The 72,089-nt window shown below is 39.0% G+C and overlaps 3 protein-coding genes across 8 annotated transcripts in view; all 3 read right to left on the reverse strand.

Annotated features, from left to right (window-relative positions):
- The window catches only part of cog3 (component of oligomeric golgi complex 3), a 17,523-nt gene extending 5,548 nt beyond the window's left edge, over positions 1–11,975 (reverse strand). Inside the window, exons 1-13 of the mRNA XM_063499467.1 lie at positions 11,785–11,975; positions 11,395–11,541; positions 11,234–11,295; positions 8,903–9,068; positions 7,801–7,875; positions 7,374–7,466; positions 6,250–6,375; positions 6,068–6,148; positions 5,938–5,981; positions 5,691–5,817; positions 4,967–5,058; positions 4,555–4,694; positions 1,900–2,060 (exon numbers count right to left, since the gene is read on the reverse strand). Of these exons, the coding sequence (XP_063355537.1) occupies positions 1,900–2,060; positions 4,555–4,694; positions 4,967–5,058; positions 5,691–5,817; positions 5,938–5,981; positions 6,068–6,148; positions 6,250–6,375; positions 7,374–7,466; positions 7,801–7,875; positions 8,903–9,068; positions 11,234–11,295; positions 11,395–11,541; positions 11,785–11,952 (1,482 nt within the window). The 5' untranslated portion in view covers positions 11,953–11,975. The remainder of the gene's footprint in view (positions 1–1,899; positions 2,061–4,554; positions 4,695–4,966; positions 5,059–5,690; positions 5,818–5,937; positions 5,982–6,067; positions 6,149–6,249; positions 6,376–7,373; positions 7,467–7,800; positions 7,876–8,902; positions 9,069–11,233; positions 11,296–11,394; positions 11,542–11,784) is intronic.
- Positions 11,976–15,288: 3,313 nt separating this feature from the next.
- On the reverse strand, positions 15,289–37,408 carry mid1 (midline 1). Of its 5 annotated transcripts, none has more exons than XM_063498603.1 (11): positions 37,283–37,408; positions 26,322–27,043; positions 25,049–25,108; positions 20,933–21,028; positions 20,378–20,485; positions 17,962–18,110; positions 17,738–17,865; positions 16,973–17,116; positions 16,250–16,411; positions 15,953–16,160; positions 15,289–15,662 (listed from the first exon to the last, which is right to left on the reverse strand). In XM_063498603.1, exons 2-11 carry the CDS (start codon positions 26,985–26,987, stop codon positions 15,314–15,316), a joined length of 2,070 nt encoding a protein of 689 aa, XP_063354673.1. In that variant the 5' UTR covers positions 26,988–27,043; positions 37,283–37,408; the 3' UTR covers positions 15,289–15,313. The 5 variants fall into 5 exon arrangements, with proteins under 5 accessions (XP_063354673.1, XP_063354674.1, XP_063354676.1 ...); XM_063498604.1 differs by lacking the exon at positions 37,283–37,408 and adding an exon at positions 34,307–34,647; XM_063498606.1 differs by lacking the exon at positions 37,283–37,408 and adding an exon at positions 32,597–32,781.
- A 12,801-nt stretch (positions 37,409–50,209) lies between these two features.
- Positions 50,210–70,025, reverse strand: LOC134644991 (rho GTPase-activating protein 6-like). 2 transcript variants are annotated; one of them, XM_063498205.1, is made up of 13 exons: positions 69,765–70,025; positions 58,508–58,667; positions 57,852–57,923; positions 56,808–57,070; positions 56,414–56,609; positions 55,864–55,919; positions 55,624–55,774; positions 55,367–55,515; positions 53,048–53,227; positions 52,453–52,550; positions 52,033–52,283; positions 51,456–51,524; positions 50,210–51,371 (listed from the first exon to the last, which is right to left on the reverse strand). In XM_063498205.1, exons 1-13 carry the CDS (start codon positions 69,909–69,911, stop codon positions 50,803–50,805), a joined length of 2,361 nt encoding a protein of 786 aa, XP_063354275.1. In that variant the 5' UTR covers positions 69,912–70,025; the 3' UTR covers positions 50,210–50,802. The 2 variants fall into 2 exon arrangements, with proteins under 2 accessions (XP_063354275.1, XP_063354276.1); XM_063498206.1 differs by lacking the exon at positions 69,765–70,025 and adding an exon at positions 63,415–63,652.
- Positions 70,026–72,089: the final 2,064 nt, after the last annotated feature.

Raw genomic sequence — 72,089 nt, forward strand, 5'->3', positions numbered from 1 at the left:
AAGTCGTTAAATAAAAGTTAGGACTCAAAGGCATTTGAGTATTCACAAGACCAAAGAAATTCCACAGTAATAAATTTGCATAATTCAGCTTAAAACATTCAAACTTATTATGAAGCTGCAGACAGAAAGCGTTAGATGTCTCTTCTACAGAAGAAATCTATGGGTCTTTGAAAGTTTAACATAAAATAAAACTTAAAAAAGTCAAAGAAGCGAGACAAAAAGACTCGTAAATATCAGAGGAAATATCAGAGAATGTGTGATTTTGAGAAAGTGTATGTATGCAAGACAGAAGATTTTAAGACATTAGTAACAATTCAAAGGCATATTTAACAACACGTTCAGACATTCATGAAACTAAAGTTTTCTAAGGCTTAAATTCACACTTAAAATATCTTTTCATGGACCTGCAGACAGTGCTAATGGTGTGTATGAAAAAACACTTACGTGGGAGCTTGTGATCACCACTTTTCCTTTCCACTGACATATAATTTAAACTAGTGCATCAACAATAAAAAAAGAAATAAATAAAATACATACACAGTATATGAAAATACTATTTTTGCAGCACTAATTACATCGAGGTTGCATAGCAGCTAACTGCATAGAAGCTGAAAGTATTACAGCAGTATTTATTTATTTAAAAAAGCATATGTAGAGGGACAAGTATATACTATGACACCATAGCACATAACAGAATTTATGTGTTAAATTTAAGTTAAAATGACAGTTCTGGTTCTTTGAAAGGACGTTGTATGAGGAACTCATTCACAGCGTATTCCCTACAAAAAAAGGAAGCAAAAGCACTTTACTGCTGTGAAAGACATCAGCAGCAAAATGTGCTTTAGCCAGCTAACCCAAAAATTGTATCAGTTAAAGTGCATGCCGTATTCAGGAATACTTTCACCTCTACACCTCTTTTTGTTAGACAGGCCTTTCCAATCAGCAGCTGCCTCAGCTGTGATGTTTTAAAGGGTAACTCCTATGTTCTGCAAGGTGAAATGACTGTTTTTGTCTGGTGGTTTTGAGGAGGGCACAGATGGTTAATGACTAATAATGACTTCAGTTCCACCAAAACCTTTTTAAAAATAGACCTTTAATGGAAAATTAAGTGGCAAAAATATCATAAATTACAGGGAGAGATAAGTTTAGCTTATGCCAAAGGTTAGCACTGTGTTTAAAAAAAGTCCCCACTCAGCAAGATGTTACCCAGACATCAAAGCACCAACTAGGTGAGCTCCAAAAGATTTAGACAAAGGTAAACAAACACAAAAGAACCAATTTAACCTCAAGTTATTGTTATTTCTCAAGTATCTTTACTCTTAAGACAAAAAAAGTATAAAGTCCCAAACCAACAACAGTATATAACATGTTTGGTCACTACAAAAGTAATAAGACATGTCAAAAGTCTTATTTACTCCTACTCGTAATATTTTGAGCAATTGCATCTTTTAACACTCAATCACATACTAGGTGAACTGTTTAGGTGTTAGGGCACAAATTTGGATCGGACCGCTGCCTTTGAATAAGAACCAAACCAAATTATCCCTTAAATGGTAAATGAACTGATTCTTATATAGTGCTTTTCTACTCTCCCGGAGTACTCAAAGCGCTCTATACAACATGCCTCATTCACCCAATCACACCCACTCATACAAGCACTTCTAAACTCAAGTGCAACTAATAAGCATTCACACACATTCACACTCCGATGAACGCATCGGAGGGCAATTTGGGGTTAGTATCTTGCCCCGTCAGTCTCTCCTCCAGTCTGGCAGGAATCGAACCACCAACCTTCCAATCAGTAGCTGATCTGCTCTACCACCTGAGCCACAGCTTGCCTGCAAAACTATATAACAGAGATCTTAAAAAGGAACATATATTTCAGCATAAAAACCTTACCTCCATCATCTCCAGTTTTTCAGGGTAAGCCAGATCCCCTGGAGCTGGTTTGTAGCCTATGATATCGGTCTGGATATAAATGTGAGTCCTATAGACCAGCCTCTCCTGAACGTCCTCCAGCATCTGCTTCACAACGGCATCAAAGGCCCCCAGCTGAGCAGCTGCATGAAAGCACGCAGGTCAGTTTACAGTTCAACAACTACTTTGCTGTGAAAAGATTCAACAAATACAAGTCCCTTTAGGGTCTGAACTATAACCTGAATATTATGTAAAAAGATTTAAAACTTGTTGGTCTCGCACAAAGGGAAATCAGTTGTTCTTTGCCCTATAAGCTTCAAATAAATCCTATCTTCTCTTGCAGTTCCTCCATGGGATGATAAACTTATTGGAGCGATAGCTGATTATTGCTCTGAAATGTATTTGCTATGATTTATTAATCCATTTGAGAAAGTGTGCTGTGCCTCCGTTCGCCTACACATCCATGTGCAGTGCCTCGATAGCGCAACAAATACAATCCAACTCTGTGGGGAACAATACATCTCATTTAATAAATGTACCTAATTTGTAATTTTAGAATAATTTACCGTTTTTAACAATGGGTGTTTTCATTAAAGGCGATCTTTAATACTTTTAATTATTGTCTGTAAGATAGATACACAGTATGCAGCTGGAATGATGCAGACGCTCATATTAAAACTTCAAATAGTTTTAATATTTCAAATATTAAAAAGTTTTAAATACTAATATAGTAAGTTCAGGATGCAGAGTTGTGGTCAGATGTTTCCATACACTCACCATGGGCATTACTCTCACTGTAATTTGGGGCTTTTATTGATTTCTTTGAAGCGTTCTTTTATCCAGGGTGGAGTGATTTTACAGGAAACACCTTTATTTGGATTTTCTGTAATTCACACAGGTTCAAAACTAAACATATGGGATAAAATGTGCAGATACATTCACTTAAGTCTTTTAATAGGTAGTACTGAAGGTTCTACAATGTCTTTTAACTTATCAAGGCCAAGTGATATTAATTTCTTATTTGGGATCATGAATGACTACAACTGTCAGTTTCTTTTTAACACTATAAAAAGGATTTGTTTGACACTTCTCACTGAGCTGACCGATACACAAAAAAAACAAAATGGAAAGGTCCAGTGAAACCCAGTGACGATCTAAGAAAGTGAATTGTAGATTTATACGAGCTGGGAAGTTTTCTTGGAGCCATTTCTAAACAACTGCAGATTCCAAGACCATCAAACTACTGTATACAAGTACACACTATCTGAACGTGTTACCCCTTTGCCAAGGTTTACCTTCAAATTCTTCAACTTCACACCTCAAATCAAAAGCTAGATGACTGAAGCTTGGACAAAGTTGGGTGTTCCAACAGGACAATGATCCCAAACACACATCAAAACTGGGTTCAGAATGGATAGAGCAGCCTAGACTTGAGCTTCTGGATTGGCCTTCCAAAAGCCCTGAATTCAACCCTATTGAAAACTTGCTGACTATGTTTAAAAGCTGGGTCGGTGTCAGGAAACTAAACAATATCAATCAACTCTACAAATCCAGCCAGAATTATCCCAGAATTTTGCAGACCAGTTTATCAAACTCACCACAAAATGAAGAAAATCAGGTCTGTTGCTACTCTACCTAGGAGGAGTGGGTGTCTGGCAAAAATCAAGCCAAGCGCACAATGTGAAAAAGGACCCAAGGACCCTCACTCACAGCTCGCTTTGTCTCTGATCACATGTCCACAAGAAGAAAAGCAGTAAATGAAAATGACGGTAATGGAAGAACACTACAAAAAAATACCACTGCTCTCAAGAGTTTTTTTTTTTAAAAAAAAGAGGCATGTCTCAAGTTTGCCTCGGTCCTGCACAACATTTCTGCTGTGTTAGGACAGAAAAAAGGCACTCCACACCAATATCAAAACCTCATCCCAACTGTGGAGTGTGGTAGATTGAGCAGGAGCCAAGAGGCTTTGCAATTATTTGAAAGAAATTTTAAATTTTATGGGAGAATTTCAGCCGAGCAGTACATGAACTCTAGCTTAAGAAGCATTGGGTGATGCAACAAAAATATCGATCCACAAGATGCAAGTCTATCAATCAACAACACAGAACAGTGGCTGAAAAAGAGTCCTGACAATAACTCAACTGACATGTTGTGATATGAGATGTGGCACTGAAGAAGACTGTTTAATCAAAACATCTCAGAAATATTGATGAGCTGGCAGAATTTAGTTTTTAATTTCTCTTCATGACTGTGCAAGTCAAATAATCGCCTACAGAAAAAAGAACCCAAAACTAAATATCTGATCAGGGCTGTTGCTACTAAAAGAGATTCACCTGGTTTTTTCTCCCTTGATGAAAAGACCAGGTGTTTATGTGATACTGTTTGGTTAGATTGTGGTTATATTTTTTTTATATATATATATATATATATATATATATATATATATATATATATATATATATATATATATATATATATATATATATATATACATACATACATACACACACAAACACACACACACTTGTGACTAAATATATAATCAGACATCAATATATTTTATTGGTAATCAATGTAGAGATGTTGGCAATTACAAAAACAAACTTTTTGTTGCCGAGGACAAAAGTTCCAACATACCATTATTTTGAACATGATCTTCCAACATCTCATTCTTGAGGATGCTACAGAGCTCAGACAGGGTTTCCAGGTGGATGATGTGAATTATCAGAGGCCGAAGGACATCATACAGGGACAAACACAGCTTCTCCAGCAGCTCACTGTCAGATATTAAAAAAATGTTTCATTGCATTGTAAGAAACATATACAATACTTTCTGTCTAAGCTTCCATTGGCAGAATCAAAGACTTAAGTAATGGCAATTGGATATTTAAATATGCAAAAAAGCCCTTAAACTACAATACAAACTGTCATAACACTGCACACAATAAGCAAAACTTGAAATGCCTATTGTACTGTTTAAAATGCCACACCTTAAACAAACACACATTTCCTGCATGAGCTACTAAACACTAATGTGAATACCACTCACTCTAGTTTAGGTGTAGGTTTGGAGAAGAACTCATTGTACAGCTGGTGTTCATCCTGACACACGTGAACCATAAAGGCACAGCCACTGCGAACCTGTACAAATACACATAATGATCACATGCTGTATTGCCTGCAAATACTTTGGCTTCACCTCAAACAAGCAAACACACATAAATGATACAGCCACCTATTACAGCAGTCATTAACAAGATGCATAACCTGAGCAGATGGTGCGGCTGTTATGACGTTCTGTTGCATGAAATGCTTTAATTATAGCATCCCCATCAAGCCAATTAGAGAAGTGTTTCAAATGCCATGATAGTGTCAAAATACTGAGCCTTTGCAGGCTTCAAAACTGGATTGGGTTTGTCGGAAGTATGAAATTGGAGATGACTAAAAGAAAAAAGTTTTACTTTTATTGTGCCAATTTTTGGGTCTATTAAAATTTCAAACACAAAGCGTAATAATCAGCACTGTTATGGATGACTAGGGATACACTGACAACACCTAGTCTCCAAAGCAATCCACTTCTGAATAAAACAGGAGAAATCTCTAGACCCCTGCTGTACACAATTTCAAGTTAAGGTCATTTATAATGTGCACAGCTTTGTGCTTCAACACAGTGCAGAAAATATCCCAGAGGGCCCCAAGCTGTCCATTCTTAGCAAACTCAAATGTCACCTTACTATATCTAAAGAGCCATTCCAGCCTTTAAGTAGACTTACCAAAGCACAGTGGTCTTTGCTGTTCTGGCTGGTCAAGTCAGTAATGGTGGATGTAATGCAGGGACTTAAGAGCTGCTCTCTTTGATCAAGATAACACTGATGAACTTCATCAAGAAGCTGATGGTATCTGTTTGCATAAATATAAATAGAGAAGACTTCATTTAGCACATTAACTATAAAAAAATATACATTTATAAAAGGTTAATGCTACCGCTGTCACTGCTGCTTTTTCTAAAGAAATACTCACTCTGGAATCTTCTCTGCTCGCTGCTCTATCTGTTCAATCAATGACTGAAGAGGGGAAAAAAGAAAATTAGATTTTTACTGTAGAAAATTATGATCTGCATAAATAGCAGGCAACAAAACGTTAAACTCACCCGAACTTTGGGTGAAGCTGCTCTGAACTTTACATAGTAAAGGGTAAAGGCATTGTCTGCATTAGTTAAACCCATTGGATCCTGTGGGAGTCAAAAAGAAATAAAAATTAAACTCCACTAAACGCATACAGTGTGTGTACCAGTGGTCAATGGCACTAAAGAAAAACAGAATGCTTACTTACCCTTTTTGTTAACTGGCTTGTGAGGTTTTGCATAGTGTTTACAATGTGAATCTTCATGAAGTGCATAGCTTTAGAGAGACATTGTTTAAATTTGGCCAAATAAACAGGATAGTCCTTGAAATTTGGCTGGAATGAAAAGAGATAAGCAAGCGTTAAACATCATTCATTCTGGAGTTACCACAGGTTATCATTTTGGTCTGCGTTTCCCTGATCCCCACCCCCTTGTCTACATCCCTGATTACTCACTGGTGCCCGATTACTCACTGTAAATGTACACTGAGCATATGAGGTGTGATTAAAGTGTTCTGAGAGCACCTCCATAATAATCAAAAGATTTGACACGCTCAAGGTCACCTTGCTGGTCATGTCCATGGTGCTATTTTTAGACTGTAAATCCTGTTCTGACCACATGCACTGTGCACTTTGCAATTTCACTTTGGACCTCAAACTCACACAGAGAGGAAGCACAAATTCCTGTTTCAACATGAATTCATCTGGAGGCTCATCAAGACATCTGGATCTCTGGATATGAGCAAACATTTTTTTAAGTTGAAGACTCCTGAGTTTCCAAGCCTGAAGGCAGCTCATTGCTCAGCATAAATTTTATCAATGCCGAGTTCTACTGTAACATCCTGAGGTGTCTGACGGAGAACATTTTGAGGAAACAATCTAAAGTATTGTGCACGGCGGGATGGCTCACAGTGCACTTTTTTGGAGGTATACCAAAACAAATTTCCCTCACCATCAGAACCACTCATGAGATTTGTCTACCAGCAACAATGTCTGCAGTTTTGACATGCTGGTAGAGATCCAGATCACAAGTGCAAGGGACAATAACAAGACTTCCACTAAAAGACGTAGAAAATACAATCTGCACTGAAAAGGCTTTAGAGGTGTAAATGAATATGACCTTTAACACAATATAGGGCATGTTTTTTGATTTTAATGGATCTCTTTACAGAACTTTTCCAACACACACTGTAAATGTGCATTCGCTACATAAAAGGAAATTTTCCAACAAAAATGTCACATCCTGCTGATTACTGATTACTCTATCCCTGATATTCCTACAAAAAGGTAAAATGAGATCTGCAAAGGCAAAACTGACAGCGCAAGGTACTTACATGTGATGAAACGTATTCAATGCAGTCATCCAACTTAGACAGCATTGGTATAAAACCTTCACTATTTACAGACAAGGTTGGTGAGTTCAGTTTCTGCAAAGGCAAAGACATTCGATTTTAATGAATTAATACTTTTATATAATTAAAAAAAATGTTTTTGGTAAACACTGCTATGTGTGTTATTCATAATTTCAGATCAGTAAAAATTAAATCTATATCTAGAAAAAAACAAAAAACTACAGATTTTACTTCATCTTATTTTTCAAGATGTAAAAATTGAGAATAATTTCTTATTTAAAATTATAGCAACAAAGTGCTAAAACAAAATCTATATCTAATAACCAATTAAACATATTTCAGTGCATAGTTTTAGTCATTTAACAATTACACAAAAAAACAAACAAACAAACAAACAGACACAGCCTACCGTGTTTATGTTTTCTAACTCATTAAAATATGACAGTTTCTGCTGTATGCTTTCTGCCAGGTCAACAAGTTCTGCCTGCAAACAGAGAGAAAACAAAACACCATTGTTAAAACAAGCAAAAATAGATGAAAAAAAAAAAACATGCTATAAGACTTTAATTTCAGTTCAGCTTCTAACAACAGTCCAGTCTCTACGAGCCTGAGCACAAATCTCCAACACTTGTGGGGAAAAAAAAAAGAACAAAAAGCAAAAAGCTTGAGTTTATAACACATTTCTAAGACATTTAACAGCAGACTCAACAATGTAGTAATTTATTCCTCAGAGAACTGCGAAAAAATTATTACCATCCCTGGTTTGGTATAGTCCATAATTTCATTTTCTTCTTTGTAGACCTTGACAATGATACATCCACCTCCTCAAGAGTGTTCTTGACTTGGTTTGATATTCTGAAGTAGTTTTTCTTAATCATGGAAATAATTCTGTCATCACGCACTTAGTTCTCTGTGGTCTTTCAGGCTCTTTGGCATAGCTGAGCTGGCCAGTGCATTCATTATCTTTAAGAATGCACCAGTTTGCTGATTTGACCACTTCTAAAGATGATGTTATTTTTCTGGAAGGTTCATATGTTTTGTTTTTTATCCTAACGATGATCTCCCTCACTTGAATCATCATCTCTCTGACATCTTCATATTCCTTTGAAAAACTTTTAATTATAAATTTAAAACAGTTTTTTATCTTCTTCATTGGTCATGAAATAACGAGGGAACAGGCTTCACCTGGCCATGAAATTACTTCTCAGGCAGTTGTCCAATTAATGTTGAAAACTGGGGACTTTATATAAATTTGACTTGAATTCATAAACAGTGAATACAATTTTATTGTAAAACAACTTGAATTAAAGCAGGAAATCTGTATTTCAAGCACATATTGATTAACTTAAAATAAGAATTATTTTTACAAAATGACACCAAAAATGGCCTTTATTTAATAATTATATATGCTTTATATTGCATTAAAGTACATACAATTTCTGATTACCAGGGATCTGCTGATTTCAATAAGGAAAAGTGCTCACAGTCTGATGTGCCCGTGTGTATCTCACCTGTTCTTTAAGAAGCTGTTCACAGGCCTCATGTAGGGCGCCAGTCTTACTGGACACAAACAGGTACTGTTTCTGAAGGGAATCCAAGTGCTCAAGAGCTGTGTTGACATCTTTTAGTATAACATCACAGTGATCCTGGTAGCAGTTTAGATCATCTCTGGTTTTCCTAAGTGGAAAGCAGACATTATCTTTTGTTTCCTTTCATTCAACTTTCACAGCATAGTGCACTGAAGCTAAATATTGGCTTCATGCTTTAGAAAATTTGACAACAGCAACAGTAAGGTGACACTTGCTGGTTGCACTTTTTTGGCTGAGTGAAACTAACACAGCAGGGCATGCCTGATGATATGTGAAAGCAGCGCACACTGTGAGCTGTGAAACAACTTTGCTGCAATTAAGAGATCTGAAAACTGAGTGAGTAGTATATAATGGTGCATTTTATAAAGCACAGAGGTCTGTCTGAGAGAGTGGTGATGTAGTGTTTAGCACTGTCACACCTCTGTCTGCGTGGGTTCTCTCTGGATATTCCAGCTTCCTCCCGCATGGCGTTAGACCAGTGATTCTAAACTGACAGTAGATGTGAATGTGTGCTTAAATGGCTGTCTGTCTCTGTGTGTTACAACTGATTAATGACCTATCCACAGTGTACCCTGCCTCTAACAGTAGGATGGATCGACTCCAGCCCCCCACGACCCTCAACTGGATAAGCAGAAGAAGGATGGATGCATCACAGAGGATCATGTTTGATTCTGGTTTATTCTTTCAAAAACATGTAATTCAACCTTGTCCTCCTCTAAACAAACACCCAGTCAACAACCTGGAAAACCTCTGGCTATTGTCTGCTGGCCTTCGCAGAGTTAGTGGATATCCGGGTCAAACCTTCCTGTTCAGTCTGCCAGTCATTGTTTAAAAATGCCAATGAGTTCTTTTAGAAAAAGTGATTTTAAAAAACAAAATTGCTGTTGGACAATATCCGATGGGTTAGAAATCTCACTTCAGCAAATCAATCCTTCTTTTGCTGCCCTCACCAACTATTAAGCTGCATGCAAATGTCTTCTCAAACATGACTGGTGAACATAAGTCTGACTGTCTGACCGAACAGAAAGCTTGAACCTTGCAAATAGATTTATGCAAGTTTAATAAGGTCTTTTTAATCAAACTGATATGTTTCTCTGATTCAGAATGCACACATCTGCTACACTGTTCAACAAGCACTTTCACCAACACCTTTACAAATTTCACTTGCTGGTTCATGTATATGTTCTTCTTTTTAAAGTTATGATTTTCCAAGTAGTCAACAACTAGAATGACTGGATAGAAAACTGAATAGATGCTCGGTGTCGAGTTCAAAAAGAAAAATGACACCAAATGAATCTGCAGCTTTGGAAGCACTGGTGCACATTGTCCAGAATTTTTGCGGAGCAGAGAATAACGCTGAGCTTATGGCCAACATGCTGAATGGATGCCAGAATTTCACTGAAGATACACGTTTTACACTTTCATCTCTAATGTTTTCCACCAAATTTAGGTGATGTCAGCGATGAGCAAGCAAAAAGATTTCATCTTGATATAAAAGTGATGGAAAACCGATATTAGGGAAAATTCAATCCAAGCATGATGGGTGACTACTGTTGGTTCTTGCAACAAGAGACAGATACCCAATTAAAGCACAAATGACAAGTGCCTCAAAGTTCAGATTTTTGAGCATGCTGACCTCATTTTATTTTGAGTTAAACTGACAGAAATATGCTGTAATGTATCTCTGGTATCGTCTTTTGGTTTGTTTATAGAATAAGCACACTGAGACAATTTTGGTAGAAAAATGTTAATAATTAGTTTAAAAAGACTAATTAAAAGGTTTTGTGCTGATATACTGAAATTTAAATGCATCAAAATGTCAGTTATGTGCATCTCAAAAACCTGGAATGCACAAACTTTAATTAGATTGCATGTCTAAAATCACAATTTTAGACATGCAATTGTGATTTTAGACATGCAATGATGATAATTTAGATGAAGAGCTGGTTTGAAAACAAAAAAATGCCTGGTGTTCTGGAGCAGAGCAATACCAAATATTAAAATGTATGAAAAACTCATGGCAGTGAAGCATATGCGAACCTCAGTGAGAAGCAAGACTTTTTATTTGTACTGTACACTTGAGACTAATACATAACTTGATTCATGACCTATTAAGGCCTACCTTTTTGGAAAACTGATCAGGAATAAATTAGACAACTGGTAAAGGATCCAGCCTATAACTTGTATATAATCTTATCTATATCCAGCCCTACACACAGCATGACACTACAGAGGAGTTTAAGATTTACATACCTGTATTTTGCATTCTCGTCCTGGTCCATGTTTGCCTGCAGCTTGGCAAACCAGGCAAAAAACTACAAAAAAAGAGGAATTATATTACATCCATGCATCTTATTAAGGTATAGTAAATCTGACTGGGTGCATAACTGCTTAAAGCTGACTGGGTCAGACACCTGTTGTGCAGTTTCTATTCTATTGTTTTCCATGTTGAGCATCTGAAATCCTTTGAGTAGGATGTCTTCTGTTGAATCGGGAACAGTCGCAGTGAAAGGGGACTGCAAGGATCTAGACGACAGGCTACACAAGTCCTCAATGGGTAGCTGCAAAACAAAACAAGGCTCCTTATTTCTAAGCTCCTTGATTTCAAGCTAACTACCTGGGCAAGTTGACGAGGTGGTGAAGCACAAATACATACATGCCAGATAAATTAACTTGTAACGTAATGAAAGGGGGGATTAAGGTCATACAGTGGCAGCCTCGACTTTTATTTGACATCACTTGCGTTTAGAAAGTAAGTTAGCAGCACTGCTAGCTAGCTAGCAGAGTCCAGAGCTCCAGCTCACCTCAGAGGGCACAGAGAGCTTTTCGGCCGCGGCTCGGATCTCCAGGACGGAGTCCATCTGTTTCTCCGTGAGGGGAGCCGTGGCATCGGTACGGCGGTCCCATAGCGACAGTTTCTCCCGGGTTTCCTTATCTGTTAAGTCCAAGAGGGACTGATCTGTGGACGCCATCGTTAGATTAGACAGCACCAACGTCAGCAGCAACGCGCTGGTACTTCCTGTTCCGGGAGTGTGGGCGGGGCTTGGTAAAGAGGTCGATCCAGTCGGTGATCCCACTGCGATGGTGAGTTTCGCTCCGTGTCTTAAAAAATACTCACACTTTTGCAAATATATTTTAAAAGCATGAAAAGGATAATATACAGAATTTCTCTGTCTTCTTTTTTTAAAATTACAAAATGACATTTTTTCAGTATTAAAAAAAACGAGTTATTAAGCAAAATGGTACAATGGGAGTTATTATAATATGAGTTTCCGCCCACAGTCCAAAGACATTCTCCTGAACTGGTTTAGATGTGGATTTGACAGTGAATTTGAGGTTTTCTGACTCGAATGGATTCTGATAACCTACCCAGGATGCACCCCTGCTGCCAGGTGGGGATCAGCTGCTTCAGACCTCCACCTCCACATCCTTGAATTGTATAAGGGAAAGTAAATGGATGGATGGAGGGATAGAAGTTATAACTACTCATGTTCAAGGACGTGGCTAAGGTTTTGGGCCTCCTGTGTCACCTCTCCAAAGCTGTGTTGTCATAACATTGCAACACCATCATCTGCTTTTGAGGAAAAACAGTATTGTGCTCCTCAGTGAGTTATTGTAATACAGCTATATAACGATATGCAACTGAATAATAAATGAATATGAGCTGAAGGCTCTTGTGCTAATTACAGATGCAAAGTTAAGATTTAAAAAACTGACTCATATATGTACTTCACAGTGACTTGGTCCACTGCCTAACATTACTTTTTTACCTTGCACAGGTTGACATAAAACAAAGGAATAATGGGAGATCTGTCTTTAATTCTACCACTCAGCAGAACAATAGACATTAATGGTTGCAACCAGACTGCAATTTCTGAGCTCCATTACCTTGGGGCTCAGTGTTCAATGTTTTGTTTCAGTTCCATGGTCAAGGGTCACCCACATCCAATGCACATTTATTAAGGCAACAACTAAAGTTTTTCTAATGTGCTGAATTTTCAATTTGTCTTTTAGTGATGTGGTTTGATATTTATTTCTCATAGAATTTTCTGTTTTCTCATGCCCCCTGCCAGCTGATTGTTGGTCCCCCAGTGCCACCTCATTTCAAAAAATCTTGGAAACACTCATGTTTGTGTATTTTATTGCATTTTTATTGCATTTTGTTTCTCTGGGAAAAGTGTGTGTATGCGTGTACTGGTCATAACAGAACCACTTGAAAGTAACTGTTCGTGCATAGCTGGTTTTGATCGTTAAATAAATAAATAAATAAATGTTAGATGCCTAACCAGAAATTTCAGCTATCATCCAGGTTACGGTGAAGGCCCATTGTAGGTTTTACTAAACAAACACCACAAAACAAACAGATCAACGTGGCAGATGGAATTTGTGGGTGGGACAAAAAATGGCACCCAGCAACACGTTAATCTATCACAGAAAATAAATAAATAAATCCAGCAGGTGGAGCCCTGGGAAACATTTTTAATAGACAAAAATTCAGGCTCGGGGATATTTTCACTCCGTTAACTCTTCCATGTCTGCTTCCATTTATTCATGCAGAAGTAAAAGTGCAAAAAACAATAATGTGTCTACTTGTGTTTTTCATGCTACAGCGTTTCTTTACTAAAGTTGATGTATATAAGCATGTTTTACTATTTTTTTTTTTAATCAGTAGAAAAAAACTGTCCTTAATCTTACTAGTTAACGTACACAACCTTACAGGAAGGAACTATAATACCACTGTTTATTTTACAGCTGACAAATCTACTGACAAATTTCAGTAATTAATTTTAATTTAACGATTTATTTTTTAATTGAGGAGGTGAAGTGACAACTGGCAATGTGTAGCATTTAGTATACTTCTGGTTGACTAGATCCTCTTCACAAATAGCTTCAAGTATTTCTTCCCACGCAAAAATGAACACATCACAAAATCAAGCTCTGGTGGCATTACATGGAGGAGGTAGTGCTCACTTATTATGGCTTTGTCTGCAGGGTGTCTCATGGGGAGGTCACAGAGAGTTCAGATCTTCTTTTTTTTTTTTTTTTTTTGCTCTTGTCTACTTTGTTGAAAGGAGACGCTGCAGAATTCAAGCCACGCTACTCCAATACAAAACGAAATGTCAGAGCAAATCTTGTCAAAAATTGTGTTGTGGCTCAATGCAGGTCAAAGTGAGTCCTGCAAAGCAACGTTGACACTTTTCTTTATGATGGCTGTGTTATCTTTTCATAAAAAAAAAGTATTCCAATGTTAAAATAAAACTCAAAAATAAATGACGGTGCATTGTGTTAACTTACAATGTACTGTTACTGATGATTAAATAAGGGAAAAAAGCAGATATATTATAGGAGGCACACACTTTACAAAATTGTAAAGAATGGTGCGTATATATATATATATATATATATGTATGTATGTATGTGTGTGTGTGTGTGTGGGTTTATCAATCGGTCAGAAAAAGAGAGAAAAGTCAATGCACAGATTTTTAAAAAATTCATTGTTCTTTTCTTCAACATTTCTATAGAACTTGCAGTGATTCCATTGTTGTCAGTTGTTTTTCAGTATGCTATTATCCTGTCCAAATCTGCTTTGGTGACAGCCCTACTGAAACACATTTGTGGATTGCATTATTCATAACACAAGGAGGATAGTCACGCAAATAATCATGCGAAGTCACTTTTATTAGATCTTGTCAGAGAAACTTAAAATGGCATAATTATGATGAAGATCCATTTTAAAACGGCTATAATGAGGAGATGAATATTCCCGAGATGCTAAACTTTACTAGAACATTTTCAGAAATAAATACATAAAAACCCCTGAATTGACTGATTTCTTATTAGAATTAAAAAGTGAAACCGTTCTTAACTATTATTCTTGGATCCTGCATTTACATGTTTGTTTTTTTCTTAGAAACATTGACAAGTAATCATTTATATTATAGTGACAACTTTATCAAAGTGCTACGACTTAAAAAAGTTCAAAAACACAAAATTTCCAATGGCCTATAAATCAACCTTCCACAAACATATGAGCCCCCTTAATAGATGTCATTAAAAATTCGCCATTTTCCTTAAAAGTATATTAATAAAAAAGTGTGCAATATGAATGTAAAAAAATGTGGAGCCAGCTAGTGAATTTGGAATTGTCACCAACCAAAAGAGTAATGTACATAAATGTGCAAAGCAAAGAAAACATTTATTAAATAGCTCAGATTAGTTTTGGAAATCTACACCAATGTCACTGTATCCTTTTTTCTTTTTTTCAAAGGTGCACACTATCAAGTCCCTTTCTGGATACAAAAAAGAAAATCCAGGAAAGACGGGGCAGGTTTATCAGTTGTTGTAGTCTGTTCCCTCTAAGTGATCGGGGATAGGCAGTCCACTCAGGATTGTTAGGCATCTGTTCCAAACATTGAACACAGGGCAGACTGGCTGAGCAAAGTCAATGTCAAACGTATACAAGTGCTGAGAACCAACAGCGTCATAAAAAGACAGAGATCCAGAATCATAGTCCAACAACACCCCGAGACGCCGCAGGTGGGGCGAGGGCTCGATGGGAATCTCTTTACTGTTGTGACGCACCACCCATGAGTTGTTGCAGCGAGACATTACCCAGGAGGCTGAGTTTTTGCCGACCCACTCGTGTTTCGGTGCTGACTTGTACGCAATTCCTACTGCAAACCTGCGTAACCAATGAGAGGAAAATAATTACATTTCATAAATACAGGTTTAGTAGTAACATTCTAAATCTGAAACATCATTCACGCTTACATAAAAACAATACAGCTACAGACTTAAGCAGAAATGAGAGCAGACATTCTAACTGTAGCAATGTATGAAAATATTTAGCAAATTTCATGGAAATCTATCCACTACCTAGCGAGCCTATCTTTGCTTAGTCTTGAGTCCAGCCAACCAGGAGTCTGACACTGAACTACCTGTGAGCCATGCTACGAACTTAAATGTTTTTACCATGTGCTTCCCCCAATCAGAGCCTCCCAGTAATGGCGCCCACTGTCAATGTAGACATTTCCCGTGACACCGTAGCTGCTGTGGCTGGAGAAGCGATCCTGACTATGGCTTTTCTTGGACGATGTCTCATCCCTCTCTACTGTCAGGTTGTCATGGGACACCCTCAGCTTCCGGTGAGCAGACTTTGGGTCCAGTTTGAATGGCTGACCTTACAATTTAAAAAAAGTATTAATTACAATTGTCAAGTATTAATAATTATTTAGTAACACAAGCATTTCTGAACAGCTGCTGACGTACTGTTTGTCTTGAGTTTCCCTGGTTCACTGCTGCGGGTTCCAGCCTGGTTTATTGCTTTCACTATGAAAATGTACTTGGTGCCACACTGGAGTCCATGCACCGTGTAGTGATTTTGCTTGATGTTTGGTACTATCATCCAGCTATCAGCAGATTTACACAAACCTATAGACAAAGCACAAAGCAATTCACCATGAGAATTATTACTAAGTTTAAACTAAGGAGTGAGACAACACAGTATAACAACATGAACTCTTTCAATCTAAGGCTGCTATTTTTAATTCATCAAGTATAGTTGCACTGCTACTCAAGTGTGCTCGAGCGCTCAGGCAGATAAGAATAAATGCTTGATCGAGCATGTTGTGGCTAATTGGGGCGATCAATTCGAGCAGTCTGCTGTTTATTTCAACCCCGAGATAATATCCAGCTTACGATGTGCATCTGGATGTAAATCCAGTCTGACTGTTATTTTCCTTTCCCTTCTGAGATGCAGCAAAAATTACAGTGCATTTTGGAAACATCTCATTACCCACGAGAGCCAGGACAACGCTCTCCACTCCTGCAGCTAAAACACAATATTATGTTTGGATATTGTAGCATACCCCCTCGAACTGTTTGAAAATCTTTCTCAGAAATCCTTTTCAAATCCCACCATCCCACCACTATCGTGTTTTCCACCCCAAACATTTGACCGTGGTTCCATTAGAAAACGACATATGGACTTACTGACAACATTAGATTGGCTGGTGAAGATGGCATACTGTAGCTCGTATGATACAACAGAGAATTCATCATCTGATGTCCAGTGAACCGTGATCGTGTCATATGAAGCTGTACAGAGTTCCTCGCGGATTACTGGTGGATTTGGCGCTGCAAACACAAAACAAAAGGTAAATGTTGCCCAGAGAAAATAATGAAAGCCGAGTTGATTTCATTCTGCACACAACATCAAAATAACAAACAGAGACCAGTGATGGATAAACAGCACCAGCCATTTGTGTGTATGCACGTGTGTGTTTGTGTGAGTGTCTGCGTGTGTCCTTTATTCTGACAAGTGTAATTAATCTATATTGGAGTTCCTCCAGCTATTACAGCTACAGCCCCCATGCTGAGTTAAATTCACAGTGCACAACAGGAGCCATGCATAAGCAATCAAACCTGTTTCATTCAGCAGCAAAAAACTATTGCTGTAAATTATATGAGCTTTTTAGTTTTCTGCCACTCCTTCACAATCACATAGTTTAAATATAAACTCACCGCTGTTATGCTTGCCAAAGCCTGTAATTTTATAAATCCATAATTCACGGATAAGCTGTGGTTAATTTTAAGTGCATCTTTCAATAAAGGAAGCCGGCAAATCGTATGAAAAAGAAAGTTTTGGGGAAACTGATCAGGCGGTACTAAACAAGCAAAAAGATTATAGTAATTTACATGGAGGATTCATTTCAAACAATTAAATGCTCTGTGCTTAACATGCGTGGCCCGACTCACCTGTGAGGTAATCTAAGCTTTCTAGCATTTTCTTCTCCCTTGTGAAGTCCAAAGCAAAAGTATCAAATGTGTCATTCAGGTTAATTTCTGGTAACAGGATTTGGGAGGATGCTGTTGCCATAGACACTCTGGTACAAAGAAAATATTAACATTAATATGTGGCGACAGTTTTACACACAGTTTCTATTGTTTGTTCCCGTGTCTGCCTTTCGCTGGTGTCTCACCTCTCACAGATACTTTTAGCTGTCTGAAGAAAGCGAGCGTGGTCTGTCTCCTTGAGGGTTTGGTCAGCCTGAGTGATGAGAGAGGAGGACCTCTCAATGCACTGCTTGCAGCCGGCTATCTGCTGGGCTAGCTTCCTCAGCCTCACAGACTGGGCAGAAAATAGGATATGCAGACAGATGAATAGCTTAGTAAACTACCAACCGATGCATGACCTATGAGACGGCAACTTATCCAATGTAAAATTGGGTTTCACTTTGCCAATAAGGAAATCCTGCTGGGGAGAAAAAAAACTCTGATTTTTCAGTAGTGTCATAGTCACAAGAGTCTGTCCTACAACCTGTTTTATAAGCAATACTTGCATAAGAGGGGTATTCATGAGACATCCTACACAGTATTGTCATAGAAACCAGACCCTTCTAACCCCCCTCTGTGGCTCAATGGCTTAGTGGCTGAAAGCAACCTCACAACCTGTGGCATGAGGCACGAGGTGTGGAAGGAAAGAGGCCCCCTCCAGAGAGGACCACCACAGGAAGCAAGGCTGATCTTAGTCTGACACTGAACATGGCACAGCATGCTCCCGCTTCTCTGAGGGCATCTAACAGGGGAAAAGGAAGGGAAACCATTCAAGAGGCATAACACATCCATATTAAAAGTATGGACACCCGCTCCTGAAGTGCTCCTGATACTGAGGACAAAACAAAGCAATAAACTCTCGTCAGTATAAGTGGCCATCAATATGTTGAAATACAGGTCCACACTGCAGAAAAGAACTGCAATTTCTTTTCTCTTTAGAATCCAAAGTCAGCTTTTCTTTTAACTATTCTATATTGTATTCTATAACCTTAACATAGCCAAGTAAATTGTTTTTGTGCCTAAATCTACCTAAACAGTGGCAAAAATATATTTGCTTGTTGCCCTATAATTGTTCACATTTACAGGATAGCAAGCAATTACATTTTAGTTCTTGAAGCATGTGTCTGTTTGCCACATATGTTTTTTCTTCTTTCCCTGAAGATTCTTCTCAGTCAGTTGCTAAAAAAGCCCCACTGTTAGGCAGCTTGACTGAATACTCAATAAGATGTGAAGCAGGAAGCAGTAAACATCACGGTAATGTGTGCTATTTTTACTATTTGTATATTTTTGATAAAAGCTGCTTTTGAAAAGCCAGTGGTGATTGCTGGGGGGCGGGTGAGAGAAGCTACCCGCTGAGAACAACACATTTTCAAGGCCTGCCTTCTGTTTGCATTTACATGGCTAATAGGAACTCTGAAGGGACTTAATAGCTGACCAGTGGTGGCTACAGCACCATCCACGCTGTCTGTGTTCCTTTACTTTCACTTTCCCATAATCCTGTTTCAGAGTTTTCTTTATTTTTTCTCTACATTGCAACACAGTGTGAGTTTCAATAAGCCACACACTTCACAGACTGCTCATTTCTCCATGCATTGCAAATTTTTTAGACTGTAAAAAATTGTTGCTTGCATAGCTGACGTTTAACTAATGTTCACATTTTGTTTTTGTTTGATTTGTTTTATTGATGTCCACGGTTCCTCTTGGCAGGAAAAGTCCCTGCTACTAACAAAGAAAACACCAGAACTATCATGGTCACCAGAAACCGGAAAAAATGGCATCCTTCCTCCATGAATTATTAGAACTATACAAAAGTTTATGCTGCCTGGAAATCAAACTATGTATCAAGACCTGCTTTTATGTAGTGTAACGTGTGTCCAGGTGGAGCCAAATGACACATTTAGAGAACTAACATCAGTACAGATTACAAAGCAGTATGTGTCTGCCCACATTAGCTAACACTGGCCACCATAATCTTCTAGTCAAATCAGAGGCCTACACTGTCAAAGCCTGATTTTGGCTTATCCAGGTAACTTCAGGGTTACCATGGGTTTGCTTTATGATAAAGGCAGTTCACATTTTCGCCTCTGGAGCATATTATATTGAAGATTAGAGATCAGCAGGCATGAAATCATTGCCTACTGACCAATCAGTTCCCTGGAAGATAGTATCACCATTCCTGGAAGATCCCTGGGACATCATTAATACAGTAAATCATAGTGTTTTTAATACTAAACTACTGTACAGTGCTTTTTCAATTACATTGCTTTTCCTACTGCTGATTTGTATTAGACAATACATATATGTTTAACTCTTCATATTTTTTTTTATCTTCCTTTGTAGACATTGCATTACATCACTTATGCGTCCTTCGTGCGTTACATACTCTCCCTTTGAGCAGTAGAAGTGTGAAGAGTCTTTTTTTTTACCCATCATCTGTGATTTGTTATTGCTGTATTCTAATAAGAACAGCAACCTCGGGTAAAGAAGCAAGGTTATCAACATGGACAAGGTGATAAACAAACAAACAAAAGCTATCGAGATACAAAGTGTGATAAACGGTACCTTGCCCTCCTTTATCTTGGTAGCTATGATTTGTCTTCGCTGCTGTATGATATTAATCAGCAGGTCACACTCTTCCTGCAGCTTGTTTTCTTGTCGCGATGCATTTACCTAGACAAAACAGGGTTACAGGTAACATACATTAGAGCAGAGTTGCAATCAGCTGTCCTTGTTTACACACACACACACACACACATATATTAATTTAAAGCACAGTCATTTTGAGATAACTGACATAATGCAGTATCTTAATCCTTTATTTGAAAGGCTTTTCAATGAATCACATGCTATTTACTTTATACATATTTATTTATTTATATCTAGACATAAATAAATTCATATTTAGCTTACACATGCTGTTAAAATACCAAATTTGCAGTCATTTAACAATAATTGTTGAGCTTGTGAGTAATGAGCGCTCAGTCTTGTTGACATGATACAATTCCACATTCGGATACAGTAATTCATCACGGTGTTAATAATTTAATGAGTTGTTGCCCACGGATTGCCGAGAAAGCTAAAACCCCCAACCTGAAAGGAACAGACAAATAACCTCACCTCCACATGTTGGCAGGTTTGGATAAGTTTGCCCATCAGACTTTCCAACTCACTGGTCCTCTTGATTAGATTGCTGAGGTTGGAATCCAAGGCTTGCTGCAAAACAAAATTGAAAGGGAACATTTCATTATACACTGCCTCCCCAATCAAACTGTAAACAGCTGAATAAATCCTGGAGGAGAGTTAGGTGAATAGGAACATAAGGACCATATCAGGCCCAAGTGTAATGAGCACATGAGAGGACACACAAGGTTGCCCCTGGATATGAGTGGCCAGATTTGGGCTCTGATCAGTGTGAAGCCCCCCTCCCCCCCCACAAGTCCTAGCTTTGTGCCAAAGATCCCATCATACTGCCCACTGAGGCCATGAAGCTAAGCAGAGCATCTGCCAGTAATTTGGACAACTGAACCCAGGGTGTGCTAATCACCGAGTCAGATCAAAGGGTGATGTTTCAAACTTAAGCTCTTACTATAATCGGGCAGCATGATGATGGTGTCCTGTGACATTACAGAATGTCTTCTAATATTATAAGCATTATTCATAGGAAGTAAAAGATTAATGCATGATTATATTAAAATGATTTCAATTCAAACAAAACTGTGGTCTTGCAAAACCAAAAGCAGATGGGTGGAGAAGGTTGTAACTTCAAATTTGGATGACAGATTTAGACTGCAAACTGAGGATACTGCACACCCATGCTGTAGCCACTTGTCAATTACAGTGTGTTCATGATCTCTATTTTATTCCAAATTGGATCATAATTTACAAATTTACCATGATGCTGTAATGGATATGACTGGAAATTAGTGCTTCAAAACCATAAACTCATCTGGGAAATGTTTACTGAGCTCATAAATCAAGTAAAAAGTTATTTTCCTCATATACTTCCATGCAGCCTAACTGTGTCTTGCTGGCCATTGGGAAAAGAAAATGCAGAGTTAAAGTACTTCTATACTAGTGTCATTTTAAAAAAGTGACACCAGTTTTTTTTTTTTTTAAAAACAACTGAATTTTGGGGTTCTCTTAGAAACCTACACTTTCAGCTAAATCAAATACAAGCAGAACAACGTATTTCAATCTATTATTAAGTCTTCAGCAATACATGTGAATGCATCTGAAATTTTACAGTCAAAGAGTTACAGACTGCCTTTGAATTTCACTGTTTGGAACTATAGCACCTGGTTCCTAAAACATTGATTTAAAGAAATTATTGTAGAGAACCATAAACACTAATCACAAAAATATAACTCTGACTAACATCCCTTTATTCAAAAGGAAAAAAAAGAACCCACAAATACTTTGAGATGAGACCAAACAAGCATGAAAAGCCTGCAAAGATTTAAAGCAAATAGATGGTGGGAGAGGCTCTGTCATGTTAGTTCAAAGTCTCACATTGTGATTTCATAAGGTGTGTGAGTCACTGTACTAAAATAGCAGAGCCTCTGTTTTACTGCTCTTACAAATATAATTTATTTATATGGAAAAGAAAATGTGATGAAAGCCATTTCAGATGATCCGTTGCAGGTCCAGGTATGGCGGCTTTGAAACCTCCTAACTGGTGTACGAAACATAAGATATTCAGCTGATGGTGAATACAGCCAAACGTATGACCGTTAAAAACCACGAAGTAAAATCACCTCAGCGAAAATTTTTGCTGTACAGGCATTTTCAATTAAGCTAAAATAACTTCTCTTGCAGCGTGAATATTCTTCACATGTTTAGACAGCTCTGTCTAATGGAGGTCTCTTTCCTAAAATCATTTAAATCTGATGAGAGGAAAGAATAGTGGCTTCCTTTTGTATGGGAAAGCTTCTGGTTCCACACCTTTTCATTGGCTGGCCTCTCTTCCTTCCTCTTAGAGTCCTGAAAGGTCAACGTCAGGACTCAGACTTTTATCCTGTGTCAACATTAGTAATTTTATTCACTGTGTGACTCTTCATCCTGTAAGCAACACAGGCCCTGTTTTGCATTACTTTGCTGGAGAACACCGTAACTGTATTTGTACCATAGTGTGTGTGTGGTAACTCTGGTGTATACATACATGTGTATAATCTGTGCTGTATTTAAGTAAATGAATCAAAAATAGATGCAATTGTAATAAGTTATCAACTTATACTTACATTTATTAATTACTTTTTGATGAGCTTATATGATTTTAAAGCTTGTGAGTAGAATACATTTTTTGCTTTTCATTGTTCACTTTAGTCCTGCCTTGGAATATTTCCAGAAAAAGCAGGTCAGCTGCCTCTACATCTTAACAGGCTCCATTCATGTGGCAATATGAAATCTTGAATGCTGTTTTTGATTGTTCTTGTTTTAGTTTTAAACCACCTCTTCTCTGCCAAATGTCAAATCAATGCGTACTGCTCTAAGCAACCGAGTCTGCTATGCCTGCGACCAGCCAACCACACCAAAGTGAGTGACCACGCTGGCGAACATGAATGCCTCTCAGTGCTGGATATTGCTAAAAATTCAACAATGGTTTCCTTCTAAAATGAGAAACGGGCTTTGACACTAAACAGAATAAAGCTTCTTCACCAGCTGTGAAAGTGCTTTCTAAATCAAAATGCAATGGACTTGAACTAGTTTTACTGAAGACATCAAATGTAGTAAGTTAGTAATTAATACAGTCATATTTATGTTTGAACAGGTTAACTAGTAGTCTTTATTCTATAACCTTTCAAAAAGAACTTTTCCAACACTGATTGTAATGATGCAGATTTTTTTTCTCACAAAAAAATACCACATTAAATATCAGTTGTTAGTTTTTTATAGAACTTTAAAAGTACCCACATACTGTGTGCGACCGAGCTGTTCTAGTATAAGTTCTCTGATGCCAATGTTTGGAAATTTATATCACGGGAACATGCGAGGCGTACGTCAAAGTCAAGAGGTGAAACTAATACCTGCGGAATACATGAGTGCAATCTCTTTTTAATTAGGCTCACACAAGGTCATAACAGTGAAATGAAGAAAATTAAACATATCCGTTTCCTACTATCACTGAAAATAAATATTTCAGCACTGTGGTTGAGTATCCCACCGTCACCTCGTTATAGAGTAGTCCTGGGTCTTAATTTCATTTCCTTCTCTTGTTTTCCGCGTGTTTACATGGGTTTCTTCCCACGGTTTTAATCTAGCTGGTTTGATCAGCTCAAGCTTTACAACGTCTGCATGACTGTTTCGTATGTTTACATATAAGCTCTGTGATTATCTGGCAAAAAAGGGGGTTTTCCTTAATGCTTCTGCCTTTCCTATGACTTTAATAGGAATGCGGCGATATAAGAAAATAGAAGATGGATAGATATTTATAATTATTTAACTGGGATCATGTCACATAAATGAGGCTGAAACACAGACACGCACACAAAGACACACATGTGTGCCTTTACAAGTCACAGTATCCCTTTGTCTGGGAATTTGCGAGAAATGTGAGGCACTGTGGCTATAAACATGTGCTTGAAAAAAGCCAACAACTATCAACAAGCTCAGCTGCATGCCACCTGGGTCCTGTCCTATGCCATGAGAAAAAAACTATTTCTCTCTTTGTTGAAAATTGTCATTTCCTCTTTCACTTGGGGCTTCTAACAATGCAACAAACAATGCATGTGCATGTGCATCGAGGAAAAAAAAAGGAGTAAACACATGAAATAGTAAAATATGAGATACAGCGATAGGATACTGAAAAAGGTAATTGGTTAATGTTTTTCAAGAGAGAAAATAGACCTTTGCTTATAACAGTCTGCAAGAGGATGAAAATGATTCGGTTCGCCTTAATTCCCCCACAATCCTAATGTCTGCAAACATCTGCAGGATTTTATTCTCATTAAAAGGGAAGTAACAATGTCACAGCACACATTAACTACTTCGTGAAATAATTAAAACACACCAGGCTCACAATGCTGAGTGCTTTAACTCTAGCATTAATAACCACCCAGGCCATATTGCCATGCCTCATTACTTCATGTTATGCAGACCAGCTGCAACTAGTGTTTCACTTTCATTTCACTGGTCTTGATTTGCTAATCGATCCCTTCAAAAGTTACATTCAGGTCCAGGCAGATCTACGCAGTAAATCTGCCCCGAATGTGTAATTAAAGAAATGATGCTGATCACCTGCTCTGCCTCCTGGAACGAATGATCACGCCCCACACAGAGAAAGCGGCCGGGAGATTTCTGCACAATGACAGCACGATCAAACAAAGGAGAGAAGTTAAGGCTGGTCCTATCTTCCCAATATGTTGCAAAAAGATTGTTTATATCCCACTTCCACTGTGACCAAGCATTGTGAAAGAAAGGAATGGGGACAAAAAAGGGTTTCAGTGCTGCGTGTGATACATAAAACTATCCTTTTGTGAGTCATGCATTAAGGGAGTGTTTTGTGAAAAGAATAAGGGTGTTCTTTTTTTGTCATGCAGCCTATGCCATGCAGTTCCCTGGACAAACTTTAAGGTGAACTTTAACTGAACTGAAAAGCTTTTTGCAGCCGAGTTTAAGACTTTCCCAAATTAAAACAGTAAATGTTTGATGTTCCCTTGTGTATGGTAACTTTCTTTTTTGTGTTAAAGTTCCATGGAACAACTGGCTTATAGTGGACAATAAAATCATCCTGTTGTGTTTGCGAGTTACTTTATACACCTACCTAAGCTAGTTTTTTATGATAGAAGCTTATTTGTGAAGAAAAGCCGAACCGCCCTTTTATACTCCAGCAAACAGCATCTTCTTATGTCTTATTCATGTCGGCCCATCTACTGACAATGAGCAGTACTACCTAAAAGTGTGAAAGCAGTCTCTGACTGGCCAAGTGGGAAACAGCTTCAAAGTAAACACATTATTGCTAAGCGTAATTTAGAGAGGAAGTCATTTCGTACAATTATTTATTTCACAATGCCGAATAAAGGAACTTTTGTAGTGTTTGCTAATTCGCTACAGAAAAACTCAACTCTAAACTTGCTTCACAAAAACACCCCTCTTTCTCTCTTACTAGAACTGTGAAGTATTATTGCACTTATTCTTGTAAATCATCTGTATTTTTCAAGTAGCAAATCCTTCATGGAGTACTTTCTTATTGACTGTCTGTTTCAGATAAACGACTTAAAAAATAAATCGATGAGATTTAGTTTCACATGCCTGTAATCAATACTCTTAATTTATCTCTGTGTGTTTGTGCGTTGCCAAAATCGAGCTGTGCAAAAAGCCCACTTAAGTTTATCATAATGTGGAAATTCAATATTTTCATTATCAGCTTGCCAACCTGTCATGCTGAGAAGCTGAAAGAGGTTTTTGAAAAATTCAGAAACCGTCTCTCAATTATGTGCGGGTAACATCAGTGGAAAATCTGTTCTCACTGTGTCCTAAATCCCCGAGCTTCTCTAAAATTATTTCTTACCTTGAGTTTGTCATATCGGTCACTGAGGGCTGCTACTTGGTGGTCTCGGTGTCGGCCAACTAGCTTACACAATGCGCAGATCAGCTGCTCATCCGTCACACAGTACATGTTGACCTTCTCGTCCTCGTGCTCCAGACACATAAGCCCTCGTAGATGTGAGTCAAGCAAGGGCTCGATTAGACGGTGGCCCGTGAAAGGCTTTTTGTTTGGATGGGTGGCCTTGAGACACTCCTCGCAGTACGACACCTCGCAAGTGACGCAAGTCTTCACGGCATCCTGCGGAGGGTCCTGCTCGCAGAACTGACACTGGACCCGGTTGCAGGGGGACGTCATGGCTGTGCTGTCAGGGACGGCTCGCTCACGCCGAGTCTCGTTAGGAGAGTTGGGTCCACTTAAAGAAGCTTTCTGGTAGCGGTCGATGATATTCTGCAGAGTGACGTTGCGTTTGAGTCCCTCTAAGCCCCTCTGGTTGAGGGTGATGACATAGCGACAGGTGGGGCACTGAAAGGCGCTGATGGACTGAATTGGCTCGCTGGGGGTGCAGTGGGAGACCAGGATTCGGTGGGCGCAATTGAAACAAAGACTGTGAGCGCAGGGTAACAGCAGTGGGTCCTCGAAAAGCTCCAGACAGATTGGGCAGGTCAGCTCCGACTCCAGCGTTTCCATTTTCAAGCAAAACAAAGCGGGATGTTCAGCGAAATCCAGGGAAGCTGATCAGCTATCTGTAAAGATGACACAAAAATAAATCAGGAAATGCTAGCAGCAGCGACAAAGGTTAAAAAAATGATAGACTGTTGCTTATTCATTTCTATCAAGTTATTTTTCTGAGATTAACTGATGGAGAAACAATAGTTAGCTGGAGTCCTAATGTCCACAATCAAATCCAAAGTATTCTTTGGAAGAAACAATGAAAAACACATTACGCATACCCGATCTAATTACCAGTATTTATGATAATAAAAACAAAGTTATTCATCTCTACTTGAGTTTCAGTCGATTTCTGGTGCATGCTGAATGTAAAAAACATTAATATTTTATTACATAAATATTTGTAAGAGATATCTGATTATGGAAATGAAGAATACTGGAAAAATAAAACAAGCAAGCAGGAGAATTCTCGGGCAAAAACACGTGTTTGCACATAATACATAAACATGTATCAGCTTTCAGTTTGGTCTGTGTGGCTCAACTGAGAACTTAAAGAATGCAGCAGCAGCTCCTTTTAATTTGGCACAGGAATAGTCTAGCCTGTCTATACTGTAGCCCGTAGGCCAGCAGGCCAGTGAGGACTGACAACTCAGCCAAGCAGAAGTGTATTGGCCTGCTTGCTGATGGCTGGGGCTACACACCATCACAGACACTAAGCCTTTGTTCCCGGCCAGTCAGACACCCCAGCTGCGAGTGGACACACTGTGCTCACAGCGTCTTTCTATGTGAACTCTCTACCTCCACTCATTATGTGTGAAGAAGGCAAAAGCTCATTACCAGGACAGTCGGGCACAAGTAGCCTTTTGAAGTTATGAGGATACAGCAATTACCTATGAGCTACAAACCTGGGTTTGTTCTTTCTATTCTATTCAAATCCTCGCAGACATTCAGTGATCCCACTGTACTGCACAAGAAAAGAAGCAATTGTTGCACTTGTCTCTTGTGACTCTGATGTATCTGCGGGCCTTTGTTTCAGTGCTATTTTGTTCTTTAAAGGCAAAGCAGCAAATGTAGGTGCCTAGAAATTGAGAATCAAGGGATACCGCTCCATTGTCCAAACCCCTCTGGTGTGAACAAAATATGCTTTCAGGAACGAATATTATTTAATAACAATACTATATTATGTTAACTTTACAGATGATATGAAGTCATTTTTGCATTGTACTAAAGCAAATAAACCTCTACAGGGTAACAACATGATAGTAAAACATGATAAAAAAAAACTTCTTGTTCAAAATTTCATCCACTTGTTAGATTTTTCGCAGCAAGAGAAAAGACAAAATCACACATTATATTTTTTAGCAGAGCAACTGGATAAACATAATGCTTTTGCAAGTTGTTATTTTCAATAGGGTGCCCTAAATACAAACTAAATAAAGGGCTTTGTATGACAAACACAAAGCAAAAAGACACTTATCCTCTGATGTCATCGCTTATGGTATAAAATATCCAGACATTATAAAAAGCTTGTAAAACAACACTGTGGCAAAGAGCCCTTGCAAAGTGCGTTACAGCCCCAAGTACATTACGCACTCCTGAAAGTGCTCCCATTCATACACAGTTTACTTTACCCACCGATGGATTTCGCCCCACTTTGTACTGCCGAGACATTTTTGCTGAAGGAGAACTTCTGACTCGAATCATGAAAATATGTTTATACCACAAAATGCACCAGTCATTAACTCCAGCATGCTTGTAGAGATATGCATCCAGATGGCACAAGTTTTCAGAGCCCCATAAGTCCTGCAGTAGAGCTGTCATTAAGCAAGTGATTGAGCAAGAGGTAGCAAGCACAACAGGAAAAGTTGCCCGACAATTCCAGGAAAGCCAGCTCCACCTACAGCTGGAGCTCAGGCCAGTACTGGAAGAAGAGAGAGAGAGAGAGAGAGAGAGAGAGAGCAGGCAACAGCGAGAGAGAGAGAGGGAAAAAGAGAGAGTGCGCGTGTAAGAGAGCGAGAGTCAAAATCAGCAAATAAGCAGAGGCACAGTATCATGTAGAGCCCTAGCTCACATCCTCACAGGCAGGTCAGTGTCCCCCTCAGCCCTGCCCATTCAGAAATTCAAAGCGTTCGGATCAGTTTCAGGTTCCCTTGTGTGACTGTACCTTTGCTTCAAGCAGCACAATGCTGAGGTACTTGGCAATTCCACCAGAGATTCAAAAAGAAAGGCTGAAGACACAAACACAGATGAGAAGGAGCCCGGGAGGCAGTGGGACTCATCTGTGATGTGGGACAGAGGTCTGGGATTCCCGCAGCATCCAACCAAGAAAACGATGTGGAATCGCTGGTTTACCATCTATCGCAGTCTGTTATCCCTCCTCTCTGAGGCCATTGTTATTAAATATGCAACAAATCTGATGCAATGGATTTTTACAGGCTGCAAAATAACTGTAAAGTCTCTCAGCAAAAAAATGCTGAGGCACCAAGAATCTGCCATACAATTACAAATAAAGACTGGCACTTTCTAACATTATGTGCTACATTCCAGTCTGTACCAGCTGGCCCTCATGTGGGAATCACTGAGGTACCATCTGCTTACCATGTGCCTCTATTTCCAGACACACCCCTGCTGCGCTCTATTTGAATTCTTCTGTCAATCAAAAGAGTCCCCAGGGTGACTTTTCTCTCTGAGAGACAGGTACACTGTAACTATTAAAGGCATGCTACAGTTCGTACAAAGGACTGGGTAGAAGGTACATTGCTTGCGAGATACATATTGGAATGTCACTGGTATTCCCAGGGAATTTGGTGTCTATCATAAGATCACACAGAGAATTGATCAGTTTGAATGAACAGCTCTTAGGGAAACCAGGAGAAAAATGTACGACGATGACCGAAAAGATTCAAAGTTTAAAAGTAACCTCTTCATTTTTGGTCTTTACCAAAGTATTCACAAGTGTAGGGCAAAATTCTGACTTCTGTTCCCATTTAATGAGAAAAAGGGGAACAGTCAAATGCTGGTACTTACTGTCTGTCTATGGGGCATTGTAATATTGCCTACATAAAATTTCATTACCTTTTGGGACAGGCTGTATTAGGTTATATCACATATCCACACCAATTGGAACATGCATTAGTAATGACAGACATTGTATTGATATAATATTGCTATGGGAGTATTCTGGTGTTATGAAGTTACATACTTTGAGACCATAAAGCATTAAATATGAAAACAAATGAGATCCAAAGTTCAATTCTCTCAACAATAATGATTAAATAAGATGAGACCTTAATTTTGGAGAGCAATACGACGGTACAACCAGAATACTACATAAAACCTTGTACAAAAACATCTGACTCTATACATTACTTTAACAGCTACGTTTGGCAAACTGATTGCTTTCTCTTCATACTCTATACTGAGAAAGATGCTTAGGGTATGGTATCCAAAGAATCACAGGTATGGGAAATAACAAATTAAATGTGTGATTGTCTTTAAACTGGAGTACTAACTGAACATGTGTAATTTTATTTGATTAGGAAGTCGCCTAATGGGTCACTAAAAGATGAAACAATTACAAAGTCTCAGATATGAAGACAATTTCCTGTTCAAGTACTGCCTAATCCCTTTGGTTATGGTCTTTTATCGCCCTTAATGATAGCTCTGAACCCTGTATTCGGAGTCTGAAAGAGTGTGATTGCTCTTTGTCTTCCTTCCTGGGGCACACACCTAACATATTTATCTGTAATCCTGTCTTCACAGCGTAGCTGTGACCAATGTGTGGCCTGTTGCTGCTCCCTGAAGCAGCCAGCTCAGCAGCGGCCCACTCTGGCCTAATATGATTTACAGCTGCAGCAGCACAAATCAGCTGATTAGACTGACAAATCTACCTGATGTGCAGCTGCACACATTACTGAGATTAGCTTAATGGGGCCTGGCCCTGACCAAGGGCTACAAATGCTGTTATTTAAATGATTACGGAGGACAAGTTAATTACAAATCTAAATATTTCGGCAACTGAATTTAAAACGCATCTGTCAAGCACAACTGCACGGAGAAGAATAACAGCGTTATAAGTTTTGGTGTTGTGGCTGTGCAAACAAAGCTTTAGCTGGAAACGAGCTCCAATTAATGTTAGCAATGGCATTCTCACAGCGTAAGAAATGGAAACGGAGGTGTAGAGGTCAGCTGAAATATGTTCATTCTTCCTGCCTGTCACTTCTCTGCATGTTTACTGACACAGGTCATCCCGGTCAACATCAGAAGTTGCACCAAACTCTCATTTCCTCTCGGCGGCTTGGCAGGTGGCATCAGCGGGGAAACACTGTATCCTTTCCACCACCACAGGAACTTTAGAAAATGTGACTTTCCAAGTATGCAGCTGTGGTCTGTGACTCAAACGTCCACACAGAAGAAATGTCTCCTTCACCTCGAATCTATCTCAATCTGCACGTTTTTACTGAAATCATAAATAATGTTTAGACCTGCTCTTGTTTACCGTCTGTCCCCTGTGCGAGGACAAGCAGTTTGCAGACGTCATTCAACAAGAATGAGTCTAACTGTTGTGGAAAACATTCAAAGAGCGACATCGTGTGGCTGATTTGTGAACTACAGCAAGCACAGTGTCCGGTCTGACGTTAAAATTAAATGGTGACCTATTAATTCCCACCAAAATAAAAAATAACTGCAATCTTAAGAAACATGTAAAAATTTAATAGTCAGTTAATACTTCTGTTCCCAAAGCGTCCACCACTCGCAGCTCCTTCTCCTAAACTCTAATTATTATACATTATAAAAAGACCTCGTGAGTTACCATGGTGACAGCTTGATATCTATTTGTCACACTAGTGATCAGAGGCAGTGCTCTGGTGGGAAGATGTCTAACATTCCTCCTCAAGTGAATGAGATAAGTTACTTATTAACAGGGGCAACCACAGACTCAAATGCAATAACTCAGCTTCACTCTTCATTAGCTCTGCTCTCTTTTTATGTATGCAGGGCTGATGCAAACGGGCTCACGCATGCACGCACAAACACGCACATACACATATAAATATATATATAGATATATTTTGTAGAGGGAAAATGTCTGTATCCTTTATCTTATCGGCTCCGTAAATGGTATTTTGTAGGTCACGAGGCCACAAGATTGTGGTTGAAAGAGTGGCTTTATCTTCCTCAGTGCTGCAGTGGATCTCTAAGTCTGAGCAAGGGTTGAAAAAAAAGGGAAATGGGAGGAGAGAGAGAGAGAGAGGGAGGGAGAAATGAAAATAAGGCTGAAAGATATATTCTTTCAGACAGAGGCCATGTAAAAGTGTGTGTTTTAGGAAATGCTACACTGAATTGCTGCTTTAACACTGGAAATCGACTTTGTCTGCTCCCACTCTCTTTGACGCTTTTTAATTACAAAATCCCCCTTGGCCCTCCAAGTTAGTCATCTTATTCCACAAGTTCTACCCACACTTCATAACATGAAGGAATCTGTGAGCACCACAAGGCCAAACCACCTCAGCTCTTGCACAGATCCTTGCCTACAGGCTTAGAAACATATGACTCATTGTTTTGGTAGAAAAATACAGAGGCACAGAAACACAGTGAACAGAGCTAAGAATGACCCTCTGACTTACCTGCCACATGATTACAGCGATAAACAAGCAGAAGGAAAGAGCCACGTTTAAAGTCAGCCAGTGTTGATAGTTAGGCTCTACCAAGCTGATCCACTGCAGTGGCCTGAACTTTAAGCAAAGTCACTCGCCCCCTGAATCTCTGTGAGTTTCTGACACTAACTCTTTCCTCCTAGCCTACTGAAAAAACAGCAGGAAGATCAAAACTTACCACCCTTTTCTCTTCCCTCACTGAGAACTGCACCTATCCCATCTACAAGTAGTGGGCTGCAAATTGTTGAGATAGCCAATCATAAGAAAGGGGCAGGCCTTTCACTGGTTTGGTCTGTCTCTCGGAACTGTTAGAGCATAGGGTGTTACCATAACTCTGGAAAGAGGTTTGCTGTCATCCTCCAATGGATTTTTTCCCCCAAATAGCTGAGCTGCATGCCACAAAAACAACATGCAGTGCATTAATAAACAGATTCATTTGAGATTCATTGCATGTTTCGTACGATGAGATTTGCATATAATATCAACCAAAATTTGCAATGCTTTATAGTTAACCCTGCTAAAATTAGTCTAGAATAATGCAGCTAGAAATATGCTTCACGCCTAAGTCACGGTTCAGTGGAGCCAAATGGAATAGTGCCTCATGAAACACAGTAATCAATTATTAATCAACTGTTCAGAAAGTACAAGAGCGACACTTTGCAAATGCTATCATGGCTAAGCAGAGGTATATTAATAGACTGTCAGTCATTTATGCCATATAACTATTAAGAATTGCTATCTTCATTATCTCAATGCTGATGAATAACATTGCTCAAGGTAGGAAGGTTACTTTACGTTAGCTTGGAAAACGCTCAGAAGAAAACTTATTTCTTAAAGCAATAACACCTTTTTTTCTTTCTTTCTTCCTTTTTTTTCTTGTGAACACATTCACTGAAATGGAAACACACAGGAATGTAATGTGGCTGCGACAGCTGACTTAGATATTGTTGAAAGTTTTCTCAGATTGTTGGCATCTGTTCACCAGTCTCACAGAAACGCTTCCAGCGCAAACATGTGCTGGCTGACAGGATTGGCATCCAAATAGTGAGACTGATAACATCAAGTTTGATCCGTTTATTAGCACTGAATTCGAGCTTACTTTTTGAGGCAGGGCATTACCTGCAACAACCTTGTCAACAACATAAGGTCAGAGTGGTTTTTGTTCTTCTTTTTTTAAATGGCATCCATATAAAGCAGACGTTTATGTTCTGGGGTTAAACCACAATATATAAGGCATGCCTTGGTTTGGATTAACTTTAAGCCAAAACCCTGGAGGAGGAGCAGTGAGACCTTATTTTTCAGTATAAAAAAGGATCAAAAGTAATGTAGGGGAATGCCAAAAAACTTAGATCCTTATATATGTTAACTCAAATAATGAGTTGAAATGCATCATAACTGCAGCTGCAGTTAGGTCAGCACCATGTGCAGTGTGGAAGCATGCAATAAAGTGCAAAAATATTTAACTGAGCACCACAGAAAAATTCACTGGGCCATAAAATCACCATTGATGTTTGTTTACATTTTTATATCTACATTTCAAACATGCAGACAAAAAAAATATGCAGAATACCGTGTTTAATTTAGCACACTAAAACTCCCTCAAAGCCAAACTCCAAAGTCTAAAAGAAACCTAAACAGCTTTTAAAGTGTCATCCACTGGAAATACAGATCACGCCTTACCTCGCTGTCTGTTACTCAGTCAAGCACACAGTTCACAGCCAGGGTGACAGATGAATACAGAAATAAAGCCCAGGAAGGGATTTTTCTCAAAACACCGGCTTTCCTCAGAAGCCTCCCTTCAGCTCCCACTTTCTGTCTGGGTTCTGCTGCTTCATCTGTCTCACTGCTATCTCTGAAATTCTCTTCACACAGCCTCTTTTTCTCTAATCCTCTATAAAAGAAGCCGAAACTGCTCCAAATGGTTCAACCAGGCGCCGACTTCTCAGGCTTTTCCCTCTTTGTATTATTTTGTTGGCTGGGATCATTAACTTAGTCCCATGAGAACACAAGGAGGTAAATAACCCCCCTCCTTCCTGTGGGAGGCTGTCAATCACAAATGATGATGAGGCAGTGAAGGGGGTGCTTTTAGCCAACAGGGAAGAACTCCTGATTGGTCACCAGGGAACAGAGGTGCTCTGCATGACAAATGAGAGCTCTGGGATAGATTGAATTGTGAAGATGCTCAGCGAAGTTTACATGCTCTTTTATAATAGACCTTTTGCATCTTATTCATTCACCTGTCAAAAGAATGTAAAGCCATGGTAATGAATAATCAAAGAGGGCAGCAAATGTCTATTTAATGCAGCTGAATTCAGGAAAATGTAATTTATGTTGTAAACGGCTAACTACTGTCAACACAAATAATCCCAGGATCTTTAAATGACTCTTTGGTACAGTCTGGACACTCAGCGGGGGGACTGCGAGGCAAGTATAAAGCTTCCGTTGCCATGACAGTGTGGCAAGAGCAACGGTGCATCTTGGCGCTCCAGCCAAATGCCACTCTAATCTTTTCACTGGCAAACCTTCAGCTCTCTCTTCACAGCTTGTTTGTTTCTCAGTCAAGCCTACTGCTGTCTGTCACTGTCCAGTTCCTTCCAGCAACCCATGCCAATCTAAAGTCTGCAACGTTTTGTAAGGAGCAAAAATGTGTAAAGACGATGTTAGCGAGACAACAATACCTGAGAGAGGTCGCTCTCCTCCCGGTGACCATGACTAAATTGAGAAACAAAAGGCAAATTAAGCGGGGTGACTCCTATGGCCATGTAACTAACATACTAATGGGTGTGAAACTTCACAGGACAAATCAGTTTAATACATAAAAAGCAACCAAGCGGCATATAAAGATGAAGCTAATATGACTGTCACAAAAACCTAGTGGCATTTTAAGGCCGGCTCCCAAACCAAAGAGCAGAAATAAACACATTTATGGCATCATTTTTAAATAATTCACTTTATGGCTTAAAATTAATGGCAAGGCTGTTCTGGGTGGTACAGCGAGCTAGTACCAATAAGGCTGCTAGCTTGCTGTTAAGCTTTACCTGCGCTAAAGTGAGTCACTGAGCTTCTTCTGGACTTCTTGTTGCAGTTGGACAAATAATTTGTCCAGTTTTGGTGATTACAATTAAAATATTTTATTTGTATGTGACTGTGCGACCAGAAAGTCTGTAAAAGGACCTTGCTAAACAAGCTAGCTATTATTTCCTGAAAATTTAGCACTCTTTTAACACTCCTTCCTTAAATTCTCTTCTTTCTGGGAGCAGAAAACAATAATAATGCTAAAGTTAAATCTGGGTGCAAAACACAGCAAAGGTAGATATTCCTCACGTCAGTCCTTAGATGCACACGACCTTTTCAATAATTTCCAACAGCAAGAAAATCAACAGGAAAGTGCTATTGCTCTGCCCAAGGCCATATAGTACTATATATATATCCACAAATTGTCTGCAGAATAATTAGTTCACTACTTGCTCTCATATTGAGAATCATATTAGGGCAGTAAAAGGCAATAAAACTCAGGACATTAGAGTCATCCTGACATTTGCGGCCAGTGCTTTTTAAAGATGAAAATGACTTGCTACTTCAGGGTCAGTCTAAAGTCACGCCCTATTCCGAACTGTAATAAACGCGAAGTGGAAAAATGTCTGTTTCTGTTTTACTCATCCCATAAATATAAAACTTGTCTGGGCTGTGGTTATAACAACTGTCCCCACCTCACCCACTGGAAACCCAATCTGATCCTTGTTAACACACAAATTCTCAGGGGCTTTCAAGTCCAGCAAATTGATCCATATTTATTTTGGTATCTTCTTGTTACTTAGTAGCTCTGCTTCCCACTGAAAGCAGATATGATAAACTGTATAAATCCAAATATTTACCACGGGTTATGTCATAATGCATCAACATTACTGAAATATAAACTGGCAGTTTCATTCTATCAAGCTGATATCAAATGGGATTCCAGATGTTTGAGGAGTAACAGAAGCAATTTTGTTTATGCTTTGTTAATGCATTTGTATATGTGACCTTTTGTGGACTGTTTTTTTGTGTAATCCTACTAGAATTAAAAAAAAGGTCATATTATAGCACCCATATATTTCCTTATCAATAAATAACAGCATGGTTGGAATAATTATTTAAACAAATGAATATTCATCCTCACTAAATAAGGCCATTTACAGCCTGAGGCAGTTCTCTTGATGATGGCTGGCACATCAAGCTCTATAAATTGGAAAAAAAAAAGACCTGAAAAGGGCTAGAAATACCCTCCTGAAAAAGCAGATAAGAAGTTAGAAAAAAAAATAGGCTGTGAAATTGAATGTTACATAAACTTTGATGAGGAAAAAAAAAAACAGGATCTATCCAAGTGAACAAATGAGCAGACATTTTTAAACTGCATCATCATCATCATCATGTGCTTCATCTTGATGTTTAGTCTTCCCAGGTTCAAACCTCTTTCATGCCTAACAAAGAAATTCTTGAATATACATTAAACAGAGAATAAAATTTAAGGTGACATTTTGGAACTAGAGGACAGACACCATATGCTCCAAACAGTGCTCTGACAATGATGAGAAATGCTCACTAAAGCATCAGGACTAATTAAAGAGTCAGGGTATTTCATTAGCAGCCAAACAGTAACAAGTAAATCTGACTTACATGGTATAGCAGAATAATCTTCAAAAACGCAGAAGTAAGATGCAACTCCCACTGACAGCTCAGCTCTGTTTTTCAGCAGCACATGGGAAATTAAACAAAACATACAGTAGCATCCTGGCTAGTCTCTTTCCACACTCCCTCCCTCATTGGTAAAGCTCTCTACCCTACCCCAACCCCAGCCGTATGCTCATGCAAGCGTAAAACATGTCCAGGAAGCGTCACTTCCACTGGGCTATTTCATGGATACTGTCTCCATTAATGCCTGGGCCCACCAACCCCCCCTCTATTCCGGGGTTGAGCTCTTGCCCCTGGCACCCCACCCTCTCAGCAATGAGACAAAGAGGTAACAAATGGAGAGACAAAGGGGGGTCCACAAACCTAGGGGGACCACATTTTGATGAGTTTCTAACTAAGCAGCCAGGCCTTGAACAGATGGGATCAGTCTCCAGGGCTATCCTGCATGGCTGGCTTTAATACACAGCTATATACATCCTCGCAATTGTTAAGGTCTTCTCACTAAATGGCATGCAGCACCTCATAGAGCACATGCAAGTGAAAGGCAACACAAAGGAGAATATCTTTACAATGTTATGTTTGCCATTAAGCCTTCAGAAATGACGGTAATTAAAGTCTGAATGTACATGCCCAATTGAGTTAGCGCGTGCTTTGGCATCCAGATTGTCCTTTTGAGTGCAAACAGTGATCTAAGCAGCAATAATTATTTTCCTAACTAGGACAGTCCAAAACACTTCTCATTTTGCCAATAAACAATAAGATGAAAGCGTAGACTGCCCCCGCCATGGCAAAGGTTCAACACTTTAATTGCTTTCATCCCCAAGGCATGATGCCCACAACTAAGCAACACACAATCAATCCAAACATCAACCAAATGAACGAGCCCGTTAGTACCAGGCCAATTAACACTCACTGCAGTTTATCTTCAGCTTTCAACAGAGGTGTTATTTGGTGCAATTTAAGCTGGTATCTCAAAGAAAATCTGCACTTCTTCATTTTTAGAGTGTAGGAGGGTAAAGGATATAAACTGTAGAAGATCCAGCATCTACGTACGCACATTCACTGTGCTTTATGATAGACTGGCAGAACGTATAGAGCCGCTGTGGGCAGTGACCTAGAAATGATTCTTGTCCTCTCAGTTTTCTGCGGCTTCGCTGATGCTACGTTCAGTTATGCCAGCAACAGAATCAATTATCAGCCCTGTTCTGCTCTCTACTATGGTGTATCAAATGAATACATGCTGTGATCCAAAGTGGTGGGACTGAATTTATTATAAAATATTGACATAAACACGCATATTTTAAGGGATTCCCTACAGAGTATGTCTGTTTAGTGCTTTTAAAGCAATGCTTTTAAGACACTCTGTTAATGTTTGAATAGTTATAGCCTTATTCGGCATGTATAAAGCTATTTACTACACTCCACCCTGAAATGATGAGCATGAAGTTTTGAAAATTATGACAAGGGATCAAAAGAAAAAAGTGGAAGAACAAAGGAAACATTCATATATCATTTACAGAGGAAACTAGTTATACTGCGTGGTTCAAAGCCTACTGTGTCTGGTGCTTTCTCATTGAATTGAAACACTGAGGATTTTTTTCCCCCTTTTTTTGGAAAAGTAAGGTCATGTTTTATGTTTAGTCCACACCACAGCCCCGAGGCCTGAAAGTTGTGGCTTTTATTTTATTTTATTTTTTATTTTTCCTGACAAAAATGTATCTTTCTGAAAGAGTGCATGGTGAACGCCTGCTACATTCTTGCTGCTTGGAGGAGTCTGTAATTGCTTCCAGCTTCTGAGGGACCCACTAAAACTAGTGTCACGTCTTTATCATTATACTCTCACTGACAACACTGAAGTTATCTTATCAAAGATAGTGAAGCATTGAGCTAAATACCCCCACAAACACAAGCGGCATCAATTAAAGACAGTACTTATCCAACACAGGAAGGAATAAAAGTGTACTGTCTACTCTCCAGTGAAGAGGTTTAACACTTATCTGTTCTCCAGCTCTCCGTTAGAGAAACAAAGACACAGTGCCACTGTGCTCAAACATCCTACGCCAGGATTTGCTTGAGGAGCTCTGAACATCTGTTTTGGTGCATTGTGTTCATGCGTTCATAGAGACTGTTGGAGCCAAAGGCAGAAGTGCAGCTGTTGGGATCTGGGTCAGCTGCGTCTGAGCTGAGCGATGTTTTCAACATACTATCTTTGCGAGTTAAATTAAATTTTGACACTACCGTCACCGTTTCATTTAGCACTGTCCATGCTAACCGCCGTCGTGTAGAGAACGTACACATAACAGTCTGTCACTGAGGTGTTACTGCTTCGCTGTATATGTTGGCTTGGTGCGGCCCTACAAAAAACCTTCACTTACACTCCATCTACATGTCAACAAAACATTCCTTCGAGACAGTTTAGGACACATTACTCAACCCTGGCCTGTGAAGCACATTCTTCAAGGTTTTATAATGGATGAACATTTGCAGAGGTATCACTGATAGAGGGATATGCTTCAGCTGCACAGTGCGGTGAGTCCAAACACATGCATGCGCACACATTACAATCACACGGGCCCCATTTCCCCACAAGACCCCATTCGCATTTACAGTTATTGGCTCTGACAATGAGAGTGACCTAGCATCAGCTCTCGCTCTGTCACAACAATGAGGCGCAGAGAATTCACAGCTGATGGAGTTGGCACTGCTGAGCCGATGGAGACTGTTTTGTTTATCATTTGGAGTGAGGACTGACGAAATAGAGCTATGTAATGAAGGCAAGAGGGAGTTTTAAAACATATATTAAAATCAACAGACATCCAAAGCACTCAGGGGAATAATAATACATTCAAGCTATCTTCTTCTGTGTCTTTATAATATGATTATTATTCAATACCTCAGGCACAAAAGATTAATGTTAAGAAATAGTTCGGTCGCTTAAAACTGTAGCAAGCAGGGTGTTTCAGAGAAAAAACAGATCCAGATGCTTGCATGTAGGAAAGTACTAAAATCCTAAATGAATTCACCAGAGTTCCCTATCCGCAGTTATTTGGCACAATTGCACATTCTGGTCTGTCTGAAACAACATGGCATTGCTTCAGTTCCCACCAAAATAAAAGTTAGAGGGAGGGAAATGCCTCTCGTCGAAACTTAGGAGCGATCCAGGAAAAATACACAAAACTGCACAAAACCTTAGCACCACGTTTCTTCCTGTGAATAGCAAAAGATTTATTTTATTTTTTTTTGCCAGCTGAATAATTTACCAACAGTTGTTTTGTTCAGTTGTCAGCAGATTTGATGCATGTGCACGCATGAGTGAACTTCATATTAAGACAACATATCTGGCCTCCCTCCCTTTTAAATTAAGTTTTATGTTGAGAAGCACAAACAACCCACACTTTTAGTGTCTTACGTCTTCTTCTTATGCAAACCTGTTTGTGCAATCCTGTGCATCCATGCGTGTATTTTCCTTCACTGTGCAGACTGCAGTGTGTCAGTTTCTTATGTAGACTATAGCAGATTCCAAGGATTTCAAGTAATGTGCGATGATTGATGTGCAAAAAAAAAAAATAACAGTTGAAAAAATTGCCAGAAACCTTTTACGAAAGGATAAAGGCCCCAACTTTCACCCTTTGTGACTTAGCACAGTGCTAGTCAGTTTCCCTGCTGTTCAGTTTGAAGTGATTAGCACTGGTCATGCAATAAAAAACAAAACAAAATCTAAAGTCAAGACTCAGCACTAATTAAAGTCGCTTGATCCAGTCCCACTAAATGTTTCTTTAACAGATCTTACCTGCTTCCCCATGGCTGCAGTGGTATGTGTCTCTGTCTGGTGAATAAATATTAGGCTAAAACTGAGTGTTACTGTCAGGCAGCTGGTACTTCCCCTGAGGTAAAACAGGAGACAGAAGGCTGAAGGTGTTCTGTCTGCGTGTATACTCCCCTTCATTTGGGGTGTGTACCTACACATACCTCACTGACACTCAGTCTGCTTCTCATCTGCTGTACAGGTTTGCACAGGAGCACGGAAAGCTCCTGAGAAGAAACTTAACCCTTTGATGAGTTGGCATTAAAGACACTGATTATCTTGAAAATCCAACCTAACCCAAAAGCTTGTGGACTCTATTCTTGGTCCATCAAGGTAGTGGCAATGATATTAATGGCCGTTAATGAGTAGCATTCCAGCTTTCAAAAACAGAGTGTGAAGGGTGACCAGATGTAGTGTAAATCAGCATCATAACAATATTGATAAAGAGATCTCCTTCTTCACCATGGGTGGCTTGTGTTAGCAAGAAGAGAAAATAAGTTTTAAGCTTAAGGATTTGCAGCAGCCAGCAGCAAAGGCAAAAAAAAAAAAAATCTTTCTTGCTATTAAGCAAGAGAGAATTGGTTTCCTCCACCCTAATGAGAATTCATCCTGTGAGATAGATGAGTCAGTCTCAAAACACAATTCCATACTTGCAATAATGAGATCATATTTGAGGAATTGGGTGTACGGCTTTCAAGCAGGAAGAAAAAGTCAAGGGTCTGAGCTAGACCTCACCTTATCTTATGAAATTTTCACTTTTCAACTCATAATAAAATCACTGAGTATTAACATTCACAGTACGCACATGTCAAACAAGGTGCTGTAAAGAAAAGGAATAACAGGAAGGAAGAAAAAAACAGAGAGAGAACCTTGCTTTTCTTTACCCAGTTCTACTGAGGTAGAGATTTTAAAGCGTGTGTGGCTAGGATCTGGTCAAGTAATAAAAAGAAGGCCACACAAAACAAAACTGAAAAATGGACTGGAAAGTTCTGGAAGCTGCCACTTAGAGGAAACTTAGAAACCTAAGACTGCAAGCCTACGCAGGTTATTTTGGATCAGAGAAAGGAAAGTTACAAATCATGTAGGAGTTCAAATAAAGTCAGAGTCACTTTACTGCAAATATTTTGGAGTTTTTGGGGAAGTGTTCGGTTAGGTTGTGTATCATATAGAAAAGGATTTGGGAAAACCTCCTAAAAAATAAGGCAGGGACAAAGGACTGATATCTGTCTACGCAACCACATCTCCTATACTTTAACCTGCTGATGGTGTGAAGGTGAGGTTAACATCCACAGTTTTAAGATGTCATTTTAAAAATTGTGTGTGATGGTAGATACCAATAACAGTGCGAGCTGATTCAATTTTGGTAAAATGGGTCAAAGTCAAGGTCACACCATATGTGAAAATCAGTAAAAACAACTTTTTATCGATCGCCTTCGAACTTTACAGCAATATACTAGGCCTTAGGGGACATGATATGTTAATTAAAAGAATTTAACCATGACCTTCATTGTTCGTGCCCAAGGTCAAAGTTGACCTTGAAAACAAATTTCAAGAATCCATATTGAGTGTAATATATCATATATAAGGGCAAGGAGAGAAAACATGTTTTCTTTTTTCAGTACGACGCGCTATAACATCACAAACATGCCAAAGTTCTTGAAATAATCACACACTGCATGACTATATTCTAAAAGCTAAAGTTTTTACAGCTTATAGAAGCCAAAGATTTCAGGCAGTTCTGCTCCAATCATATAATAATATGAAAGATAATAAAAATACATAATTTTAGTATGTAATGCTTCAAGGTCATAGGTCAAAGGTCAGACATCACTGTGTTATAAAAGCAGGCTGACATCAGCATGTTGTGATAAAAACTTCATAAAGCATGAAAATTTTAGGATAGCCTTTGCCCTCTATGCCCTCTCTTGTTACCTACTGCTACTACTATATAGTATAATAATGTAATATATATTCTGCTGTGCAGAACATAGACTGAATTCTTGCTCTGAATATGTTTACTAAGTCATCTGAGTTTTCAACTTCATGATGCATCTGCCTGTTGGTGATTTTAACAGCAATGATCCTTTTTTGAAAATCTTGGATCTGATCGAGACACATCTGATGAGGTTTTCAGTGACGACTGTGGCACATCAGACTGATTTCATTGTCTGTGTAACATGCACTGTGACTTTGTGCTTTCAAGAGGAAGCTTTTGTAAGCGCTGGATTACAAGGCAAAGGTTGATGCTCAGTCGAGGATGAGATGAACATGATCAGAGTTTGTTAACTGGCATGATCACGATGGAGAACACAGAATGATCAAGCTGACAGCTCATCAGCTAACTCAGCATCTAACAGAGTTGATGAATGAGTTGCTCCCCGAACCGGCACGCCATTTAAATCTCACTCTTTCCATCTATCATTGCTTCCATCTTCTGATTAGCACCTCATTCTCTTATAATTACCCTTCCTGTACGAAAGTGGCACTTATTAGAGGTGGAAAATTTTGCTGGGACGGATTCTTGTTCCAACCTGTGTTGATGTTCAGGAATTTTGAACTGGAGTTTCGTAACTAAATATTTAAAACTAAGTTTAGGCTCTCTGTAGTGAATTGATCTAACTGTGCCTGGTGGACTAATGTAATATTTGAATAGTTAGAATCATCATAAAGCTGGTAAAGGGGGAAAGGTTCAATCTACTTTGAAAACATCTGCTATTTGTGTGCTTTTATGATAAGAGAGTATTTTCCACAGGCCAGCTGACTCCCTAGATCTGCCTACATATGATGAAACCAGGAAAAAGTTATAGGAATTACAAGGGACTTTTCACACACCTGTTGAGGTGGGATGATTACACCTTTATGATTCCTTTGAGCAGAGTACAGTTTGATGACTTCACCAAATTTCCAGAATATAGCAGTGAGTGGGCAGGGATGTAGAACATTTACTGTGGAGAATCAGACATAGTATGAGACTGTGCACCTGAAGTGTGAGATGGTGTTTCATACTGCTGAAAATTTGGTTTTAAGGTTACCAGCAGTATAGGATTAAAGAGGAGCTAATGTGCTTGCCTTTTGAAAATAAAATGCCAGAATGTTTTGGATCAACATAAAAGATGCTACAATCATATTTTTAGTGAAATAAATAAATAATTTGACCATTTTGCTTACATTTACATTTTAGTATTGAGCTTTTTGCTTCCAAGCAGCCAATATTTCTGGTAATTTTTAGAGTGGTCTTAAGCAACAGTTTTTAAAGGCTTTTTAAAGGTATTTCAGTGTTTTTCTTTAGACATTGGCTGCTTTTCCACTCATTTTCAGTCCAGTCTTTGTACCTGACCATTTTCAGAAGAAGAGTATTTTTTGTTTGTTTGTTAATCCACTGAACACTGACCTGTATCTCAATCAAGCCTAAAAAAAAAGGCACCCAATGAATGAATCAACCAGTTTTGCACATAACAGGCAAGTTAGCAAAGAGACAATTTTTAATTGCATCTTTATGTAGTTTGTTAGTAATTGTTAGTAATAGTTGTTTGCCGTTTCTTTAGTTGAATCCATGAATAAAATGACCAAAATAACACATTTTGAGAGGCATAAAATCGTATTTGTCACCAACAATTGCAGTCGATTCATCTACTATCTGAAGTTTCATCAGAAATGATTTCAGTGGAAGGGTGGCAAAGACTGAACTATGCTAATTTATAAAAGAGCTAAACTGAAAAACAGTGGGAGCAGATCTGATGGCACCATGAACCCAAATTTGAATTCTTTTGTTCAAATCAACTGATATATATGTTTGGAGGCCAATCGAGATGTAAAACAGTGAGTGTATACAGCCATCTGTAAACCACGGTGCAGGCTCTGTCATCATTTGGGGTGCATTTCAGCCATTGGCGTGCACAACTGGGGAACACAGTAAAATAGCATCAGATTTTGATTCAGCATGCAATACCATCTTAAGCAATGACCTCAGACACACACACAGTGGAATACTATCAGTCATGGATTGGCCTCTCTGGAATCCAAGCAGTGTTACTGAAGCAGTGTGGGATCACTGGAACAAAAGACTGAAGACTACTCAAACAATTTACATGAAAACTTGCCTAAGATAGTAGAAGAATAAACGGTGTCATACTGCACATACTGCACTCCTGTATCTATATCACATTGAGGGGTGGTTCAAGACATTTTACAGTACAGTACTGTACAACTAACTAACAGTACAGTGACTCAGTGGTTGGCACTGATGTCTTACAGTAAGAAGATCCTTGGTTTAAATCCTCTCACTGGCTGGGGCCTTTCTATGTGCAGTTAATGTGTACTCCTGGTGTCCACATGGGTTCTGTCCAGATAATCTGGGTTCCTCCTACAGTCCAAAGACATGCCTGTTAGGTTAATTGGTAATTCTTATAATTGGTAATTGGCTTTATACTTAGACTGGCTTTAGATGAATAATCTTGTCCTGTGTGCTGTGACATCTGGGATAGGCTCCAGTGCCCCTGCCACCCTGAATTGGATAAGCGGTTAAGAAAATAAATGGATGTTTGTTTTCATGTTTTTAAGAAAACTATCATCAATGGGCACTTGTTAGCAGCTTACAGCTGATAAAACATAGGCTTAGGAGCGAGGGAACATGGCTTTTATCCTGTAGTCTAGGAATAAAAAAAGTATTAACATAGAATTTTTTAAACATGTTGGCTGTCTTTGTTTTCCCATTCAAACTCGTTTGGTTTGTATTTTCACTATGTTTAAGGAAGAGAGCAGAATAGAGACTGTTTACAAACAGAGCACCTCAATCAAACCTGGAAGAGCTTAAAAATCAATTTTACAGCCTGACAGTGTTGGCGTTTGTTATTTGTTGCTGTGTTTGTAAGTGGCTGGTAGCTTTGGCTCAGTGTAGCTGGCGGTATTGGTTGTTATTAGCTGGCTGCTAAGTTTCCCATGATGATTGCTACAGTGTTTCCACAAATCCTATACATCAAATGACTGCCAAACTGAATAACATATGAGATAGCACATTACTAGAATCTGCTATATCTGAAAATGAAGACCCGAGGGAATAAGGATGCAACCAAGACGACAAGAAAGAAAAAAAATCGGCTAGAAGGAAATAGGAGGACACGGCGATAAAAAAAAAAGCTGCAGAGAAAACTCACCTCGGAGCTGCTGCTCCCTGTCATCTTTGAGACGAGAGTGCGAAACCTTAAAGGGTGCTGATTAAAAGCTCGGCTTCTTTATTGGCACACAGTCATATTACCAGGTGTTTGGATGTTTGCACTTTAACACTGCCATTTTTGAAGTAATTATCATGGTCCATTCTCTGCCTAATCATTAACTGCTGGCAGCCTCTTTCATTCATAACAAAGAAAGGTTATATATAATTGAAGCTTGTTTTAACATGTTTTCTACACTCTGTGTGTACTAGCTTTGCCTGCGTGCAGCCTGTGTACATAGGGGAATTAAACAGAGCTTTAAATTGGCCTGCAGAGTATTGATAATGACCACTTTCTCTTCAAGACACTTTCTGGTACTGATCACTTTTACCAGAAAATAATTGGATTCCCCCCCCCCCCCCCCCCATTTTTGCCACCTAAATAAGGATTACATATAAGACTATGATTAAAAATAAATGTATTAAATGGAACCTATCTATCTATCTATCTATCTATCTATCTATCTATCTATCTATCTAATATATATATATATATATATATTTTTTTTTTTTTTCAGTCAAATGTAGCGTATATCATTGCAGTGGTGAATGCTCATATTAAACATGAGTCACATTTTCAAGTAATCCCTATGAGCCCAAAGCTCTAGCTTCAAAGTGCTCTAAACTCTCCGGTTCAGCTTTTTCTTCTCTTGGCTCAAATAACAGACAGACAATATATTTAATATGGTCATCTCAGACACACAGCTCAGACTTCAAGCAAATATTATGTTTGCAAACTGCAGCTAGTCAGAAGTAAGAGGGCATAAACAGAGGTGAAAGGAGTTGGAAATTATTAAAATAGTTCCCCGTCTAAATTTAACAGTCACATGTCTTTCACACACACTCTCACACACACATATTTTCACCGAACATATGTTGTGAAATATCTCTGCGCATATGCTAACCGCTAAATGGCATTCTGACAGTCTCAAGTAGACTGTCAGACAAAAAAAAAGAGAGACAGAGATGGCAGTAATACTAATAAGGAGACAGATTCAGTATGTGTGTAGTTGTCCCATAAAACAAGCTTGATAACAATGAGCTATGGAGGAAAACATCTGGTTGCTCTGATGCCTGGTGTTGCATGGAAGTGGGTTTTTTTTCCAGCCATGCAGTTTTCTGTTTGTTGCGCAATTTTGAAGACTGAACAAAACTGCCTGTGAAGACTGGATTTTGTTTGCTATCCCAAAAGGTATTGTAACCGCAGCTTCAACAATGAATCATTCACAGTCTAACGCAGCCAAAGAACTGACTTGAACCCGAGCCCTTGTCCCACCCTATATACAGCTTGCATCCCTCTGCTGTGTCCTGTGGACTCAGGGAGCGAAGAGGAATTCCCGGTAATATGCAAACCAAAATCTAAGTCTTTTTCGGACATCACAAACAAATTCAGGTCCACGCACTTATTTGTTCGGGACAAACATGTATGTATAGGACTTGAATACAAACATCAGAATGAAAAAAAAAGCAAAACACAAATTTCATCCATGTCTCTAGGTGCAGTGTGGTCTCTGTTTCAAAAGGGGAAATATTAATCACATTTATTTCCAATTGGAGCATGAGGCAGAACAGATGGCAAGAATGAAATGAGATTTTGCAGGCTGCTCTTGCATTGCTTCACGGAGATTGTGGCAAACTGGAGAGGGGAAGACTTTTTCTCAGTATACTGGCCCGATCATAGCAAACAGACATAGATTAATTGAGTTGGAAAGCATTGATGTTAAATTAAAATTTTAGAAAAGTAACTTTTAAGCATTACTTCAAACACCCCCTCCACAGAAGATAGTTGCTCAGAATGCAAAGCAAGTCAAGAACTGCACAAAACTGCTTAAGCTTGTTTTATCAGTGACTCATTTGGTATCTAAAACATCACATTTTGGTCATCAAGTGTGGAGGTGGACTAAGCTGAGAGGCTTAATGCAATCACTGCTAATCCCTTTAATCTGGAACTTTTTTTCATTTTCTTTTGAAATAAACTTCATTACCCAGTCAGGACTATGACTCCCATAAGCCTCTTTTTTATTGACATTAGGGCCGTGTGTAACTCTTGCATTTACTTACCAGTGTATTATCCATTTTTCCATTAGCTAAAATGCTGGGCATCATCAGTTATTTACAGTTCTGCTAAAGTTACCGAAATACAAAAAAAGTCGAATCATAAGTCAGCGCAAAACAGCTTCTTGCCTCACCTTCCTGGGAATGCAAATGCAGCACATTACCTTGGCACTGACAAGTGACTGAGCACAAGATTTGACTTCAAGGCACACCCTCTAATTTTAAGTTAAATTTCACAAGGAGAGAGGAAGCATTTACATTTACGTGTGCTCATGCCTGCTTTAACAAGCCAGGGAATATCTCCTTTAGATGGCTTCAGATATATGGCGAATAGCTGAAAAGCAGTTAGTGCAGCTGCATATTAAGTGGTCCAGAATTGGTGCCTAAAATGACAGAAAAAGGACTGAGGACTGAGTGATTGTGCATGACTAACACCTTAATGAGCTCCACTGAGCTCTATTTTTCCTCTGCAGAGAGCTGTGTATCAATCTCGACCTTGAAACTGCAGGGCCAGGGCTCTCTTGTTTCTGACTGTTGAGTCTCATTTTGGTTGTGACCTTCTTCTGTCCTCCCTGCAGCTGCTCCTGATGCTAAGGAGCGGACTCAGACAGGATGGGCCTCCTGTTGGGAACAGAAGCAAAGGATCAATTTACATCCAGTACTGCAAAGATAAGACGTGGAATTAAATATTTGATCTCAGTCGTTTGCTTCGGGAGGTAGCTGCGGTCTGTTTGTTTTTGCCCTTCAGTGTTTGGCCTGGTAGTGTTTAGAACAATGAATGGTTCAATTTGCAGCACAGATTTTTTTTTAAGTCGTGAAGACAAATGGCAGTGAGAGTGGATTCTCTGTAAAACACATCCAGACATCCTGTTCTGTTTTCTTGGTCTCATCAGAATTGGACTGCATGGCAGCCAATACAGCTTGAGTCCGACAGCTGTGGAGCTTTAAAAGTTTAACCACAAATCTTTGTATTGAGGAAATCTGCTGTCTTTGATGAATAAAAGAAGAGCGTGCTATGTGGGTGAGAAATTACCTACCACTACACTTGATACGTAAAAACTCAAATAGGCAGTTCAGGCAATCACAATCATTCCATCATGTTACATTGACTAATCATAATGAAGCATTCACAGCTGTCTGGAATCTGTGCCAAATTTCATAGACAGATGATGATTTTTTTTTTCAAAAAAGTGTCCAACAAAACATCCATTTAATGTTAAATATGAGCTCATCTCAGATCTTATGTCCATTAGCACAGAGTAAGATTAATGTTAAAACAAAATCCGTGGCCCAAGAAGATCACTCATCTTTTCCAACATGAACATAGCTCAACTCCAACACATGAAATCCCCACCACCAATCATAGTAGCGGGAGAAAAGCAATAGGAATGAAAGTTAATAAAACTCTATTTAATATGTAATGAATTGTTATAGCCACTGACAGATCCATATTGATGTTCAAGGTTTCGAAACAGCAAGGAAACCAACTATACAAAAGTTTCCTGGTCTTATGCTTCCCTCTTGTGGCCAGCTTAGGAAATTGTTTCACTGTGCTCTGAACTCCTACTGCCTACCAGTAGCCATTTTAGTAAACCTGAACCTAAAATAAACAAATATATACATATATTCATATCATATAATGTAATTTAATACTATATCTCAATGTTCAGTGCTGATACGTGCCACTTCCTGGTACAGCCCACAACCTTTGCTAGATAGATAGGACTCTGGAATCTGAAGAAATCATTACTCTGAGTGCTACTCCGAGTGAAGCCAAATGGGTGAGGCAGGAAATGTGACCACAAAGAGACAACTCTTAATCTGTTTATTAGGAGACACCTGGAGAAAGTTGTTTTTCATTAAATTACAAATGACTGTAAACTTATATTAAATATATTCATATCTGCAAAAAATGCTTTTTAACAATAATTTCTTTTGTAGCAAACACAAACGCAGGATGTTGGTAAGCTGACGAACTTCTGTTAAAATATAAGCATTTTCTTGAAAGAAAAAATACAAAAAAACAATGAGCCATGGACTCAAGACACACACATATTATTGCAGCATTTACAGATGTGTCAAGATTAGGTTGCTATAAATTTAAAGAAATATTAAAAAAACAATTTTTTATATTTACATTTCATAATATAAAACAATATTCAAGTCCAATTATTACATTCAAGTCTACATACAAGTTTTTGATGGTTCTGTTTAAAAAAAAATACAAAAACATACAAAATCATGCTTAAACTATATAGTTAGTGCAAAATAACAATAACAAGTATATATCATTTAGCATTTTATATTCAGTATAAAACACTAAAATCAACTGATAATGTTAACTGCACACAATGATAACCTGATGATGTGACAGGAGACGTGCACATGTTTTTAAAAAAACATTGATCCACAGTCTGCTTATCAGTTAAGAGTGGGTCACACCAATGTTTCTGGTAGAGCTTCTGGATTTTCTTTTGACATCATCTTCCATATATGCCACCTCTCTTTCTGCCAATTTGAAGAATCAGGGCCTTTTTCCTCTCCAGGCCCAGTGGCATCTGATGTATCTACAATCTTGAAGTCAGCGCTCTGCTGGGACTGTTGTGGGATTTGGGGGTCATGCTGAGATTTTAAGAGGGAGGGTGTGGAGTGAGAAATATGAGTCTCTCTTAGAGGTCGAGAGCAGTTAAGGGAAGATAAACTGTCAGTCCTGACCTGGAGTAATGGACATTCAGTGCATCCTGTCCTTTGTGCTAAGTTGTCTGAGCTAACAGCTCCTGATTGGCTGCTCATTGCCTGATGTAATAATAACGATTCTGGGTGTCTCTGCTCTCTCTGGTCATCAGGACCACTGCTGCAGCGAGTCACCGGAGGGTGTGGCCTGCATTCCGAAACGCCCAATGACATTTGTGTTGCACTGACAGACAGCTTGTTGTTACCTTGGTGACTGCTCAGCCCCTCGGATGAGCCGTATGAGTCACATTCCGACACGTCTCCAAGGTATCCTGAGAGAAAACATTCATTAGCATCCAGCATTTATTCCATACCCAAAGACCATCTGGAGCAACATGTAAAATGGATTCAGTTACCGGCGATGCCAGTGAAATCCTTTCCGAACAGCTCATGCCAGGTGTCCCAGAAACTGTCAGCTGAGGCCTCTAACAGAAACAAAAGAACTAAGAGGATTACTTTCTTTGCTTTAATGCATATTATCTCAATGCAAAATATGAGAAGATTAAAGCTATTTCACCTTTTTTAAGCCTCTTTCTGTTTCCTTTTGGCCTTGGCAATGTGACGTTTACAAAGAAATTATCTTAGATATATTAGATACTGGAAGTTATGGAAATGATTAATGACATGTGACCATCTTGTCTTTTAAAGAGAGAAATAAACGCCTCCTTGGGAGTATTTCAAACATCAAAATGATGCCATAAAAAATAGAAGTTATCATGTTTTATTATTTGGAAATATACTGTCATGTTTACTGTTTTATGTTCATATTACAAATGTATTCATTATATCTGAACTTTAATGTGGCTTTAAGAAGACTTTAAGGCACTGTTGGCTAACATAGATGTGGGAGTGAACTCTCAGGAAGAAAATTCCCCAGATCTTTCAAGTTACACTTTATACATTAAAACTATTGTTGAAATGAATTTTGTTCACCTTTGTCAGTAGAAAGTGTAGGGGAGGTACTGCCAGAGTTGTCTTTTGATTGGTCTCTGAGTTTGTCCTGTCTGGGAACTCTGTCTGAGAGCAGACTGCCGTCCTCTGTGTATTTAAACCGCGGTCGATCGGACAGGACGGGGGAGTTATTGTCATAGGGAGAAACCTCTCCACTAGATGGCTTGTGTGAGTCACTGGACAAGCGTCTGTCAGTCAGAGAGAACGACTCTTCTGACCTAAGGCTGGGCTCTCTGTGAAGACAAAGCAGACGCAATATGTTAATGGGTGGGTATGTTTGGACAAAAACACTCAATTCTAGAAAAACCTGTGACCACACGATATAATGTGTGCTTGATTCTGATCATTTAAGTAGTCGTGCACGCGCATAAATGCACAATGAGACAAAAGGCAGAAACTCACGAGCATTGTGAGGCCTTTCTCCGCAGTAAATAATCCACCACATCAGGATCTGTTTCCTGCAAACTCATCAACAACTCATTCTGCAGGTCAGGGGGCACCTAGAAAAAAAAACATAAATTTGGTTTCTCCTTCATCCTCACTCATTGATTTGGTGATTAAGCAGAACGAAACTCTTCTCCATATTAATTAGATGATGCCCCCCAGAAGGGTTTAAAAAAAAAAAGCCTACGCTCCTCATTCAGTCATTTACCAGATGTTCGCAAGGTGCACTGAGAAAATAATTAATGTAAATACATGTTTGATTGACTTCTACCCTGCTGATTTTCTTGACAGATAATTTTCAGATAGTTTAACTAAAGTGTGACTCGGCTGAGGTTTCAGTTGAAAAACAGAGAATGTAGATAATGAAGATGAGCATCCTGCCGTCATCACACCAACAAAACAGAGGCTGGAATCATATTTTACCAAACCTATATTTGAAGTCGATTTTTATATCTAGTTGGGTGAACTTGCACAAGACACAACAGCAAACACTGAATGACCAAAGAAAACCTTAAGAATGTTTAACATCTTAGTTTGCAGTTAGAGTCCTTACCATAAACAGCGTATCATATGTATCGATCATCTTTTGGACAACGCCGATGATGGCTGCACTCTCCTCTGCACGGGCAAAACTCTCTACTGCAAATTCTTTGTCTGAGTTTTTTTGCTTGTGTAAGAGGTTGGGTCCAAAGACGGTAGCTAAATTAAGCGATGTCATCTTGTTGCCTGTAACCTAAACAAAACAGAACACAGAGTTCTCATAACATGTTTAAACTACTGAACAAACACATCCTCCAACTAAACTTGCATTATATCAATTTATTTGCACATATTTTGCTTTTGAGTTGATGATTAATAATCATATTGGGATAACCAGATCACTTTAACTGTCTCGTCATTCTCAAACAAAGTGCTGCATAACATGACATAACAGTGCAAAAACATGAACAATGGCTGGTTCGAGTCCAGGAGGAGTCACAAATTCCCATTAGGATTATGTCAGGATGAGATCTACTGTGAAAAATCTGTCAAATCAAATATGCAGATCCATCTATATCAGGTTTATTGCAGGGAAAATTAGCTGCAATTGAAAAAGAGAAGGAAAAAGAAAACACCTGTGGGCCTGAAAGCTTTTGCAAGTGATCTACTAATAAGGCACTAAGTTATTCATGCAAATATAGCCGATTCATTGCAGTAATGACCAACACAAGCTGCCAAGAGCAGAGCAAATTACTGAAGACAGCTTAAGGAGAACGTTTTATATATCTGTAAGAAACTGGTAAGAACTTTGTGGGAATTTGGATGCTGGGCCATCTGCTCTTTGGCTAGCTTTGACAGCTCAGGTGTGGAGAAAAACTGCTTTAATACAATCAAACGTATACGCCTGGAATCTGTAACAGCTGGCCTGTGAGATGTGCTGAATAACAACACAAAACACTGTTTGCCATCAGATCCTGTCTGAATATTAATGGAGTTACCCCTACTGTGTGTATGCACTGCTGAGTAAAGACATGTACAGGCTTTTGTACTCTCTGCAGTTATCACTGTATGGGCTGATCTCTGTGTAGAAATGTGACTTGAAGGACACAATACTGGAAACCTTGCTCACTGTAAAAAGTACGTTTGCTGCCTCTCATACATCACGGTTTGTATCCATCTTGTTTTAGGAAACTATTGTCCCCTTCCACTGCGTGTCCATGTAAAGTTGTGCCCTGTTACACTGAAATACCAGTGTGATTGAGGACAAGAAATATGTGAAGTGCTTTTCTAAACATTCAGTGGGAGGAAACAGCGAAGAGCCAAAGGACAGAGCCAAAGTTCTGCCACCGCACTTACAACTTTGACTAATCCACCCACAGCAATTACGCACTCATTCCGATAACATCTCCTGTTGGCATTTCAAATAAATTAACGTTCCTAGCGGCAACTATCACAGCCACATCAGGCGCAAAATAAGACATGCTTTTTCCTGAGTTAAATAATGGTGTAATTTGCACTAATTCGCCTGCAACAGTCCTTAGTAAATCACATTTGTATGATTCATTTAAATAATCTCCTCCCTAATTTTTTACACTTATTGGCCCTTCCAGTTAGGTTTATTATTTGCCACGCAGTGAAAAGAGCATTTACCAAATTTCATTAAATGATGCTTGCCTCGAGGCGACTGTTGTTGTTGACTGTTGTGAAATAAACTTAATTGAATGATACTTATTCCACCTCAAAACCTATGAAGTTAATGCTTATGTTTTGTTCATCTTCTAAATTCTGAACCATGAGAGGGAAATTTAATCCACAAAATGTCTCCATGCTTTATAGCCACAAAATTGACACTGTGCGTATTAAGTAAATCCCAAGAGTAGCTTTTAAAAAGCCAATTGAGGGTTTTGCACAGAACAACAGTAAATCTGGCCCTAAGACAGAAGAGAATGATACCAACGTGCAGTGTTTATGTCCTCACTCAAAGGTTATTAAAGAAACCATATTGTGCATAAAGGTGTTGCGTTTTGGTATGTCCCTTCCTTCAAATTAAAAATAAGAGGCCTCAGATGTACTGCATATCTTTTTGACTTCCCTCCGATGGCAATTGGGATACGATGTATCACCAGTTTATCAATAAGATTGTTTTGTGATTTAACATATTTTTTCCTATTCAGCGATAGAATCAACAAGCTATAAAATGTGTGATTTCTTGCCAAAAGAGGCAGTCCCTAAGGGTTAAACTCTGGGTGTCTTCTGGGAGCAAAGAAGACAAAATTATTAACTAAATTATCATCACCTCATTGTGTGCTACCTCACACTTATATAAAATTCATCACACAAAAGCTTGTGCTTCTCGGAAGCATTTTAGACTGCTGTAAAAACCGGCCTCTACCTTATGTCCCTCACTGTCCAGGCTGTCTTCAGCATGTGCAGACACAGTGGACAACAAGCCGAGGAGGCGTTGTAGCGTGTCGCTGTTACAGGGAGGAAGCATAAACACCAGGAGCTGGATGGCACTGTCTTGCTCTGAAAAATTCAGCACTGTAGAAGAAAAGAACAACAACAACAACAACAAAAACACACAGTTAACATTAATTTCAAAGTAATCAGAAGATAGTGGATTGTTTATTGTGTATGTCTTTTTCTTACACATTGTATTGATGAAGGCTGTATAAAGTTCTTTTGTCAGCAGTGACTCAGGCATGTCTCTCAAGAATTCTTTAAGCAATGCAGCTACATCATGGACGCTGTGCTCTTCATCCATGTAAACCTCCCATCCCTGGTCGAATTCCTCACGAAGCTGGGTGAAATATTGTGACAACTGATATGGTTAAAAGGTTACCCGTGGATAAAGTGCAGAGGTGTTAAAAAGCTAAGCTGACATCTTACTTGTCGTACTCTCTTCTTGGAACTCCCAACACGAAAAATTCCAATTGTCTGTAGGGCTAAACAAAGACAAAGATGCTCCTTTAGAGCCAACTTCCAAGGCATTTGCATCGCAAGACAATGAACATTTAACCAAGTGTTTAAGGGAATATTCTGTACATTTTGCATCCATCCATTTTCTTCTGCTGGGGCTGGAGCCTATCCCAGCTGCCATAGGGTGAGAGCTAGGGTATATCCTGGACAGGCCCCCAACCTTTCGCAGGTCTAACACAAAGAGACAGACAACCATTCACACCTAAGGCCAATTTCAAATGACCAATTAGCCTAATCCCACTAACTACATGTTTCTGAAGTGTGGGAGGAAGCCAGAGTGTCCAGAGAGAACGCACACAGACATTGAGGGGAACACACAAATTCCACACAGAAAGGCCCCAGCCAGATGGTGGATTAGAACCCAGGACCTTCTTCTGTGACGTGCATTACTGTACATTTTATAGAATTTAATTTGGTATTCTGCACTGTGTTTATGTACCTTTACTTGTGCACTACGTACCGTATTTTTCCAGGTGCTGGCAGCACTGGTCCACTATCTTGGGCACCTGTCTGTAAATAGGGTTAAGGCTGAGCTTTTCATCATGGTGCTTCTTCGTGTTGCCAGCTGCCTCTTCTGGCAGAGACAGCTGGAGTGCCTCCAAGAGCCGAGACTGGTTGTCATCAAGGTCAGTGATGCAATCCACAGACACTCCGCCCTGTTAAGCAGATGGGTGACAGTATAATGACTGGAAAAGCAATTGATCATATGCTGTGAATGGCCACATCATCAGCCTCCGGCGGAACATCTAAAAAGGTCACAAATTCTCAAAGAAATCTCAAGTGCAAGCATAATCAGACAAATAACTTGTTATTCTACATCAGTGTATGCAAGGTTTGTTGACAGGGAAGCCTACCCGTCTGCGTGTCCGTGGGGCTATGTCTGGTGTGCTGGGCAGTGGTGATTCATTAAGGGTCTCAGAAGTGGAGCTCAGTGACGAGTTGCTGCTGGAGAGCTCTTTGTTAGCCCTTTTGTAGCTAGATGTAAGATGAAGGAAGGATAGCATCAATTCAGTGGGGTCACTGTGCTCTTCCCGTGGGTGATCGTGCCGCAGCTTGCGCATGCGGTCGTTGGATATGACATGCGACAGTGGTATGCCAAACGCCTGTGGCGTGGTGTCTATGTGAGGGGGGAAGAGCAAGACAGCAAGACTTAAAGTTCACATATAAGCTCCAAGTCAACAGAAAGCTTCTCTTTAGATGTGTCAATCATGGCAGCGTATTATCCATTTTACTCTCTGGATTAGTTTCTGTAGAAAGCATTTAATATATATTTTTTAAATAAATCCTGCTCAAGATAAATGCCAAGAACACTGTTCTACAGCCACACTTAATATTCAGAGTGAGGGAGCACATACTTTCCCAAGTGCTTTTGTAAACAAAAAGGGAAAAGAGGAAAGAGGGGGCTGGGCATGCCTGAGGATAGGCTGTAACGAACAAGCCACCACTTAAGATTGTTTTAGTTATTTCCCTCGACTGCCTGTCTGACAGAGAACATCACTTTCCTGTTGGATTGTTGCAGCGGGCGGGGCAGCGTGGTGGTTGGAGATCACAGCCCTCTCTGTACTGATTTTGATCGCTCAGTGCTCCGTGGGTATAAAAAGCTGAGATTGTCGGCTTCAGTGAGTCGATACAGCTTCAGCAAAAAGGGATAAAAGAGTATTTTTTAAAATGTCACAGGCTGACTAGACTAGAAACTGGAAGGGAATGAAAGTCTTACAAGACTCAGTGGTTCTCCTACAGACCTAAAAGATAGCTGTGTTTATCTTTATCTGTTTAAGAAGTGCTTGAAAGCACCAAAGTTCCTGCTATGCTGCCATTACTTCATGTTGTAAATAGAAAATTGGGAGAAAACTACCCTTTAAAGCACCAGAATTAAGACTATATCCTGATCATGTTACCTTTGTCTTTACTCTTCTCTTTAGATAATGAATCCAACTTCCTCCTGAGTGTCTTCTTGTGCTTGTGGCCATCTAAAAAAGAGTCACAGGTAAAAAAAAACAGAAGTCTAGATAATATGTTTCTGTTTATGTCTGCTCCACTTGATATTCTCAGGGTCACTACACAAAAGAGCTAAGAAACATACACAAACTATATAAAAAATGTCAAGATAATGACATGCAAAGCAAATCTTAATTCACCGTGAATTTACAGGACTGTTCCTTTTCAGAAAACAGCACATTTTTCACATGTCCTCTATTTATGGCGTTTTCAAAGCACTACAGACTCCAGGGACGATTTTGAAACAAGAAAAACCAAGACAGCTCACCAGAAAATAAACAGTTTTTAAAAGCTTTCGTTATAGAGGGCAGCAGTAGTGGACTCCAGAAATGATTCAGCCTATTACTGGAGAAGGTAGATGAGCTCACATCATTAAACCAATGAGTTTATGAGTATGACGCCCTTACACAACAAAAAGGAGAAAAAGGAGAGAGGAACATTTCCCATCTGTTGCTCAGCATGTGTTTTTTCAGAAAGTTTCTTGCCTGAGACAGAATAACAACTTGGGAGACAAGAAGAGGCCTGTAATTGTGTGTGTGTCTGTGTGTGGTAATACATTTAGGGATGGTGATGTGGCAGCCCAGGTCATGACACCGAAGCAATCGCTTGAAGGCCACATCCTGGAGACGAACCCTCTCCAATTCTGAGAGGCTTTGCAGGGGGACGGGCTTGAGGCCAACAGTGCCTCCTGACAAGCTGTTCCAAGTGAAGTCACCCTGAGGGCAAACACAAACATGCAGGTTTTAAAGCACATCAGACAATTACATCCATAATTTGTGTCATACGTTCATGACCTGTCACACTCTCTGCAGATGGCAGTGTGCATCAACTGGCAAACACTTGCAGTTCTGCTTCACTTGGCAGCTGAAAATCATCAAAACTGTTTCCCACGAGGGAAACTGACAGACTGCACGGGAGAGACAGGTTGCAATGTGCAAATGTTATTAATTTCTTGTTGCAATTGTATTAAACACTTTATGTAATCCATCACAAATATTTTTTCTGCATGTCGAAACAAGAATTATGAGGTGTTGACATTAGTGATGCTGCCTGACTGAACTTCTGCCCCAGTAATGTGAGGCCTTTCACCGTATGCCTCCACCATACAGTGAAGTTACAGTTTGCATCCATATCTGTCCAGACACACATGCAGTCATGTGAAAAAGAAAGTGTTCACAAGACTCTATGCATTCCTGTGAAAGGAAAAAACACTACACTCCATCATTCAATAGCATGCACCGTTAGCAGCAATAACTTGAATTATTCATTTTCTATATGACTTTATAGTCTTTTACATCACTTTGGAGGAATTCTGGCCCACTATTCTGTACAACGGTGCAGTTCATTGAGGTTTGCAGACATTGTTCCAAAGTCTGAACTTTGACTGGCCAATGCAACACCTGGCCCAACTTTTCTTTTTCAATCTTTCTGTTGCAAATTGCTGCTGTGATTTTGGATTGTTGTCCTGTTGTATGACTCAATTTTGGCCAAGCTGTAGCTGTCAGACAGACTGAGGACAGAGCACCCCTCCATCACTGTGCTTAACAGCTGGTATGAGGTGTTTGTCCTGATATGCTGTGTTTGGTTTTCGTCAAACATCTTCACTTAGGTCTTGCCTGACAAAAGGAGATTGTTACAGAACTCCTGCAGTCTGTTCAGATGAAACTTTGCAAAGATAAGCCGTGCTGCCAAGTTTTTTTTTAGGGAGAAGAGGGTTTCTCCTGGCAACACCTTCCAAACAAGCCGTGCTTGTTCAGTCTTTTCCTAAATGCACTGTCATGAACTATAACATTTAGCATGCTAATTGAGGCCTGTAAAGACTGACATGTAGTTCTTAGTTTTTTTTTTCTCCAATTTCTTTGACTCTCTGAGTCTGACCTTTGGATAAATTTGCTGGGACTTCCACTTCTGTGAAGATTGCGGCATTGCACCGATTACACCAGACCAACAAAAACCTTAAAAGCTTTAATAGGGGTGGTCACACTTGCTGATGACAAAATTAATCAAGTGCATGTGATTATCATCATCTACTTACATTTTGAATTCCTATGGAAGCAGTACTAAGTACTCAGTTTTTCACAGAACTACAGAGTCCTTTCTTTTTCTCATGACTGCCATAGATGTATCATCAAAGACTAGAATCACGAGTTCATTGTGGGACTAAAACTGAAATATATTCACAATTACTCTTTCTGTTAACAAGTGATAGTGCTTGAAACATGTATTAATGTCATTATGACCTTTGACTACCATGTAATAGTCAGCTGGGGCCAAGTAAATGTTTTTTCCCAAATTAAAAATAAACAAATAAATAAAAGCCTCATGACATAACTGTTTTTACCTGAATGGAACAAACTGACATATGGATTTGTGCAACACCTAAAAACACGTTGCCATAGGGCACAGCTGCTGGAAACCAAACAAAAAGCAAAAGCTTAACTAGATCAGCTGCTGTATCATCAATACTGACTGTGCAATAATAGCTACCCTTAAATGTGAAATGTGTCATCTTAGTTTCTTTTTAGCTCAATTTAGTATAGTGTGTGATGGTGCGTACAGTTTTAGCAGGTGCTTGTCTATCGTCTAAAAAGCCATTTCACAAAAAATGCTTCATTAGTAAACACTGTTACAGATATTCTAAAGGTTTTATACTGGAGTAGTGACAAGGAAAATAATCTGATCTGAAATCCTCAACCTCTGAGCATCTCCATCTCAGAGATTACCCTGCTTTGATCCAGTACAGTCAAGCCAGTCATATGAGCCATTTTCCAAAGAAGCTTAGTAACTCATTATCGGGATAAGGCTTACACTAAAGTGGCTCACTCCCATTAAATGAGAATTAGGGCTGTGTAACAGTAGCATACCATTATCTAGCACACATACAGTATGACAATGTGCAGTATAAAAGCGGTGAAAAAGTTTAAGACGCAGGCATTTTTCAGAGAGGCATCTGACTAAGCCTTAATTCATTCACCAGCATGACACCGAGCCCAAACCTTTAGCCACAGTCATAATCTATCCTCAGTGACAAGAAGAACAACGAGTCCTGCAACAGATCGCCTGGGCCACACAGACTCTTGATCCCAACATCATAGAGTCAGTCTAGGATTATATCAAGAGACAGAAGCAATGCAGACAGCCTAAAACCTCAGGAGAAGTGTGGGAAGTTCCCCAGCATGCTGGAACAACCTACTTGCCAAGTACTTTAAAAAAAACAGTGCTTAAGTGTACCAACGAGAATTGGAACAGTTTTAGATATCCTCCTCTTTACAGCACATAATCTTGCATAATTCTAACAGATAAAAAATATCAATTTATAGAACTACTATAGAAAGAAGCCGCTCTTTAGCATCTAATCATTTTTTAATGCACGGGCAAATAATATTCTATGACAAACATATTTCCTTTACTGTGCAAAGGCAGTAGTGAATAACCTGTATTTGGCATGTATCACAATAGATTTGTGACTCTTTTCTGCTGCCAGCTTTAAATGCTAGATGCATGTTCAGTCTCGCTTTTAATGTGATAAGCTTGCATTACACAATGTCTCATTTGAACATGTGAGTGACTGTCGCTGAAATCTCTGTACACTGTAAAAAGAAATTTAATGGAAAAAATCAAGGTAATTTCTGGAAATTTTGTACATTCTGTAAAATGGTAAGTGTCCACGCCCATGCCAACACCAACATAAAGCTCAGAAATTAAAAATATGGAAAATAAAATGTATTTTAATCAAAACTGTAAATTCTTTTATTTTAAAATTGAACTCTATTTTTTGTGTACAACTATATTCCATTTAAAAATGTATGATTAGTGATTCCTATAATCATTACTTGCCATTTACAACAGTTCTGATCAATTGTATATAATATATACATGAAAATAAAGGGCTTTTCTTTCAAAGGGGCAAGGAGCAGGAGATACTTTTGCCCTGTGGCAGCTGGGATAGACTCCAGATCACTCACAACCCTAAGATGGATGAGTGGTTAGGAAATGGAAGGATAAATAAATATTATCTTAGCTGTCTGCATTTTACAAAGCTTTTTGGCATTACCTTTTTGGCCATTGGACAGAAGCTACACACTTAAAACTTTAATGCCCAGGTCACAAAACCATATGCGGGATCAATATCATTAACATTGCAGTTGCATAAATGTCATGAGTAAGTCACAATTGCAGTTATGTCACTTTGTTCACACATTCCTCTTTTGTGACTGTATGGGAGTGGAAACGCTCTCCATGTATCTGATGTGATGGTGAGCTGGGTTCCCACAGTCTCTCCCAGTTGTTACAGTACTCAGAAACAAAGAGCCAGTTATTTGCTTTGTGCAGTTCCAAACACCGTCCTCTTTTATGCAATATCTCTTAGCCAATAGGTTCAATTCTGTCATGTCCAAACATGAACAGATTTCATTCAGTGCTTTTTCATATCATTAACAGGTTGTGACAATTACTGCCTTTTGTAGTAGCCTTTTGTAATTTTTCAAATTAGTCAGATTTCAGTGAACTCAGAGCTAAACAGCTGTTTTAAGATGCTACAGAAGCTGTCATCATAAAGGTGGAATTACCGTTTGCTCATGTTTGTCCCTGATGGGGCATTATCCTCAATTTACTGGTAAGTTAATATCAAGTGATTAAGTTAATCCATTTATATGCTCTTATAGCAACTGATCTGAATATCTATTTAAATTTGAAACACTCCAGCTTCACTGATACACAGCTCTCAAATACAGGTGTACCCAGTTGTGCAGGACCTAAATTTAAGTCAAAGCCTTGCTGAAACACAATAGCGCTTCCTCGAATACAATGAGAGGAAATGTGCAAGGTAGTTCATACAATATGGCTAGATTGAAAGCTCAGATTACACCAATCAACCACCCTTAAACAAAATCCAGAGGGGTGATGAATATTCTTTAGTGCTCAGGAAGCCATTGAATGGGGCATTACAGGAAGAGCTTTCTATGGAGCCCTTACACTGTGTCAACATTATTTGCTGGAGAGTTGTACAGTGAATTCTGCATTAGATTTGAATAAGCAATGAAACAACTACATTCAACACTGGTATACAGATTTTTGCACGCAAGGGTGGATGTCAGCTGTTATTTCCCTTTGTGTTTGTAGTTTTTGCAACAATTATTAAACCTCCATTATTGAAAAAAGAAACAACCAAACAAAAAAATACATTTATTTAGAGGACTAAGCCATCATAAGATAAGGCTAATAATATTGACGCATAATGTATGCTGAGTAAAAGTGCAGGTCCATGAGTGGAAATATTGTGATGCTATCTCTATTAAAATCGTACGGACCAAAAGCGTTAAAGTCTGTCGGGCATAAGCGCACGTCCTGAGTTTATGTCATTACACTAATGCCTGCAAATGTTCCGTCCACTTCTGCAAACTGTTTAGGAAACATTCAGAGCGTCAACAGCTCAGATCGCTAACTTTCTGAAACGTTACTCACAGCGTAAGTGATGCTTCGCTCCAGATCCCCCATCACAAAGTCTCCGCGGACGAGAAGTGACCCTTCAACTGCGCTCAGAGCCGATTAGTGCCAAATTAACCGATTTCACACCATCATCCCTGATACAAGCAACCCACATGTTTACAGCCAGCACTGCCCGGCCTCACGTCTACTGGCAAGTGACACAAGTTCTGGGTATGATTTACATTGCTGCAAGCCTCATAAATAAAGTTAGGCCTGACAGGGAGGGGGCGACAGGAAGAGTCAGCCCTCTTTGTGTCAAGTAAACAAACGAATCCCAAAGCACAGAAGCGCATACCTGCAGGTACATCAGAAGCACGCACGGTTAGCCAGTTTCTCGCTTTGCGCGATACTTCAAAAGTGCCAATCATTCTTAGAACTACATTACCCAAAAGGCCGTGCCAGGCACTGTTGCTACTGAGAAGTTTGGGAACCCAATTATAATAAAATAAATAAGTAAATGAATTTAAAAAGTAAGTAAAGAGTATATTAAAGTATAATAATACTTTAATACTTCGTTCTTTTACTTTACTGGGCATTTTGCTAGCTGGGATATGCTCTAGACCTATTGGTATATTAATAAAATGCCATTTTGCTTGGTGCACAGTGCTGCAACCTTTGGCTTGGTGAGTTCACGTTTCCTATATCATGTAAGCTTTTACACTAGCCGTTTGCCAGAGAACATTAACGCTAGCAGAGTTAAATAGCTTGAAAATAAGGGCTAGACTGTTAAATCCAGCAGACAGCTGTGCTCACTGCAGATAAGCTTTATCTGTATCTGCACTCAATATGAGTCTTTTATAAAGGCATCAACCCCACCCACAATCCTGAATTGCATAAGTAGTTGAGAAAATGAATTTATGGAAAAATGAAACCCTACAGTCCCTTGACTCATGTCCTCAGGAGCTGGGTTGAGGTACTCACTTCACTAGAACAGGGTCATCATTAGTGTTGCTACGGACGTCTCCACTTTTTCCTGCTACTGTATGATAAGTCAAAACTGTAGCAGCTCCTTAGGTGAAACCCGTCCACACTGACATAACATGACAGCAGCTGGCACAGTCTACCTTCGACATAGTGCTGAAATTAAAGCTTCTGAATTGTGTCTGCAGAACTTGGTAGTCAGAATAAAGGGCCAGCAGCTACAGAGATGCAAAGCATGTGAACCGTTTTCGGTTATTAGGTGTGACATGATCTCCCGGAATCTCAAGTATTTATTACTATTAACAGAGTAACGTTCTCATGTTAATACACATAAACAATTAACATGCTGAGCTTCAACTCATAAACAGCCACTGTGATTTTATCCTGTGAAACAGTTAATGTAATTTTCATGTGGGTGATGCCAAGCTGTTATGGCCCAGAGGCAACAAAGCAGTCTTCCACTGTACCACACCTTTGTAGTACCCATACACTTCAACGTCAACATGTCTGTTCACTGATTTGCTCGCAGCGGAGAGTGATGAAAAGAGATGTTAACAACATCTACTTAAATGAGCATTCTGCTTTGCGTCTTTGGAGTAATCTTCACTAAATGCTCACTTCTACCAAGAATAGCCACAGTACTTAATTTTCTCTACTTACAGGCAATTGTGAGTTAATGAATATTTAACTTTGAGATTACTTTATAATCCCAGCTTTACGCAAGTCAACAAATCTAAGCTGTCCTTTCTGGAAAGCAGAGGCTTCTTTTGAGAAGCAAACTCAAAATATTTGAGTGTTTTAGACAAAGTTTCATTCTCATCTGCAATTCCAAACTATTTCCAATCTACAGGTTTGCTTAGTTCAATTACTTCTTCCACAGGAACAATGAAGCAAGGCTTAAAACCTGTAGATCACTTTGTACTAGAGTCATGCCTCAAATTTCTTTTTCTTGTTTATTTTTCTTCCACATCTTCTTGTAAAGTGCGCTGAGACTTATTCTCTGGAAATGAGTTTTCTTAATGCTTTGCAGGAGGATGATAAACAGGAAGCAGCATGCCAGACAGACACAAAACATTTTGATGGCAATGTTGGGTGGAGAAATCCTCCATCACTTTGAGAGCTCTTCGGACAGCTTAGCAGTAATAACTGAATCACCAGCAAGCTCTTCCACAAAACTTGAGAAACAGCTGAGATCAATCGAATTTACTCTAAAACGAATATCATAGTAGCAGGATAATCATTAAAGTGCTAAAAAATAAACAGATAGACGAAAGCTGTGTGTGCGCGCGCGCTCATGTGTTAGTTAAGCAACTGTTTACTGTGCACGCCACATTAGGTGGTTTTGGATAAAGAGGTGAATACAGGGATTCACAATTAAAAGGGGTAGTTTATGATATTTGGTTACACTGTTTTTAACAGATATAACCAATAATAATAATACATTTAAAGGCTTTTTTCATATCCACTGGAACAGATTTTGACTGATAATCATATTGTCATATCATTGGGAACACAACAGCTGGAACAGCTGGAATTTTTACCCTGCTACAATACGGTTCCTATTAAGTTAATACAACAACAGTCAAAGTTTAAGAGCTAATTTTCCAAAACCACATGTTCCTGTTGAAAGCGCAACGCTTACGTGCACACTGAAAGATGACGACAATTTGGTGAGACACCTCGTACTCAGTCGTGAGTCACAAACGTGACTCAAAAGGGCCCTTTATTCGTTCTAACTGCAGTCTTGCTTTCAGCGCTATTGTTAGTTCTATATTTTCTAACTTCAGTGTTCTGAAAACAAGCTTGATTTCACTTTAAATATGCCTCCTCCAGCATTTAATAAAGTTAATTCCTTTTAGTGAGATTCGAGAGTGCAGTTTTGAGTTTCCTGCAAGCTCTTTTTCTTTTCTTTTTTCCCCCTTCAGGCCATCTCTGTGCTGTGTTGCTTAGAGGAATGCAGATGACGCCAAAGCTGCACTGTTTCTTTTTCTACATGAAACAATATACCCAGCGCGCAGGGCTCCATTCTGATGTGTTTTGAGGCTCATTGTGATTTCTCATTTTCAACATTAATGCCGCAAACACTGCAGTTTCAGAAAGCTTGAAGATTGCTTGCATGCTTGGTGGCTTGTGAATTGAGGCTCTATGTCAGTATCTATACATAAATAATGATGCAAAAGGCCTAAACACATTAAGAAGCTCTCTAGTCATCAGAAACAAATTTGCTTTAATGTTGTTGACAAAATCTATCAACCTATATATTCAGCCTCCTCCTACTTGACATGAAGTTAATAAATAATGTGACCCAATAGCCACGCTGCTTAAGCAAATGACGGACTAATGATCTTGTGTATGAACAGTGCAAGTATGAAAGTTGATAACAGTATAATTGCATACATTTTGTAAAATATATACTAATAAGTAACTAATTAATTCAAGATGAGTGTGGATATCATTTGGAGATTATCTCCTAACAAGCCCTAATCATCGTTCCAGTGATTAATATCCTCATTTCTTCACTACATTACTCCTGCAAAATGATGCATGGCTCCCTCTAAAGGCTTGATAAGCAATAACCCAGTTATAACCCTGCCATTTACCATGTTAGATCTAATTTATAGCTAGATATCTAATCTGGCTCTATTGAGTCATTCAAGTTTTCAAAAGCTCTGTGACTTTCCATGTGAACAATATTAAAACTGAGTGCCAAAAAAGATACTTAATGATTTCAAATATGCAGTTTTTCACATCACTGATTTAAAAGTCAGGAAACATTTTTCAGATATCTCCAGTCCAATTGCAGCCAGTAAAAGGCAAAATCAAAAACAGCTCAAATGGACGCTTACCATGACTGCAACTGAGTCTACGTACTTATAAGGACATGAGAAAGAACCAACACACTCATATTAAAAAGTTACAGACTTAGCGTTGGGCAGTCATACCAACTGTCATGATATTGAAGCGCTGAGCACACTTTAGATTTTCCTGAAATTATTTAATTTAATAAAACTTTCAGTGCTCAGTGCCCTGTCTTCTGAGAACGTGTTGGACCATGTTGTTCTTATTGGCACTCTTGAGCACGATACACAGATCAGAACTTGGGGGGGGGGGGGGGGGGGGATCCCTGAAACTATAATATAAACAAAAAAACAAACAAACAAAGAAGTGATCCATAAGCTTTTAACAGCTCATAGAAGCCAAGATTATGAATGGATTTTAGTTATTCAGTGTAAGTATCCAGGAATTTTGGCTGAGAATACAGTTTAACTTACACTAAGCAGATCGTAACTTTTCTATTATGTAACCAGTGGAAGGATGAATGTGAGACAAAATGATATAAAACAATGATTTTGCACAAATGTTTACATCTAACCCACTGGGCGGTTTCCATTTATCAGACACTAAACTTGACACTATAGTGCTGCAGTTGCAAGCCAGCAGATTTAGCCCCATGCCATGCAGTCTCTTGTCGGACAGTCTCTAGTGGGAAGAAATATGTGCCTGAGGGACTGTAGCCAAGGATCAGGTCATGCTGCTGTACTGTGAGAAAGAGAGGCTTTCTTCATGTAAACCAGATGTCTCTGCTTTCCATCTCCACTCAGATTGTTGAGATTCTGAGTGAGTACACCACTAATAAAACACAATGATATTCAACCTATGGAGCTAGCAAACCGCTTAATAACATAGATCAAAAATACCGTTCTGACACGTCCCTTTAAACAAGAAAAGATTGTGTTTTTTAATGTCAGGATCACACTGACGGACCAATGGGTTCCCAATCATCCTGATCATTTGAATCATGTCATCATTAGAAAGCAGTGTCAACCAGTGTTATATTTTTTATAAGCCCTCTGTTTGCCTGTGTGATCTTCTCTTATGCAAAATCAATAGCGGTTGGCATTTAAGTAATTAAAAACACTAGTAAAAGCAAAGTTGGGGAATTTAGTGGGTGGAGATACAGCAGTATTTTGTGGAAAGGCGAAAACACTGTCAGCCTGTTTTTACTAATATTTCTGCAGAAGACTTTGACTCTTTCCGAATGAACCACTTGTCGGACAAACTCAGAAAATGTGACTTTGATTTGTGACCTTGAATAAAGTTTGCATACAGTAAGGCACTTGCTGTCGCTGTAAGCTAACACCAGTCACGTGGGTCTCTAGAAATGATCTCAGACTTCAGATTTCAGCTCAAGGGACTGAAGTTCTTCCTAGTTTTGTGCTGGAATTGCACAGCTGCACTTTCTATAAATGTGTAAATACTTCCTCACACTCTCAGTTAAATTAATATTACTAAAAGCAACTCTGCTATTTGCCTGCACGTCTAAGCTTGTTATTGCAACACAAGGGACATTCAACAATGCTCAGTAGAAAAAAGAGAAAAAGTGCATGCTAACTCATGCACACACTCCAAAAAGTCATAAATCACATTAAAGTCTTCGCTGACAAAGGGTGTGTCTCCAGCTTAGATCAGCTTCATTCAGATTCCCTGAAAGCAGAATTTCTGAAGGCTCTGAGGCTCTGACTTGCAAGAGAGACCAGATATCTGGCATTTATTAGAAGCCTATTAGAATGTCACATCTGTAATGCATTTCCATTATAAAATACAAACAGTTACCATGAGTTCTTATGTAAGAACAGCTGTATTTTTTTTATATAGGATGCTAAATAAAATATAATAGCAAAAATACTAATACTAAAGAAACTTCTGCCCTTTTATGTGCTTCGACACGATTTCCCTCACATTCGTCAAATGTGTCAAAGTTCAGCGAGCTGGTTAAGACAAAGACTTGTGCTGACATCACTTTGACAAAAGCAAAAGCAACCGGCTGAATCACTTTCATTGTCCCGTGACACACACAGACTGCATCAAAAGTCTACACATCTCCTCATGAAACTAAGAGCTCTGTTAGTCATGGACTTGGTGATGTTGCAACAGCGAGGATTTTCCTGTGATATTTAGCCCAAATGAAAATCAAAAATAAATCAAATAATATAAAATAATAATAATAATAGATTTGTGGAAAGCATGTTCCCAGCGTTAAGGCAAAATTAAGAGAAAATAATTAAATGGATATATCATCCATATGGGAATTTAAACTACTTCCGGAATTTTGCAACAGTATAAACAAGTTCTCTCTTGTACGCTTAGGTACAAAAGTTCGACAGTAAAAACATTTTTAATATTTCTCTGTATTATAACCTAAATTTTAGGACACGTGCATCTCCAAAGTTTAGTAAAAAATGTCAGCATAAAAAACATTTCACACAATAATCGCCTACAAACATTTTTTTTTTATCACTGTCTGCGACCTCTTCTAATACATTTAACACCAGAGGAAGTACGCCGAAAATCCTGTTAGCCTATATTTGTGGTGTCAGTCAATCAAACCTGGCGAGTCAACTGACCTTAGTCGACGTCTCCTCAGCTTCGGTACCGCAATGTCGCATCAACGCCGAGTCCAAGCTCCTGGTCTGCCTCAGTCTCCGCTTGGCAATACTTTTGGGGCTTAGCGAGCATGAGAAAACAGTGCTTAACAGTCCTTGAGCGGACATATCTTCTTCACTTTGTCAGGTTGTGGAGAAAAAAGTGGAAAAACTGATTCATAATCAGGTCCAAACTAAACGAGCGAAAGAAGGACTTTTTCACAGCAGCAGCAGGTCCCCCAATGCGTCACCATGTTCAGTATTATGAATTATGAAATACGCGCCTGGAGTCCCAGGTCGCCTCCTCCACCTCCCAACACTCTGACTCACTGCTTCCTGCTTTCATCATTTAACATCCATTTAAAGAAGTTATGTTAATTTCCCCCCGAACACCAAAACAGACAATACACTCAGGAGTTAGAGTAGGCTGTGACTCAGAAAGCGTGCATTTAAGTTCCTCCTGCGGCTCAGCTGAATTTTTATTTTTATTTATTTTATTTTTTATCGTGTACACAAGCATAAAACACAGTGCAAAAATAATAAATCACTAAAGAGACTCATAGAAAGCTGGAACAATCATTATTGTAGAATAAAAATGAGACTGTTGGACTATTTTACACCTTATTCAAATATTGCTTGCATATTTATTACATACAGTATGAACTCATTAACTTAATTGAAAGAGTTGTTAGAAAGAAGCTTACTTTATCTTCTTTGTAAGACTCCAAATGTACAGTATATGTCTTTCTGTGATCTGGTAATATGGTGAAGTCCATTTTACACTAACTGGGCCTGTGTTGATTACACTGATGTAAAGTGAAACTGCCAGTAGATGAATTTTCTGTGGGACACATTCACACTATGAATGCAAAGACCAAAGTATGGTTTTGGCTCTCTCTTGTGTTAAACCTTACATCTTAGCAACAATAAAGACAGAAATATTACACGGATCTTTTCCCACCTCATGATCCTCTCTTCCATCACCCTGAGCTCAACATAGAGCAGCTGAGATACATGGCATGCAGTGCCCTCGGAACAGGCTCTTCCTGTGGGAGCCCCGGGGAAGGGACCTGTGTGATAACATGACATGTGAACCAGCACTGTATGGGCACGATAAGGACTGATCAGATACCAGAGCCCACCAAACAGACAGGGGAAGTGGTGATAAGAGAGCGGCCCCGCGTTTGATCCACTTATTTGGTGGTGGCGTGGTTTGGCGTAAGACTCCCTGCAGATTCTCATCAGACTTCCCGTTCTGTCATTTCTCAGAGGGATAGATGCAACTTACACTGACCTAGCCTTGTAAAGTATAAGTGTTTAGGTCACACACGCTGTGTGGACTTTTGGAATACCTGGCAAAATACAGTTTGGTTTAGGTTTTTTACATCCCTGCACAAAAGAGCAAGTTATATCACTTCTTTACTTAAGTCACATCGGTCACTGAGATTCTGTAGTACTGACTTCTCCGATTTGTGATGAAAATATGAAGAGCACAGTGCAGATTTTTTTAAAACTCTAGAAACATAATAATATGTGTTGTATTTTGAGGCTTACTGGTTGTTTAAGAAAGACTTTAAATGGGAAGCATTTGAATTATGTGTACAAGAATGTGCCACATTGTATGAGTCAGCATGGCAAGAGCTGAGAGATTATATGCTTTATTTGGTTTGAACAAACAAGAACTTTACAGCAGACCACTAGATGGCATTAAATTACTCACTTTGCCAAATGAGTAAAGGCATGGTATGCAGCTCTAATTGTTAATATAGAGATTGTACTGTATTTGGACAGACTAGCCTTCTTTGCATAAATTATCTACTACTTATTAGCAACCTTTTAGCCACATGTGCGCATTGTATAGAATATTTATGCCGAAATATCACATAGCCTCAGGTTAGCTGAGGGCAATTTGATTAAACACCACTGAAAATATTAATATGCAATTAAATTAAATCTGTTCTCTTTTCAAGACAGACATTTATCAATATAGCCGCTCCTTAGGGTCTTAAATATGCAAGAGTGTATTCTGACTTAGTGGGGGTATATTCAGATGCTATAAAACACAATACATCACAATAGCAAATGAATATGCATTTAGAGGGCTAATAGATTCTGTTCAATCTAATTCTTAAGAAGCAGGGGTTCATTTTTGGCATTTATATTTTGCACAGTTTTGCATTTTGTTAGAAAAAATGCAAATGTGTCTCTTTTTTTGTCTGGAATTACTTTATGATATAACCATTATGGAAACAAATACACTGCAGAACATGGCATTGCTGCAAATTCCTGCATGATAAACTCTGCACA

The sequence above is a fragment of the Pelmatolapia mariae genome, linkage group LG16_19, assembly GCF_036321145.2.
Source record: "Pelmatolapia mariae isolate MD_Pm_ZW linkage group LG16_19, Pm_UMD_F_2, whole genome shotgun sequence".
Taxonomy (NCBI): Eukaryota; Metazoa; Chordata; class Actinopteri; order Cichliformes; family Cichlidae; genus Pelmatolapia; species Pelmatolapia mariae.

Excerpts from the sequence above, each read along its gene's own strand:
- mid1 (XM_063498603.1), bottom strand. The coding sequence starts at position 26,987 with ATGGAAACGCTGGAGTCGGAGCTGACCTGCCCAATCTGTCTGGAGCTT. Across the intron at positions 17,117-17,737 it reads AAGCTTAGATTACCTCACAG|CGCCAAATCCACCAGTAATC; the intron begins GTGAGTCGGGCC and ends TTGTGTTTGCAG. Across the intron at positions 16,412-16,972 it reads CAGCCAATCTAATGTTGTCA|GTTTGTGTAAATCTGCTGAT; the intron begins GTAAGTCCATAT and ends CTTTGTCTATAG.
- LOC134644991 (XM_063498205.1), bottom strand. The coding sequence starts at position 69,911 with ATGTCCGCTCAAGGACTGTTAAGCACTGTTTTCTCATGCTCGCTAAGC. Across the intron at positions 57,071-57,851 it reads AGAGAAGAGTAAAGACAAAG|ACACCACGCCACAGGCGTTT; the intron begins GTAACATGATCA and ends CCCCTCACATAG. Across the intron at positions 53,228-55,366 it reads TGGACAGTGAGGGACATAAG|GTTACAGGCAACAAGATGAC; the intron begins GTAGAGGCCGGT and ends TGTTTTGTTTAG.